Genomic DNA, 72,089 nt, shown 5'->3' with positions numbered 1-72,089 from the left:
TTTACTGCAAAGTACAATGTTGTTCTTTGTTGAAGTCGATCTAGACATTGATAAATATGAAGGACAAAGCAGTTTTCAATTGGTTTGAGTGAAGGATTTGCAGCTGAAAACCTCCCGCTCCCGCTTTTGATTGTGTATAGTCGGAATTTCGAGCCTTTTCTTACCCGGTTTTTAGAAATTATGGTTGGACATTCAGACCTTGCAGCCGAAGACCTCTACTCCCTCTTTTGATCATATATTGTCGGGCATTCGCACGTTGTCTTACCCGCTTTTTACAAACTATAGTCAGACATTCACACCTTGCAGCTGAACCACCTCAGCTCCCTGTTTTGATCATGTATGGTCTGGCAATACTACCATTTCTTACCCGTTTGTGATTAATTATGGCTGGACATTCACACCTACTTGCAGTCGAACACCTCCGCTTCCGCTTTTGATGGTATATATTCGGGCATTCGAACATTTTCTTACCAGCTTTTTACAAACCATGGTTGGACTTTCACACCTTCTTGTAGCCGAACAACTCCGCTCCCCCTATTGATTGTGTACAGTCGGGTATTTTAACCTTTTCTTACCCGTTTTTTTACCAACTATGGTCGGACATTCACGCCTTCTTACAGCGGAACACCTCCGCTCCCTTTTTTGATGGTGTATGTTTGGGCATTCGAACCTTTTCTTACCCGCTTTTTACAAACTATGCTCGGACATTCAAACCTTCTTGTAGCCGAACACATCCACTCCTGCTTTTGATGATGTATGGTTGGGCATTCAAACCTACTTGTTGCCCGCTTTTCATTAATTTTGGGTGGACATTCACACCTTGTCACAGCCAAACACCTCCGCTCCCTGTTTTGATCATGTATGGTTGGACATTCGCACCTTTTCTCACCCGCTTTTTGCCAACTATGGTCGGCATTAACAGCTTCCTCTCCACCATACTTGTATGGTGGGATATTCACACCCACTTGCATCCGAAGACCTTTTGTTGATATTTAGTCGGTCATTCGCAGCTTACCCGCTTTTGGCAAACTATGGCCTTCATGCAGCCAAACACCTCTGATCTCACTTTTGATGATGTAAGGTTGGGCATTCAGACCTTGCTTCACCTGCTTTTCACCAAATACAGTCGGACATTCACACCTTCTTGCAGCCGAACACTTCCGCTCCACCTTTTAGTGTTCTATCACACCTTTTTTTTCACCGCATTTTATAGATTATGGTTGGAAATTCTCAACCACTCTCATCCGAAGACCTCTCCTCCCGCTTTTGTTAATATATTTGAACTTTAGTCGGACATTCACACCTTCTTGCAGCTGAACCACCTCCGCTCCCTGTTTTGATCATGTATGGTCTGGCAATACTACCTTTTCTTACCCGTTTGTTAGTAATTATGGCTGGACATTCACACCTACTTGCAGCCGAACACCACCTCTCCCGCTTTTGATGATGTATGGACTGGCATTCTTACCTTTTCTAACACATTTTTCAGCAATTATGGTCGGAGATTCACACTTACTCACAGCCGAACAACTCCGCTCCCGCATTTGATGGTGTATAGTCGGGCATTCTCACCCTTTCTCATCAGCTTTTTGCAAATTATGATCTGACATTCACACCTGCTTTTGATAATGTATGGTTTGGCATTCGCACCTTTTCTTACCCATTTTTCAGTAATTATGGGTGGACATTCACACCTTCTTTCAGCTGAACACCTCCTCTCCCGCTATTGATTGTGTACAGTCGGGTATTTTAACCTTTTCTTACCCGCTTTTTACCAAATATGGTCGGACATTCACACCGTCTTACAGCGGAACACCTCTGCTCCCGCTTTTGATGGTGTATAGTCAGGCATTTGAACCTTTTCTTACCCGCTTTTTACAAACTATGGTCGGACATTCAAACCTTCTTGTAGCCGAAAACCTCCGCTCCCTCTTTTGATTATACATTGTTGGGCATTCGCACCTTATTTACAAACTATAGTCAGACATTCACACCTTGCAGCTGAGCCACCTCAGCTCCCTGTTTTGATAGTGTATGTTCGGGCATTCGAACCTATTCTTACCCCCTTTTTACAAACTATGCTCGGAGATTCACACCTACTCACAGCCGAACAACTCCGCTCCCGCATTTGATGATGTCTTGTCCGGCATTCTAGTCTCTTCTAACACATTTTTCAACAATTATGGTTGGACATTCACACCTACTCACAGCCGAACAGTTCCGCTCCCGCATTTGATGGTGGATAGCCGGGCATTCTCACCCTTTCTCATCAGCTTTTTGCAAATTATGATCTGACATTCACACCTACTTGCAGTCGAACAGCTCTGCTCCCGCTTTTGATTATGTTTGGTTGGATATTCGAACCTTTTCTTAACTGCTTTTTACAAACTTTGGTCGGACGTTCACACCTTCTTGCAGCCGAACACATCCACTTCCACTTTTGATGGTATATATTCGGGCATTCGAACCTTTTCTTACCCGCTTTTTACAAACCGTGGTCGGACTTTCACACCTTCTTGTAGCCAAACAACTCCGCTCCCCCTATTGATTGTGTACAGTCGGGTATTTTAACCTTTTCTTACCCGTTTTTTACCAACTATGGTCGGACATTTACACCTTCTTACAGCGGAACACCTCCGCTCCCTCTTTTGAATGTCTATGTTCGGGCATTCGAACCTTTTCTTACCCGCTTTTTACAAACTATGGTCGGACATTCAAACTTTCTTGTAGCCGAACACATCCACTCCTGCTTTTGATGATGTATGGTTGGGCATTTTCACCTTTTCTTACCCATTTTTCAGTAATTATGGGTGGACATTCACACCTTCTTGCAGCTGAACAACTCCTCTCCCGCTTATGATCATGTGCGGTTTGATATTCGAAAATTTTCTTTCATGTTTTAAAGCAATTATTGATGGACATTCAAATCTTCTTGTAGCCGAACACATCCACTCCTGCTTTTGATGATGTATGGTAACCTTTTCTTACCCGCTTTTTACAAACTATGGTCGGATATTCAAACCTTCTTGTAACCAAAACACTCCGCTCCCTCTTTTGATCATACATTGTCGGGCATTCGCACCTTATCTTACCCGCTTTTTACAAACTATAGTCAGACATTCACACCTTGCAGCTGAACCACCTCCGCTCCCTGTTTTGATCATGTATGGTCTGGCAATACTACCTTTTCTTACCCGTTTGTGAGTAATTAATCCCAAAATATTGAGCATAAAATAAGTCTTTATGCTGATGATGTATTACTTTTCCTTCAGAACTCACAGACGTCTCTCAGTCACACGATCACACTCATAAATAAATTCTCAGCACTTTCTGACTACTCTATCAACTGGTCTAAGACCACAGTTCTGCCCATTAACTGTAGGGTCCATAATATACCTGCGATCACTTTACAGTCAGGAAATATTAGATATTTAGGCATAAACATTTCCTCCAGGCTCTCAGAGCTAACAAAGCTAAATTATGTGCAATTATTAAAGACAGTAGAGGACGATCTCTCGTTGGAAGTCCTTACCTATATCACTTATGGGGAGAGTTACATCCATTAAAATGATGATACTACCAAAAGTTAACTATTTGTTCTCAATGATCCCCATAAAACCATCTGCTACTTGGTTTAAGTCACTAGATTCATGCATCTCCAAATTTCTGTGGAAAAACAAACCACCACGTCTTAGTTTAAAAACCCTACAGAAGACAAAGGACAGTGGTGGATTAGATTTACCTCATTTTCGGCACTATTCCTTAGACAATAGGTTACAATATATATCAAAATGGTTTAAACCTTGTTGTTGTCACAGTTCCCAGAGACGTTGTAATCGTTGAGGATTCTATATTCACCCCCTCATTAGAGGCACGTAATGCAGATTGATGACACTGAATCTTCTTCTCTGTTCATTGCTGGCATCATTCCCAGCATTGTAAGTGTTCGTGGCATTGTTAGCCTCTTCTTCTGGATCTTGATATCGAGAATCCTTTTGTATTTCTGGTTTGTCAGTCCTCTGTCTTCGTTCACCGGAGTCTTTGTCTTTTTGTCCTTGAGTTTGGTGATTTTTTCTTCTTTTGATGCCTTGACACAATGTGACAGGTGATACCACGTGGGAGATCCTGTAACTTGGATTGCTGTCCCTGTGCTGCGAAATGGCTGTGCTGCTCAAATGGTCTCTCCTTCATCATGGTTACATGCTGCCATTCCGACATCTCGCCATTCCGACATGGGTCTCCAATTGTCGGAATGGCGACACTTAATTTTTTATCAAACGTCCCACCATTCCGACACTTTTTTCCTCCTATGGTCGGAATGGCGGTATGTTTTTTGTTTTTTTTAACCTACCGCCATTCCGACAGTTCCTTTTAATAGCCTATTTTTTACCCAAAACAATTTGCACTAATGATATGCCGGCGCAAATACGCCCTAAAGTTTGTCGCACAAGCTTTGCACATGCAGAGGCCACAGCCTCGCAAACAAACTTTAGTAATCTATTATCAAAATCCCCTGAATTTCAAATATAAAAATACAGATATTAATGTAACTCTGGCGAGACTGAAACTGATTAAGCAGAAATACAGTGTCAGTGAGCTGTCACAGCAGCCAGCTGGAGCGGAGCTCTCCACAGAGCCCATGCGTCTTTTGCACGCTGTCATCATATGCAAAAGTAATAATTGCAATTACAGATATCACGGCTACTGCACAGGACACAGTTGCGAGCACTCTGCCTTGCCTTGCCAATAGGAGAAGATAGAAATGACAGCATAGAACGTATAAAACACAACAAAATGCAGTAAAAATGTTTATTCATGTTATTCACGTGATTTATGAGTACTCACTCCAATTTTGGGAAGCGCGGATGGGTTTTGCGCATTTGGCACAAACACACAGCCGCAACGGTTGTAGCTTTATACAGCCTGTTGATATCTTAAGGACCTAACTGGTCACACCTGGGACTAAATGTCATGTAGAGATTGTTTTTACATGACATTACAGCTGAACATATAGCTTTCATCCACAAACCAACGTGGGAGAGCCCGAAGACGCATGTGCCAGACGCACATAGGCATGCGTAAAACCAATTTTTACCACTTCATACTGTTTATTTGCTTTCTTTTAGTTAACTTTCGTTTCTTTTGGATTCTTGTGCGTGTTATGGAGCCGTTTTGGTCCATGTTTGTAAGCCTTTTTTTCCTGGATTAAATTTTCGGAAGTTGAAACAAGTGGCATTGGAGTGTGTGATTGAAAACCACCGCGGACTGCTTCTCCTCCTCCAGTTGCCGAGACTTTGTGTTTTTCATAACGCTTGTCTATAAACATGTTAAACATATAAATTGCATGAACAGAAAGAAGGGACTCACCTGTTGAGTAACACACATTTCCTTATACGGAAAGCCTTGTCGGAATGGTGGGACATTTGAACGTCAGAATAGCGGGATGTCGCAATGGTGGGATGTCGGAATGGTGGGACGTTTGCATGTCGGAATGGTGGTATGTCGGAATGGTGGTATGTCGGAATGGTGGGATGTCGGAATAGCGGGATGTCGGAATGGCGGGATTTCGGAATGGGTGTTGCCACCCCACTTTTATTTATACATCACCTTCCACCATGAAGCGTTGTCCCTTTTTGTATCTCTCTTTGTTCTTAAAATGCTGTTATGCATGTCTAAACCAATCCATTAAATTAGATCATTTTGGCAGTAAAGCGATCTACAATGTGCTTGGTCGCAAAGCTGCTCATCTGTGGTAAACAGCTCTTCAGAAAGGCATTCTTCAATTGATTTCACTAATTCTATGTAATAATTTTGTGATTTCCTACAAAACTACACTTCTTCTCCCATCTGTCTGAAGATGAAGATGAAGATCTAGCACTTGACCATTTTCTTAAATCTTCTAATTCCATAGTTGATAAACACGCCCCTTTTAAAAAGTATAGAACTTAGAACAGGTCTATCCCTGGCTTTCGGCAGAACTGTCTTCTTTACTTTTTTTTCCCCTTGTCCTGTTCAGCATTATGTCAGAAGAATTGTAGTCTGAATACCTTTGATGCCAAACAGATTTGTTTTGCCAAGGGAAGTTTTATAAATGTAAAGCTCCCCTTGATGCCAATTTATTTATTTCTGTTTACAATATATGACATGAACTGAACTGAACCGGACCGGGGGACAAGGAAAGAAGAAGAGGAAAGAAGAGGAAACAGAACAAAAATAGAAACAAAAACCAGACAACCAGCTGCTACACCTGTAAAAAACAAAACAGACAACAATCCATGGCCTATGAGGGGAATCCAGCCTTAGCGCCACCAGGAGCACCTGAAAGCAGACAAGCAGAGAAAAAACAAACACACAAACAAACAAAAACAAGCACAAGAAGCGGCAATCGCATACAACACAGCTGTGGATATAGATGACCTGAGACGACATGATAATACATCAACTGCTTAGTGACCATGCTACTGGACTAATGAATGTGTGTGTGTGTGTGTGAGAACATGCAACACCCATGGCACAGGACCTACATGATAACCGTGCTTAGTTATGAGTGTATAAGCGTACAGGGCCACAATCCACAGCCCCCCCCCCAAGCAATCAGAAGCAGGCAGAGAGGGCCACAAGACCCAGGCCACCAGCAGCCCCCACAGAGCACAGAACCCAGGCAGCCCACCGCAGGGGCAACCACGCATCCACCCAGAAGACTGCAGAGGAAGCCCCCGGAAAGAGCCCCCATAAGCATAGGGCAGAGGCACTCCGGGAACCAGGGGCAACAGCCCACCGACCCCGCCAGGCCCCAGCCGCCCAGACATGGGCCGTGCACTGGACCTGGGCCCCAGGAGCCCGAGCGCCCCCAAACCCCCCGGCAGAGGCCCCACCCAATACCCAGGAGGGCCAAGCGCCCCAGACAGCCACAAAGTGGGTCAGCGCCTGCCCCAGCGCCCCTGGCCAAGTGCCCTGGGAGTCAAGACGTGCCCACAGGTGGGTGAAGTCGCGAGCAGTGGGGAGAGGCAACGCTGATGCCCCATCGGGAGAAACACAGGCAGGCCAGGCGACAGCAAGTCCCAGATCCAGGCCCAATCATTACCACACACACTTTCACGTCCCATACATCCACACATCCACACATCCTACCTCCCTCGACTCTGCTGGGGTGTAGTGCAGCGGGCACACCAGGAGGCCAGCAACCCCCCAGCCACCACAGACCCCGAACCAGCAGAACAATTAATTAATCCTCCTGGCCCCTCCTGCCCCGAGCAGACACCAGGAAGCAGGGGTGTGCGAAGAAGACCCCTCCCCTCACCCTTCTGGCTCTTCAATATTTTCTAATAGTGAGCAATTAAAATTGAGGGGCAGCCAAACTTGTAGAACTGGGAGCGCGGCACTCTGGGCAGCCTACATACCCAAAGAGCCCCGCCCACCAGATGCCACTCAGTGTAACCACCCCCCAAGACCTAATGTGTGTGTGTGAGTGTGTTTGATAAGTAGTAATGTCTAAGGTGTAATTAAAACAGGGGCAGGGAACTGCAGAGTGCAACCAAAGGGGACCACCTACGTGGCCCCATCCACTACACCCCACCGAACACACACGCCCCCAAAACCCTTCATGTGTGAGTGTGTGCTGTGTACAGGAGCCAGAAGGGAGAGGGGTATGGGGATATATACCGGGGGAGCTACTCTCCCCGAGAGAGGGCAGCCAGGGACTGGCTGCAATAGGCATCCCCGCTACCTGGGAGCCAACAATGGGCAGGAGGGCCTGATGTCCACCAGGCTCGGGGCCTGCAGCGACCATATTCCGGGAGCTACTGTACCCCCAGAAGGTACCCATCCCGCCCCACCCCACTCAACCCAACCCCACCCAGGAGGACCTCTACAAAAAACAAACAAACAAACCACCCGGTCACACCAGTTGCAGCAGCCCGGGCCTGAGACCCACCATCACCCAGCAACCCACCACCACCACTATGTGATAAAACTAATCAGAGGGGACCAGAGAGAATGAAATTCAGCCAATTGATGTTTTGAGGAGGCAGACATTGTTTCCATGCTAATATAATCTAAAAGAAATTTTCTAAACTGGTTAATACACAGATTGTTCTTCGCTTTCCAGTTCATGAGAATAGTTTTCTTTGCGATACATAACACTGTGACAACCATGTGTGCTGAGTTAATTTCCATGTTGATGTTGTCTAAGTCACCCAGTATGCACAGTGTGGGGCATGCAGGGATGCTACACTTTAGCCATGTTGATAGGTCCTCACAGACTTCAAGCCAGAACTTCTGGACAGGCGCAGAAAACCACAAAGCGTGTGCATAATCATCAGGTGTGTTATCTGTGCAATGTGAGCAGATGTTTGAGTGTGTTAGACCCATCCTGAACATCCTTTGTCCTGTATAGTGTGTTCTATGAAGGATTTTGTATTGTATGAGCTGTAAATTAGGATTTCGAGTCTTTATGAAGGTGTTCAAACATATTTGTGTTTAGAAGCTATGACCAGAACTGATGGATAAATCTGCCTCCCATTTTGAGGATGGAAGAGACATTGTGTCATCTATCTTAGACAATAATTTATATATTTTTGATAGTAGTTTTGGGGTACAGCTGCTTAGAAATTCTGCTACCCTAGTCGGGGGTTGTAAGTCTGGTTGGTGGAGGATATATCCATCCATCCATCCATCATCTGCCGCTTATCCGGGGGTCGGGTCGCGGGGGCAGCAGCTTGAGCAGAGAAACCCAGACGTCTCTGTCCCCGGCCACTTCCTCCAGCTCTTCCGGGGGGACCCCGAGGCGTTCCCAGGCCAGCCGAGAGACATAGTCTCTCCAACGTGTCCTGGGTCTCCCCCGGGGTCTCCTCCCAGTGCGACGTGCCCGGAACACCTCCCCAGGGAGGCGCCCAGGGGGCATCCTAACCAGATGCCCGAGCCACCTCATCTGACTCCTCTCAATGCGGAGGAGCAGCGGTTCTACTCCGAGCCCCTCCCGGATGACTGAGCTTCTCACCCTATCTCTAAGGGAGAGCCCAGACACCCTGCGGAGGAAATCCATTTCGGCCGCTTGTATTCGCGATCTTGTTCTCTCGGTCACTACCCACAACTCGTGACCATAGGTGAGGATGGGAACGTAGATTGACCAGTAAGTAGAGAGCTTCGCCTTCTGGCTCAGCTCCCTCTTCACAGCGACGGGTCGGTGCAGAGCCTGCAACACTGCAGGCGCCGCACCGATCCGCCCGTCAATCTCCCGCTCCATTCGTCCGTCACTCGTGAACAAGACCCCGAGATACTTGAACTCCTCCTCTTGGGGAAGGATCTCATTCCCGACCCGGAGAGAGCATTCCACCCTTTTCCGGCTGAGAACCATAGTCTCGGATTTGGAGGTGCTGATTCTCATCCCAGCCGCTTCACACTCGGCTGCGAATCACTCCAGTGAGAGCTGAAGGTCACGGCCTGACGACGCTAACAGAACCACATCATCTGCAAAAAGCAGAGACCCGATTCTGAGGTCGCCAAATGGGACACCCTCAACGCCCTGGCTCCGCCTAGAAATTCTGTCCATAAAAGTTAGGAACAGAATCGGTGACAAAGGGCAGCCCTGACGGAGTCCAACTCTCACCGGAAACGTATCCGACTTACTGCCGGCAATGCGGACCAAACTCTGGCACCGGTCATACAGAGACCGAACGGCCCCTATGAAGGGGTCCGGCACTCCATATTCCCGGAGCACCCCCCACAGGACTCCACGAGGGACACGGTCGAACGCTTTCTCCAAGTCCACAAAACACATGTAGACTGGTTGGGCGAACTCCCATGCACCCTCCAGGATCCTGCCGAGGGTATAGAGCTGGTCCACTGTTCCACGGCCAGGACGAAAGCCACACTGCATCTCCTGAATCCGAGGCTCGATTATCCGACGGATCCTCCTCTCCAATACCCCCGAATAGACCTTACCAGGGAGGCTGAGGAGTGTGATACCCCTATAGTTGGAACACACCCTCCGGTCCCCCTTTTTAAAGAGGGGGACCACCACCCCAATCTGCCAGTCCAGAGGCACTGTCCCCGATGTCCACGCGATACTGCAGAGGCGTGTCAGCCAAGACAGCCCTACAACATCCAGAGCCTTGAGAAACTCAGGACGGACCTCATCCACCCCCGGGGCCTTGCCACCGAGGAACTTTTTAACCACCTCGGCAACCTCAGCCCCAGAAATGGGAGGCCCCGTCTCCGAGCTCTCCGACTCTGCCTCTTCCGAGCACGTGTTGGTAGGATTGAGGAGTTCCTCGAAGTACTCCCCCCACCGACTCACAACATCCCTAGTTGAGGTCAGCAAAGCCCCGTCCGCACTGTAAACAGTGTTGACTGTGAGCCGCTTCCCCCCCCTGAGACGCCGGATGGTGGACTAGAATCTTTTCGAGGCCGTCCGGAAATCGTTCTCCATGGTCTTACCGAACTCCTCCCAGGCCCGAGTTTTTGCCTCAGCAACCGCCGAAGCCGCGGCCCGTCTGGCCCGTCGGTACCTATCAGCTTCTTCCAGGGTCCCACTGGCCAAAAAGGCCCGATAGGACTCCTTCTTCAGCTTGACGGCTTCCCTCACCACTGGTGTCCACCAGCAGGTTCGAGGGTTGCCGCCATGACAGGCACCGACCACCTTACGGCCACAACTCCGACCAGCTGCCTCGGCAATGGAGTCACGGAACATGGCCCATTCAATGTCCCCCACCTCAAATATGGTTGAAGCTCTGCCGGAGGTGGGAGTTAAAGCTCCTTCTGACGGGGGATTCTGACAAACGCTCCCAGCAGACCCTCACAATACGTTTGGGCCTGCCAGGTCTGATCGGCATCCTCCCCCACCAGCGGAGCCAACTCACCACCAGGTGGTGATCAGTTGACAGCTCCGCCCCTCTCTTCACCCGAGTGTCCAGGACATACGGCCGCAAGTCTGATGATATAACCACAAAGTCGATCATCGAACTGCGGCCAAGGGTGTCCTGGTGCCAAGTGCACATATGGAGACCCTTATGCCTGAACATGGTGTTCGTTATGGACAGTCTATGACTGGCACAGAAGTCCAACAACATAACACCACTCTGATTCAGATCGGGGGGGCCGTTCCTCCCAATCACACCCCTCCAGGTCTCACTGTCATTGCCCACGTGAGCATTGAAGTCCCCCAGCAGAATGAGGGAGTCTCCGGTAGGAGCATTCTCCAGTGCCTCCCCCAGAGACTCCAAAAAGGGTAGGTACTCTGAACTGCTGTTTGGCGCATAGGCACAAACAACAGTCAGGACTCGTCCCCCCACCCAAGGCGGAGGGAGGCTACCCTCTCGTTCACTGGGGTAAACCCCAATGTACTGGCACACAGCCGTGGGGCAATAAGTATGCCCACACCTGCTCTGCGCCTCTCACCACGGGCAACTCCAGAGTGGAAGAGAGTCCAACCCCTCTCAAGAGTACTGGTTCCAGATCCCAAGCCGTGCGTCGAGGTGAGTCCGACTATATCTAACGGTCTGATGAAGTTTCAACAATAAACCACAAACTATGTATTATGAGAAAGAACCAGACTCATTCTTCAGGAATCCGAAAATAAGCTCTATTTTACGAGTTATGCACGAATTCGGATTCTCCTATAAAACGAATTCCTTAACTCAAACCAAGTTAAGACTGCTTTGTCCTTCATATTTATTCATGTCTTATCAAGTTTCAATGATAAACAACGTTGTACTTTGTAGAATGAGAAAGAACTTCTTCAGCAATAAGCATCTCTCGACAAATGACGAAATACAGATTTTGCTATAAAATGAATTGCTATCAGCCTGACTTAAAACTGTTTGTCTTCCTTATTCATCCACTTCAAATCAAGTTTCAACAATTAAAAAAATTTTGTAGTTTGAGAAAGAACAACTTAATCTTGAGCAATCAGTATAAAAAGAAGGTAAGCAAAGGTGCGAATGTCAAACCATACATGATCAAAACAGGGAGCGGAGGTGTTTGGCTGAGACAAGGTGTGAATGTCCACCCATAATTAATGAAAAGCGGGCAACAAGTAGGTTCGAATGCCCAACCATACATCATCAAAAGCAGGAGTGGATATGTTCGGCTACAAGAAGGTTTGAACGTCTGACCATAGTTTGTAAAAAGCGGGTAAGAAAAGGTTCAAATGCCCGAACATACACCATCAAAGGAGGGAGCGGAGGTGTTCCGCTGTAAGAAGGTGTGAATGTCCGACCATAGTTGGTAAAAAACGGGTAAGAAAAGGTTAAAATACCCGACTGTACACAATCAGTAGCGGGTGCGGAGTTGTTCGGCTACTAAAAGGTGTGAAAGTACGACCATGGTTTGTAAAAAGCGGGTAAGAGAAGGTGCGAATGCCCGAAAATGTACGATCAAAAGAGGGAGCGGAGGTGTTCGGCTGCAAGAAGGTGTGAATGTACACCCATAATTACTGAAAAATGGGTAAGAAAAGGTGCGAATGCCTAACTATACATAATCAAAAGCAGGAGTGGATGTGTTCGGCTCCAAGAAGGGTTGAATGTCTGACCATAGTTTGTAAAAAGCAGGTAAGAAAAGGTTTGACTGCCCGAACATACACCATCAAAAGAGGGAGCGGAGGTGTTCCGCTGTAAGAAGGTGTGAATGTCCGACCATAGTTGGTAAAAAGCGGGTAAGAAAAGGTTAAAATACCCGACTGTACACAATCAATAGCGGGAGCGGAGTTGTTCGGCTACTAAAAGATGTGAAAGTCCGACTATGGTTTGTAAAAAGCGGGTAAGAAAAGGTGCTAATGCCCGACAATGTATGATCAAAAGAGGGAGTGGAGGTTTTCGGCTGTAAGAAGGTCTGAATGTCCAACTATAATTTGTAAAAATCGGGTAAGAAAAGGCTTGAAAGCCCGACTATACACCATCATAAGCGGGAGAGGGGGTGTTCAGCTGCAAGAAGGTGTGAATGTCCACCCATAATTACTGAAAAATGGGTAAGAAAAGATGCGAATGCCCAAACATACATCATCAAAAGCAGGAGTGGATGTGTTGCGCTACAAGAAGGTTTGAAAGTCCGACCATAGTTTGTAAAAAACGGGTAAGAAAAGGTGCGAATGCCCAACAATGTATGATCAAAAGAGGGAGCGGAGGTTTTTGGCTACAAGAAGGTTTGAATGTCCGACCATAGTTTGTAAAAAGCAGGTAAGAAAAGGTTCAAATGCCTGACAATACACCATCAAAAGCGGGAGCGGAGGTGTTCCGCTGTAAGACGGTGTGAATGTCCGATCATAGTTGGTAAAAAGCGGGTAAGAAAAGGTTAAAATACCCGACTGTACACAATCAATAGCGGGAGCGGAGTTGTTCAGCTACAAGAAGGTGTGAAAGTCCAACCATGGTTTGTAAAAAGCTGCTAAGAAAAGGTTCGAATGCCCGAATATATACCATCAAAAGCGGAAGCGGAGGTGTTCGGCTGCAAGAAGGTGTGAACGTCCGACCAAAGTTTGTAAAAAGCAGTTAAGAAAAGGTTCGAATATCCAACCAAACATAATCAAAAGCGGGAGCAGAGCTGTTCGACTGCAAGTAGGTGTGAATGTCCAGCCATAATTACTCACAAACGGGTAAGAAAAGGTAGTATTGCCAGACCATACATGATCAAAACAGGGAGCTGAGGTGGTTCAGCACCAAGGTGTGAATGTCTGACTATAGTTTGTAAAAAGCGGGTAAGATAAGGTGCGAATGCCCGACAATGTATGATCAAAAGAGGGAGCAGAGGTTTTCGCCTGCAAGAAGGTCTGAATGTCCATCCAAAATTCCTGAGAAATGGGTAAAAAATAGGTGCGAATGCCAAACCATACATCATCAAAAGCAGGAGTGGATGTGTTCGGCTACAAGAAGATTTGAATGTCCATCAATAATTGCTTTAAAACATGAAAGAAAATTTTCGAATATCAAACCGCACATGATCATAAGCGGGAGAGGAGTTGTTCAGCTGCAAGAAGGTGTGAATGTCCACCCATAATTACTGAAAAATGGGTAAGAAAAGGTGAAAATGCCCAACCATACATCATCAAAAGCAGGAGTGGATGTGTTCGGCTACAAGAAGGTTTGAATGTCTGACCATAGTTTGTAATAAGCGGGTAAGAAAAGGTTCGAATGCCCCGAACATAGACCATCAAAAGAGGGAGCGGAGGTGTTCCGCTGTAAGAAGGTGTAAATGTCCGACCATAGTTGGTAAAAAGCGGGTAAGAAAAGGTTAAAATACCCGACTGTACACAATCAATAGCGGGAGCGGAGTTGTTTGGCTACAAGAAGGTGTGAAAGTCCGACCACGGTTTGTAAAAAGCGGGTAAGAAAAGGTTTGAATGCCCGAATATATACCATCAAAAGTGGAAGTGGATGTGTTCGGCTGCAAGAAGGTGTGAACGTCCGACCAAAGTTTGTAAAAAGCAGTTAAGAAAAGGTTCGAATATCCAACCAAACATAATCAAAAGCGGGACCAGAGCTGTTCGACTGCAAGTAGGTGTGAATGTCCAGCCATAATTACTCACAAACGTGTAAGAAAAGGTAGTATTGCCAGACCATACATGATCAAAACAGGGAGCTGAGGTGGTTCAGCACCAAGGTGTGAATGTCTGACTATAGTTTGTAAAAAGAGGGTAAGATAAGGTGCGAATGCCCGACAATGTATGATCAAAAGAGGGAGCAGAGGTTTTCGGCTGCAAGAAGGTCTGAATGTCCATCCAAAATTCCTGAGAAATGGGTAAAAAATAGGTGCGAATGCCAAACCATACATCATCAAAAGCAGGAGTGGATGTGTTCGGCTACAAGAAGATTTGAATGTCCATCAATAATTGCTTTAAAACATGAAAGAAAATTTTCGAATATCAAACCGCACATGATCATAAGCGGGAGAGGAGTTGTTCAGCTGCAAGAAGGTGTGAATGTCCACCCATAATTACTGAAAAATGGGTAAGAAAAGGTGAAAATGCCCAACCATACATCATCAAAAGCAGGAGCGGAGGTGTTCCGCTGTAAGAAGGTGTAAATGTCCGACCATAGTTGGTAAAAAGCGGGTAAGAAAAGGTTAAAATACCCGACTGTACACAATCAATAGCGGGAGCGGAGTTGTTTGGCTACAAGAAGGTGTGAAAGTCCGACCACGGTTTGTAAAAAGCGGGTAAGAAAAGGTTCGAATGCCCGAATATATACCATCAAAAGTGGAAGTGGATGTGTTCGGCTGCAAGAAGGTGTGAACGTCCGACCAAAGTTTGTAAAAAGCAGTTAAGAAAAGGTTCGAATATCCAACCAAACATAATCAAAAGCGGGAGCAGAGCTGTTCGACTGCAAGTAGGTGTGAATGTCAGATCATAATTTGCAAAAAGCTGATGAGAAAGGGTGAGAATGCCCGGCTATACACCATCAAATGCGGGAGTGGAAGTGTTCGGCTGTGAGTAGGTGTGAATGTCCGAGCATAATTGCTGAAAAATGTGTTAGAAGAGACTAGAATGCCGGACAAGACATCATCAAATGCGGGAGAGGTGGTGTTCGGCTGCAAGTAGGTGTGAATGTCCAGCCATAATTACTAACAAACGGGTAAGAAAAGGTAGTATTGCCATACCATACATGATCAAAACAGGGAGCGGAGGTGGTTCAGCTGCAAGAAGGTGTGAATGTCCGACTAAAGTTCAAATATATTAACAAAAGTGGGAGGAGAGGTCTTCGGATGAGAGTGGTTGAGAATTTCCAAAAATAATCTATAAAATGCGGTGAAAAAAAAGGTGTGATAGAACACTAAAAGGTGGAGCGGAAGTGTTCGGCTGCAAGAAGGTGTGAATGTCCGACCAAAGTCTGTAAGAAGCAGTTAAGACAAGGTTCGAATATCCAACCAAACATAATCAAAAGCGGGAGCAGAGCTGTTCGACTGCAAGTAGGTGTGAATGTCCAGCCATAATTACTCACAAACGGGTAAGAAAAGGTAGTATTGCCAGACCATACATGATCAAAACAGGGAGCTGAGGTGGTTCAGCACCAAGGTGTGAATGTCTGACTATAGTTTGTAAAAAGCGGGTAAGATAAGGTGCGAATGCCCGACAATGTATGATCAAAAGAGGGAGCAGAGGTTTTCGGCTGCAAGAAGGTCTGAATGTCCACCCAAAATTCCTGAGAAATGGGTAAAAAATAGGTGCGAATGCCAAACCATACATCATCAAAAGCAGGAGTGGATGTGTTCGGCTACAAGAAGATTTGAATGTCCATCAATAATTGCTTTAAAACATGAAAGAAAATTTTCGAATATCAAACCGCACATGATCATAAGCGGGAGAGGAGTTGTTCAGCTGCAAGAAGGTGTGAATGTCCACCCATAATTACTGAAAAATGGGTAAGAAAAGGTGAAAATGCCCAACCATACATCATCAAAAGCAGGAGTGGATGTGTTCGGCTACAAGAAGGTTTGAATGTCTGACCATAGTTTGTAATAAGCGGGTAAGAAAAGGTTCGAATGCCCGAACATAGACCATCAAAAGAGGGAGCGGAGGTGTTCCGCTGTAAGAAGGTGTAAATGTCCGACCATAGTTGGTAAAAAGCGGGTAAGAAAAGGTTAAAATACCCGACTGTACACAATCAATAGCGGGAGCGGAGTTGTTCGGCTACAAGAAGGTGTGAAAGTCCAACCATCGTTTGTAAAAAGCTGGTAAGAAAAGTTTCGAATGCCCGAATATATACCATCAAAAGCGGAAGCGGAGGTGTTCGGCTGCAAGAAGGTGTGAACGTCCGACCAAAGTTGGCAAAAAGCAGTAAAGAAAAGGTTCGAATATCCAAACATAATTAAAAGCGATAGAGATTGTGTTCAGCTGCAAGTAGGTGTCAATATCCAGCCATAATTACTCACAAACGGGTAAGAAAATGTAGTATTGCCAGACCATACATGATCAAAACAGGGAGCGGAGGTGGTTTAGCTGCAAAAAGGGGTGAATGTCCAACTAAAGTTCAAATATATTAACAAAAGCGGGAGGAGAGGTCTTCGGATTAGAGTGGTTGAAATTTCCAACCATAATCTATAAAATGCGGTGAAAAAAAAAGGTGTGAAGGAATTAATTTTATAGCAAAATCCGAAATCATGCATAACTCTGCATAAGGAACGTATTGCTCAACCAAAGGGATGCTTCTTTCTCATTCAGGGTAATATGAGGAACTTTATGCTTGATACATTTTAGACATGGATAACTATGAAGGACAAAGCAATTTTAACTTGGTTTGAGCAAAGCAATTCATTTTATAGGAAAATCCGAAATCGTGCAGGACTCATGAAAGTAAGCTTATTCTCGGATTCCTGATCCTCCAGTGTTGCTCTTTCCTATACTGCAAAATACAGCCTTGTTCTTTGTTGAAATCGATATAGACATTGATAAATATGAAGGACAAAGCAGTTTCCACTTTGTTTGAGTGAAGGAATTAATTTTATAGCAAAATCCCAAATCAAGCAGAACGTATGAAAATAAAGCGTGTTTTCGGATTCCTGATCCTTCAGTGTTGCTATTTCTTCTACTGCAAAATACAATGTTGTTCTTTGTTGAAGTCAATCTAGACATTGATAAATATGAAGGACAAAGCAGTTTTAACATAGTTTGAGTAAAGGAATTAATTTTATACATAAAATCCCAAATCATGCAGAACGTATGAAAATAAGCTTATTCTCGGATTCCTGATCCTTCAGTGTTGCTTTTTCTTCTACTGCAAAATACAATGTTGTTCTTTGTTGAATTAAATCTAGACATTGATAAATATGAAGGACAAAGCAGTTTTCACTTGGTTTGAGTGAAGGAATTCATTTTATACATAAAATCCCAAATCATGCAGAACTTATGAAAAGAAGCTTATTCTCGGATTCCTGATCCTTCAGTGTTGCTTTTTCTTCTACTGCAAAATACAATGTTGTTCTTTGTTGAAGTCGATCTAGACATTGATAAATATGAAGGACAAATCAGTTTTAACTTGGTTTGAGTGAAGGAATTCATTTTATACATAAAATCCCAAATCATGCAGAACGTATGAAAATAAGCTTATTCTCGGATTACTGATCCTTCAGTGTTGCTCTTTCTTCTACTGCAAAATCCAGTGTTGTTCTTTGTTGAAGTCAATCTAGACATTGATAAATATGAAGGACAAAGCAGTTTTCACTTGGTTTGAGTGAAGGATTTGCAGCTGAAAACCTCCCGCTCCCGCTTTTGATTGTGTATAGTCGGAATTTCGAGCCTTTTCTTACCCGGTTTTTAGAAATTATGGTTGGACATTCAGACCTTGCAGCCGAAGACCTCTACTCCCTCTTTTGATCATATATTGTCGGGCATTCGCACCTTGTCTTACCCGCTTTTTACAAACTATAGTCAGACATTCACACCTTGCAGCTGAACCACCTCAGCTCCCTGTTTTGATCATGTATGGTCTGGCAATACTACCATTTCTTACCCGTTTGTGATTAATTATGGCTGGACATTCACACCTACTTGCAGTCGAACACCTCCGCTTCCGCTTTTGATGGTATATATTCGGGCATTCGAACATTTTCTTACCAGCTTTTTACAAACCATGGTTGGACTTTCACACCTTCTTGTAGCCGAACAACTCCGCTCCCCCTATTGATTGTGTACAGTCGGGTATTTTAACCTTTTCTTACCCGTTTTTTACCAACTATGGTCGGACATTCACACCTTCTTACAGCGGAACACCTCCGCTCCCTTTTTTGATGGTGTATGTTTGGGCATTCGAACCTTTTCTTACCCGCTTTTTACAAACTATGCTCGGACATTCAAACCTTCTTGTAGCCGAACACATCCACTCCTGCTTTTGATGATGTATGGTTGGGCATTCAAACCTACTTGTTGCCCGCTTTTCATTAATTTTGGGTGGACATTCACACCTTGTCACAGCCAAACACCTCCGCTCCCTGTTTTGATCATGTATGGTTGGACATTCGCACCTTTTCTCACCCGCTTTTTGCCAACTATGGTCGGCATTAACAGCTTCCTCTCCACCATACTTGTATGGTGGGATATTCACACCCACTTGCATCCGAAGACCTTTTGTTGATATTTAGTCGGTCATTCGCAGCTTACCCGCTTTTGGCAAACTATGGCCTTCATGCAGCCAAACACCTCTGATCTCACTTTTGATGATGTAAGGTTGGGCATTCAGACCTTGCTTCACCTGCTTTTCACCAAATACAGTCGGACATTCACACCTTCTTGCAGCCGAACACTTCCGCTCCACCTTTTAGTGTTCTATCACACCTTTTTTTTCACCGCATTTTATAGATTATGGTTGGAAATTCTCAACCACTCTCATCCGAAGACCTCTCCTCCCGCTTTTGTTAATATATTTGAACTTTAGTCGGACATTCACACCTTCTTGCAGCTGAACCACCTCCGCTCCCTGTTTTCATCATGTATCGTCTGGCAATACTACCTTTTCTTACACGTTTGTTAGTAATTATGGCTGGACATTCACACCTACTTGCAGCCGAACACCACCTCTCCCGCTTTTGATGATGTATGGACTGGCATTCTTACCTTTTCTAACACATTTTTCAGCAATTATGGTCGGAGATTCACACTTACTCACAGCCGAACAACTCCGCTCCCGCATTTGATGGTGTATAGTCGGGCATTCTCACCTTTTCTCATCAGCTTTTTGCAAATTATGATCTGACATTCACACGTGCTTTTGATAATGTATGGTTGGGCATTCGCACCTTTTCTTACCCATTTTTCAGTAATTATGGGTGGACATTCACACCTTCTTTCAGCTGAACACCTCCTCTCCCGCTATTGATTGTGTACAGTCGGGTATTTTAACCTTTTCTTACCCGCTTTTTACCAAATATGGTCGGACATTCACACCGTCTTACAGCGGAACACCTCTGCTCCCGCTTTTGATGGTGTATAGTCAGGCATTTGAACCTTTTCTTACCCGCTTTTTACAAACTATGGTCGGACATTCAAACCTTCTTGTAGCCGAAAACCTCCGCTCCCTCTTTTGATTATACATTGTTGGGCATTCGCACCTTATTTACAAACTATAGTCAGACATTCACACCTTGCAGCTGAGCCACCTCAGCTCCCTGTTTTGATAGTGTATGTTCGGGCATTCGAACCTATTCTTACCCCCTTTTTACAAACTATGCTCGGAGATTCACACCTACTCACAGCCGAACAACTCCGCTCCCGCATTTGATGATGTCTTGTCCGGCATTCTAGTCTCTTCTAACACATTTTTCAACAATTATGGTTGGACATTCACACCTACTCACAGCCGAACAGTTCCGCTCCCGCATTTGTTGGTGTATAGCCGGGCATTCTCACCCTTTCTCATCAGCTTTTTGCAAATTATGATCTGACATTCACACCTACTTGCAGTCGAACAGCTCTGCTCCCGCTTTTGATTATGTTTGGTTGGATATTCGAACCTTTTCTTAACTGCTTTTTACAAACTTTGGTCGGACGTTCACACCTTCTTGCAGCCGAACACATCCACTTCCACTTTTGATGGTATATATTCGGGCATTCGAACCTTTTCTTACCCGCTTTTTACAAACCGTGGTCGGACTTTCACACCTTCTTGTAGCCAAACAACTCCGCTCCCCCTATTGATTGTGTACAGTCGGGTATTTTAACCTTTTCTTACCCGTTTTTTACCAACTATGGTCGGACATTTACACCTTCTTACAGCGGAACACCTCCGCTCCCTCTTTTGAATGTCTATGTTCGGGCATTCGAACCTTTTCTTACCCGCTTTTTACAAACTATGGTCGGACATTCAAACTTTCTTGTAGCCGAACACACCCACTCCTGCTTTTGATGATGTATGGTTGGGCATTTTCTCCTTTTCTTACCCATTTTTCAGTAATTATGGGTGGACATTCACACCTTCTTGCAGCTGAACAACTCCTCTCCCGCTTATGATCATGTGCGGTTTGATATTCGAAAATTTTCTTTCATGTTTTAAAGCAATTATTGATGGACATTCAAATCTTCTTGTAGCCGAACACATCCACTCCTGCTTTTGATGATGTATGGTAACCTTTTCTTACCCGCTTTTTACAAACTATGGTCGGATATTCAAACCTTCTTGTAACCAAAACACTCCGCTCCCTCTTTTGATCATACATTGTCGGGCATTCGCACCTTATCTTACCCGCTTTTTACAAACTATAGTCAGACATTCACACCTTGCAGCTGAACCACCTCCGCTCCCTGTTTTGATCATGTATGGTCTGGCAATACTACCTTTTCTTACCCGTTTGTGAGTAATTAATCCCAAAATATTGAGCATAAAATAAGTCTTTATGCTGATGATGTATTACTTTTCCTTCAGAACTCACAGACGTCTCTCAGTCACACGATCACACTCATAAATAAATTCTCAGCACTTTCTGACTACTCTATCAACTGGTCTAAGACCACAGTTCTGCCCATTAACTGTAGGGTCCATAATATACCTGCGATCACTTTACAGTCAGGAAATATTAGATATTTAGGCATAAACATTTCCTCCAGGCTCTCAGAGCTAACAAAGCTAAATTATGTGCAATTATTAAAGACAGTAGAGGACGATCTCTCGTTGGAAGTCCTTACCTATATCACTTATGGGGAGAGTTACATCCATTAAAATGATGATACTACCAAAAGTTAACTATTTGTTCTCAATGATCCCCATAAAACCATCTGCTACTTGGTTTAAGTCACTAGATTCATGCATCTCCAAATTTCTGTGGAAAAACAAACCACCACGTCTTAGTTTAAAAACCCTACAGAAGACAAAGGACAGTGGTGGATTAGATTTACCTCATTTTCGGCACTATTCCTTAGACAATAGGTTACAATATATATCAAAATGGTTTAAACCTTGTTGTTGTCACAGTTCCCAGAGACGTTGTAATCGTTGAGGATTCTATATTCACCCCCTCATTAGAGGCACGTAATGCAGATTGATGACACTGAATCTTCTTCTCTGTTCATTGCTGGCATCATTCCCAGCATTGTAAGTGTTCGTGGCATTGTTAGCCTCTTCTTCTGGATCTTGATATCGAGAATCCTTTTGTATTTCTGGTTTGTCAGTCCTCTGTCTTCGTTCACCGGAGTCTTTGTCTTTTTGTCCTTGAGTTTGGTGATTTTTTCTTCTTTTGATGCCTTGACACAATGTGACAGGTGATACCACGTGGGAGATCCTGTAACTTGGATTGCTGTCCCTGTGCTGCGAAATGGCTGTGCTGCTCAAATGGTCTCTCCTTCATCATGGTTACATGCTGCCATTCCGACATCTCGCCATTCCGACATGGGTCTCCAATTGTCGGAATGGCGACACTTAATTTTTTATCAAACGTCCCACCATTCCGACACTTTTTTCCTCCTATGGTCGGAATGGCGGTATGTTTTTTGTTTTTTTTAACCTACCGCCATTCCGACAGTTCCTTTTAATAGCCTATTTTTTACCCAAAACAATTTGCACTAATGATATGCCGGCGCAAATACGCCCTAAAGTTTGTCGCACAAGCTTTGCACATGCAGAGGCCACAGCCTCGCAAACAAACTTTAGTAATCTATTATCAAAATCCCCTGAATTTCAAATATAAAAATACAGATATTAATGTAACTCTGGCGAGACTGAAACTGATTAAGCAGAAATACAGTGTCAGTGAGCTGTCACAGCAGCCAGCTGGAGCGGAGCTCTCCACAGAGCCCATGCGTCTTTTGCACGCTGTCATCATATGCAAAAGTAATAATTGCAATTACAGATATCACGGCTACTGCACAGGACACAGTTGCGAGCACTCTGCCTTGCCTTGCCAATAGGAGAAGATAGAAATGACAGCATAGAACGTATAAAACACAACAAAATGCAGTAAAAATGTTTATTCATGTTATTCACGTGATTTATGAGTACTCACTCCAATTTTGGGAAGCGCGGATGGGTTTTGCGCATTTGGCACAAACACACAGCCGCAACGGTTGTAGCTTTATACAGCCTGTTGATATCTTAAGGACCTAACTGGTCACACCTGGGACTAAATGTCATGTAGAGATTGTTTTTACATGACATTACAGCTGAACATATAGCTTTCATCCACAAACCAACGTGGGAGAGCCCGAAGACGCATGTGCCAGACGCACATAGGCATGCGTAAAACCAATTTTGACCACTTCATACTGTTTATTTGCTTTCTTTTAGTTAACTTTCGTTTCTTTTGGATTCTTGTGCGTGTTATGGAGCCGTTTTGGTCCATGTTTGTAAGCCTTTTTTTCCTGGATTAAATTTTCGGAAGTTGAAACAAGTGGCATTGGAGTGTGTGATTGAAAACCACCGCGGACTGCTTCTCCTCCTCCAGTTGCCGAGACTTTGTGTTTTTCATAACGCTTGTCTATAAACATGTTAAACATATAAATTGCATGAACAGAAAGAAGGGACTCACCTGTTGAGTAACACACATTTCCTTATACGGAAAGCCTTGTCGGAATGGTGGGACATTTGAACGTCAGAATAGCGGGATGTCGCAATGGTGGGATGTCGGAATGGTGGGACGTTTGCATGTCGGAATGGTGGTATGTCGGAATGGTGGTATGTCGGAATGGTGGGATGTCGGAATAGCGGGATGTCGGAATGGCGGGATTTCGGAATGGGTGTTGCCACCCCCTTTATCATATACACAGTTATTTATACATCACCTTCCACCATGAAGCGTTGTCCCTTTTTGTATCTCTCTTTGTTCTTAAAATGCTGTTATGCATGTCTAAACCAATCCATTAAATTAGATCATTTTGGCAGTAAAGCGATCTACAATGTGCTTGGTCGCAAAGCTGCTCATCTGTGGTAAACAGCTCTTCAGAAAGGCATTCTTCAATTGATTTCACTAATTCTATGTAATAATTTTGTGATTTCCTACAAAACTACACTTCTTCTCCCATCTGTCTGAGTATTTAATATTGTCTGGGTCCCGTTAAAACATGTATTTTTCCCATCTTATTCCTTGTTTGCTTTAAAACAAGTATTCCCCATTTTCTATCCCTTCAGTAGCCAACCAGTTTGTATGGAGTACACTGGAGCAACTTGACTGATCAGTAAAACACTGCTTTTGTTGTCACCGCAAGGCTTCCCCCGTCGGTTGTTTCACTGAGACACTACTGAGTAACTATAACTCAACACAGTTTATACACATAACATTCCTATACATACTAACAAACAAACAAACAATTATTTATCGCAATTTTCTCATCTCTGTTTGAACGTACACCCAGGTAAATATTCCTGTAGTCTTCTCATACCGACTATGGACCCATTCATTGTTTAACTTCACTGTTTTGCAAATCCTAATTGAATATTACACATTGACATTGAACTTTACTTGATAAGCAGGTCTTCATTGCATTCAGCAGCCTATATGTGAGCATCTATGTGTAAGCTGTTCTTCTTTGCATTTATCAGCAGCAAGCAATTCTTCATTGCACATGCATATGAAAATAGTAAAACAATTCCAATGCGTTAGCGAAACCTTCTATATCAGGAGTTTCCATCATGGTGCTGGGAATAGAACCTCTTTCCCAGAATAGTTCAACCTTCATTACTCAACTGATCATAACTCCGCAATGAGCACATTTCAAAGTATCATTCCTCTACATATATTCAAAAATCTATGTGTAAATGTTTAATATTTCTTATATTTGTTGATGTCATTCTGTGTGCATGTGGCCTAAACCCAATCTCTGTGTGGCAATTTTAATTTAAACAAGTTGAACTCTGCCTCTGATCATTTAAAAAAGATGTGTACCAATATCAACCTTTCTCAGGTAATTACAGATCCTACAAAACCAAAGAGATCCTTCAAGGTTGTCCCTGATTGGCTCAATCTTAACAAATCAAAGGTAGAAAATCCGCAGTATCTGAACTTGGTGTTAGTTATAACTGCTCAATAGCCTGTATCAGAATTGCAAAAATGAAAACATTAGGTCCACGCTTGGTATCCAGATCCTGAAACATCTCCATGAGCAGGCTTTTTTTTAACTGATCTGTTGAATAGTTATATGACACTGTTAAAATCCCAGATGAAGATCTAGCACTTGACCATTTTTGTAAATCTTCTAATTCCATAGTTGATAAACACGCCCCTTTTAAAAAGTATAGAACTTAGAACAGGTCTATCCCTGGCTTTCGACAGAACTGTCTTCTTTACTTTTTTTTCCCCTTGTCCTGTTCAGCATTATGTCAGAAGAATTGTAGTCTGAATACCTTTGATGCCAAACAGATTTGTTTTGCCAAGGGAAGTTTTATAAATGTAAAGCTCCCCTTGATGCCCATTTATTTATTTCTGTTTACAATATATGACATGAACTGAACTGAACCGGACCGGGGGACAAGGAAAGAAGAAGAGGAAAGAAGAGGAAACAGAACAAAAATAGAAACAAAAACCAGACAACCAGCTGCTACACCTGTAAAAAACAAAACAGACAACAATCCATGGCCTATGAGGGGAATCCAGCCTTAGCGCCACCAGGAGCACCTGAAAGCAGACAAGCAGAGAAAAAACAAACACACAAACAAACAAAAACAAGCACAAGAAGCGGCAATCGCATACAACACAGCTGTGGATATAGATGACCTGAGACGACATGATAATACATCAACTGCTTAGTGACCATGCTACTGGACTAATGAATGTGTGTGTGTGTGTGTGAGAACATGCAACACCCATGGCACAGGACCTACATGATAACCGTGCTTAGTTATGAGTGTATAAGCGTACAGGGCCACAATCCACAGCCCCCCCCCCCAAGCAATCAGAAGCAGGCAGAGAGGGCCACAAGACCCAGGCCACCAGCAGCCCCCACAGAGCACAGAACCCAGGCAGCCCACCGCAGGGGCAACCACGCATCCACCCAGAAGACTGCAGAGGAAGCCCCCGGAAAGAGCCCCCATAAGCATAGGGCAGAGGCACTCCGGGAACCAGGGGTAACAGCCCACCGACCCCGCCAGGCCCCAGCCGCCCAGACATGGGCCGTGCACTGGACCTGGGCCCCAGGAGCCCGAGCGCCCCCAAACCCCCCGGCAGAGGCCCCACCCAATACCCAGGAGGGCCAAGCGCCCCAGACAGCCACAAAGTGGGTCAGCGCCTGCCCCAGCGCCCCTGGCCAAGTGCCCTGGGAGTCAAGACGTGCCCACAGGTGGGTGAAGTCGCGAGCAGTGGGGAGAGGCAACGCTGATGCCCCATCGGGAGAAACACAGGCAGGCCAGGCGACAGCAAGTCCCAGATCCAGGCCCAATCATTACCACACACACTTTCACGTCCCATACATCCACACATCCACACATCCTACCTCCCTCGACTCTGCTGGGGTGTAGTGCAGCGGGCACACCAGGAGGCCAGCAACCCCCCAGCCACCACAGACCCCGAACCAGCAGAACAATTAATTAATCCTCCTGGCCCCTCCTGCCCCGAGCAGACACCAGGAAGCAGGGGTGTGCGAAGAAGACCCCTCCCCTCACCCTTCTGGCTCTTCAATATTTTCTAATAGTGAGCAATTAAAATTGAGGGGCAGCCAAACTTGTAGAACTGGGAGCGCGGCACTCTGGGCAGCCTACATACCCAAAGAGCCCCGCCCACCAGATGCCACTCAGTGTAACCACCCCCCAAGACCTAATGTGTGTGTGTGTGAGTGTGTTTGATAAGTACAAATGTCTAAGGTGTAATTAAAACAGGGGCAGGGAACTGCAGAGTGCAACCAAAGGGGACCACCTACGTGGCCCCATCCACTGCACCCCACCGAACACACACGCCCCCAAAACCCTTCATGTGTGAGTGTGTGCTGTGTACAGGAGCCAGAAGGGAGAGGGGTATGGGGATATATAACGGGGGAGCTACTCTCCCCCAGAGAGGGCAGCCAGGGACTGGCTGCAATAGGCATCCCCGCTACCTGGGAGCCAACAATGGGCAGGAGGGCCTGATGTCCACCAGGCTCGGGGCCTGCAGCGACCATATTCCGGGAGCTACTGTACCCCCAGAAGGTACCCATCCCGCCCCACCCCACTCAACCCAACCCCACCCCGGAGGACCTCTACAAAAAACAAACAAACAAACCACCCGGTCACACCAGTCGCAGCAGCCCGGGCCTGAGACCCACCATCACCCAGCAACCCACCACCACCACTATGTGATAAAACTAATCAGAGGGGACCAGAGAGAATGAAATTCAGCCAATTGATGTTTTGAGGAGGCAGACATTGTTTCCATGCTAATATAATCTAAAAGAAAATTTCTAAACTGGTTAATACACAGATTGTTCTTCGCTTTCCAGTTCATGAGAATAGTTTTCTTTGCGATACATAACACTGTGACAACCATGTGTGCTGAGTTAATTTCCATGTTGATGTTGTCTAAGTCACCCAGTATGCACAGTGTGGGGCATGCAGGGATGCTACACTTTAGCCATGTTGATAGGTCCTCACAGACTTCAAGCCAGAACTTCTGGACAGGCGCAGAAAAACCACAAAGCGTGTGCATAATCATCAGGTGTGTTATCTGTGCAATGTGAGCAGATGTTTGAGTGTGTTAGACCCATCCTGAACATCCTTTGTCCTGTATAGTGTGTTCTATGAAGGATTTTGTATTGTATGAGCTGTAAATTAGGATTTCGAGTCTTTATGAAGGTGTTCAAACATATTTGTGGTTAGAAGCTATGACCAGAACTGATGGATAAATCTGCCTCCCATTTTGAGGATGGAAGAGACATTGTGTCATCTATCTTAGACAATAATTTATATATTTTTGATAGTAGTTTTGGGGTACAGATGCTTAGAAATTATGCTACCCTAGTCGGGGGTTGTAAGTCTGGTTGGTGGAGGATATATCCATCCATCCATCCATCATCTGTCGCTTATCCGGGGGTCGGGTCGCGAGGGCAGCAGCTTGAGCAGAGAAACCCAGACGTCTCTGTCCCCGGCCACTTCCTCCAGCTCTTCCGGGGGGACCCCGAGGCGTTCCCAGGCCAGCCGAGAGACATAGTCTCTCCAACGTGTCCTGGGTCTCCCCCGGGGTCTCCTCCCAGTGGGACGTGCCCGGAACACCTCCCCAGGGAGGCGCCCAGGGGGCATCCTAACCAGATGCCCGAGCCACCTCATCTGACTCCTCTCAATGCGGAGGAGCAGCGGTTCTACTCCGAGCCCCTCCCGGATGACTGAGCTTCTCACCCTATCTCTAAGGGAGAGCCCAGACACCCTGCGGAGGAAACCCATTTCGGCTGCTTGTATTCGCGATCTTGTTCTTTCGGTCACTACCCACAACTCGTGACCATAGGTGAGGATGGGAACGTAGATTGACCAGTAAGTACGCAGAGCCTGCAACACTGCAGGCGCCGCACCGATCCGCCCGTCAATCTCCCGCTCCATTCGTCCGTCACTCGTGAACAAGACCCCGAGATACTTGAACTCCTCCTCTTGGGGAAGGATCTCATTCCCGACCCGGAGAGAGCATTCCACCCTTTTCCGGCTGAGAACCATAGTCTCGGATTTGGAGGTGCTGATTCTCATCCCAGCCGCTTCACACTCGGCTGCGAATCACTCCAGTGAGAGCTGAAGGTCACGGCCTGACGACGCTAATAGAACCACATCATCTGCAAAAAGCAGAGACCCGATTCTGAGGTCGCCAAATGGGACACCCTCAACGCCCTGGCTCCGCCTAGAAATTCTGTCCATAAAAGTTAGGAACAGAATCGGTGACAAAGGGCAGCCCTGACGGAGTCCAACTCTCACCGGAAACGTATCCGACTTACTGCTCTGTCATACAGAGACCGAACGGCCCCTATCAAGGGGTCCGGCACTCCATATTCCCGGAGCACCCCCCACAGGACTCCACGAGGGACACGGTCGAACGCTTTCTCCAAGTCCACAAAACACATGTAGACTGGTTGGGCGAACTCCCATGCACCCTCCAGGATCCTGCCGAGGGTATAGAGCTGGTCCACTGTTCCACGGCCAGGACGAAAGCCACACTGCATCTCCTGAATCCGAGGCTCGATTATCCGACGGATCCTCCTCTCCGATACCCCCGAATAGACCTTACCAGGGAGACTGAGGAGTGTGATACCCCTATAGTTGGAACACACCCTCCGGTCCCCCTTTTTAAAGAGGGGGACCACCACCCCAATCTGCCAGTCCAGAGGCACTGTCCCCGATGTCCACGCGATACTGCAGAGGCGTGTCAGCCAAGACAGCCCTACAACATCCAGAGCCTTGAGAAACTCAGGACGGACCTCATCCACCCCCGGGGCCTTGCCACCGAGGAGCTTTTTAACCACCTCGGCAACCTCAGCCCCAGAAATGGGTGGCCCCGTCTCCGAGCTCTCCGACTCTGCCTCTTCCGAGCACGTGTTGGTAGGATTGAGGAGTTCCTCGAAGTACTCCCCCCACCGACTCACAACATCCCTAGTTGAGGTCAGCAAAGCCCCGTCCCCACTGTAAACAGTGTTGACTGTGAGCCGCTTCCCCCCCCCTGAGACGCCGGATGGTGGACCAGAATCTTTTCGAGGCCGTCCGGAAATCGTTCTCCATGGTCTTGCCGAACTCCTCCCAGAACCGAGTTTTTGCCTCACAACCGCCGAAGCCGTGGCCCGTCTGGCCCGTCGGTACCTATCAGCTTCTTCCAGGGTCCCACTGGCCAAAAAGGCCCGATAGGACTCCTTCTTCAGCTTGACGGCTTCCCTCACCACTGGTGTCCACCAGCAGGTTCGAGGGTTGCCGCCACGACAGGCACCGACCACCTTACGGCCACAACTCCGACCAGCTGCCTCGGCAATGGAGTCACGGAACATGGCCCATTCGGACTCAATGTCCCCCACCTCAAATATGGTTGAAGCTCTGCCAGAGGTGGGAGTTAAAGCTCCTTCTGATGGGGGATTCTGACAAACGCTCCCAGCAGACCCTCACAATACGTATGGGCCTGCCAGGTCTGATCGGCATCCTCCCCCACCAGCGGAGCCAACTCACCACCAGGTGGTGATCAGTTGACAGCTCCGCCCCTCTCTTCAGCCGAGTGTCCAGGACATACGGCCGCAAGTCCGATGATACAACCACAAAGTCGATCATCGAACTGCGGCCAAGGGTGTCCTGGTGCCAAGTGCACATATGGACACCCTTATGCCTGAACATGGTGTTCGTTATGGACAGTCTATGACTGGCACAGAAGTCCAACAACATAACACCACTCTGATTCAGATCGGGGGGGCCGTTCCTCCCAATCACACCCCTCCAGGTCTCACTCTCATTGCCCACGTGAGCATTGAAGTCCCCCAGCAGAATGAGGGAGTCTCCGGTAGGAGCATTCTCCAGTGCCTCCCCCAGAGACTCCAAAAAGGGTAGGTACTCTGAACTGCTGTTTGGCGCATAGGCACAAACAACAGTCAGGACTCGTCCCCCCACCCAAAGGCGGAGGGAGGCTACCCTCTCGTTCACTGGGGTAAACCCCAATGTACTGGCACACAGCCGGGGGGCAATAAGTATGCCCACACCTGCTCTGCGCCTCTCACCACGGGCAACTCCAGAGTGGAAGAGAGTCCAACCCCTCTCAAGAGTACTGGTTCCAGATCCCAAGCCGTGCGTCGAGGTGAGTCCGACTATATCTAACGGTCTGATGAAGTTTCAACAATAAACCACAAACTTTGTATTATGAGAAAGAACCAGACTCATTCTTCAGGAATCCGAAAATAAGCTCTATTTTACGAGTTATGCACGAATTCGGATTCTCCTATAAAACTAATTCCTTAACTCAAACCATGTTAAGACTGCTTTGTCCTTCATATTTATTCATGTCTAATCAAGTTTCAATGATAAACAACGTTGTACTTTGTAGAATGAGAAAGAACTTCTTCAGCAATAAGCATCTCTCGACAAATGACGAAATACAGATTTTGCTATAAAATTAATTGCTATCAGCCTGACTTAAAACTGTTTGTCTTCCTTATTTATCCACTTCAAATCAAGTTTCAACAACTAAAAAAATGTTGTAGTTTGAGAAAGAACAACTTAATCTTGAGCAATCAGTATAAAAAGAGGGTAAGCAAAGGTGCGAATGTCAAACCATACATGATCAAAACAGGGAGTGGAGGTGTTTGGCTGAGACAAGGTGTGAATGTCCACCCATAATTAATGAAAAGCGGGCAACAAGTAGGTTCGAATGCCCAACCATACATCATCAAAAGCAGGAGTGGATATGTTCGGCTACAAGAAGGTTTGAACGTCTGACCATAGTTTGTAAAAAGCGGGTAAGAAAAGGTTCGAATGCCCGAACATACACCATCAAAGGAGGGAGCGGAGGTGTTCCGCTGTAAGAAGGTGTGAATGTCCGACCATAGTTGGTAAAAAACGGGTAAGAAAAGGTTAAAATACCCGACTGTACACAATCAGTAGCGGGTACGGAGTTGTTCGGCTACTAAAAGGTGTGAAAGTCCGACCATGGTTTGTAAAAAGCGGATAAGAAAAGGTGCGAATGCCCGAAAATGTATGATCAAAAGAGGGAGCGGAGGTGTTTGGCTGCAAGAAGGTGTGAATGTACACCCATAATTACTGAAAAATGGGTAAGAAAAGGTGCGAATGCCCAACTATACATAATCAAAAGAGGGAGTGGATGTGTTCGGCTCCAAGAAGGGTTGAATGTCTGACCATAGTTTGTAAAAAGCAGGTAAGAAAAGGTTTGACTGCCCGAACATACACCATCAAAAGAGGGAGCGGAGGTGTTCCGCTGTAAGAAGGTGTGAATGTCCGACCATAGTTGGTAAAAAGCGGGTAAGAAAAGGTTAAAATACCCGACTGTACACAATCAATAGCGGGAGCGGAGTTGTTCGGCTACTAAAAGATGTGAAAGTCCGACTATGGTTTGTAAAAAGCGGGTAAGAAAAGGTGATAATGCCCGACAATGTATGATCAAAAGAGGGAGTGGAGGTTTTCGGCTGTAAGAAGGTCTGAATGTCCAACTATAATTTGTAAAAACCGGGTAAGAAAAGGCTTGAAAGCCCGACTATACACCATCATAAGCGGGAGAGGAGGTGTTCAGCTGTAAGAAGGTGTGAATGTCCACCCATAATTACTGAAAAATGGGTAAGAAAAGGTGCGAATATCCAAACATACATCATCAAAAGCAGGAGTGGATGTGTTGGGCTACAAGAAGGTTTGAAAGTCCGACCATGGTTTATAAAAAACGGGTAAGAAAAGGTGCGAATGCCCGACAATATATGATCAAAAGAGGGAGCGGAGGTTTTTGGCTACAAGAAGGTTTGAATGTCCGACCATAGTTTGTAAAAAGCGGGTAAGAAAAGGTTCAAATGCCTGACAATACACCATCAAAAGCGGGAGCGGAGGTGTTCCGCTGTAAGACGGTGTGAATGTCCGACCATAGTTGGTAAAAAGCGGGTAAGAAAAGGTTAAAATACCCGACTGTACACAATCAATAGCGGGAGCGGAGTTGTTCGGCTACAAGAAGGTGTGAAAGTCCAACCATGGTTTGTAAAAAGCTGCTAAGAAAACGTTCGAATGTCCGAATATATACCATCAAAAGCGGAAGCGGAGGTGTTCGGCTGCAAGAAGGTGTGAACGTCCGACCAAAGTTTGTAAAAAGCAGTAAAGAAAAGGTTCGAATATCCAACCAAACATAATCAAAAGCGGGAGCAGAGCTGTTCGACTGCAAGTAGGTGTGAATGTCAGACTATAATTACTCACAAACGGGTAAGAAAAGGTAGTATTGCCAGACCATACATGATCAAAACAGGGAGCTGAGGTGGTTCAGCACCAAGGTGTGAATGTCTGACTATAGTTTGTAAAAAGCGGGTAAGCTGCGAATGACCGACTAAATATCAACAAAAGGTCTTCAGATGCAAGTGGGTGTGAATATCCCACCATACAAGTATGGTGGAGAGGAAGCTGTGAACAGCCGACCATAGTTTGCAAAAATCGGGTGAGACAAGGTGCGAATGTCCAACCATACATGATCAAAACAGGGAGCGGAGGTGTTTGGCTGTGACAAGGTGTGAATGTCCACCCAAAATTAATGAAAAGCGGGCAAAAAGTAGGTTTGAATGCCCAAGCATACATCATCAAAAGAAGGAGTGGATGTGTTCGGCTACAAGAAGGTTTGAATGTCCGAGCATAGTTTGTAAAAAGCGGGTAAGAAAAGGTTCGAATGCCCAAACATACAACATCAAAAGAGGGAGCGGAGGTGTTCCGCTGTAAGAAGGTGTGAATGTCCGACCATAGTTGGTAAAAAGTGGGTAAGAAAAGGTTAAAATACCCGACTGTACACAATCAATAGGGGGAGCGGAGTTGTTCGGCTACAAGAAGGTGTGAAAGTCCAACCATGGTTTGTAAAAAGCTGGTAAGAAAAGGTTCGAATGCCCGAATATATACCATCAAAAGCGGAAGCGGAGGTGTTCGGCTGCAAGAAGGTGTGAACGTCCGACCAAAGTTTGTAAAAAGCAGTTAAGAAAAGGTTCGAATATCCAACCAAACATAATCAAAAGCGGGAGCAGAGCTGTTCGACTGCAAGTAGGTGTGAATGTCCAGCCATAATTACTCACAAACGGGTAAGAAAAGGTAGTATTGCCAGACCATACATGATCAAAACAGGGAGCTGAGGTGGTTCAGCACCAAGGTGTGAATGTTTGACTATAGTTTGTAAAAAGCGGGTACGATAAGGTGCGAATGCCCGACAATGTATTATCAAAAGAGGGAGCAGAGGTTTTCGGCTACAAGAAGGTTTGAATGTCCGACCATAGTTTGTAAAAAGCGGGTAAGAAAAGGTTCAAATGCCTGACTATACACCATCAAAAGCGGGAGCGGAGATGTTCCGCTGTAAGACGGTGTGAATGTCCGACCATAGTTGGTAAAAAGCGGGTAAGAAAAGGTTAAAATACCCGACTGTACATAATCAATAGCGGGAGCGGAGTTCTTCGGCTACAAGAAGGTGTGAAAGTCCAACCATCGTTTGTAAAAAGCTGCTAAGAAAAGGTTCGAATGCCCGAATATATACCATCAAAAGTGGAAGCGGAGGTGTTCGGCTGCAAGAAGGTGTGAACGTCCGACCAAAGTTGGCAAAAAGCAGTAAAGAAAAGGTTCGAATATCCAAACATAATTAAAAGCGAGAGAGATTGTGTTCAGCTGCAAGTAGGTGTGAATATCCAGCCATAATTACTCACAAACGGGTAAGAAAATGTAGTATTGCCAGACCATACATGATCAAAACAGGGAGCGGAGGTGGTTTAGCTGCAAAAAGGGGTGAATGTCCAACTAAAGTTCAAATATATTAACAAAAGCGGGAGGAGAGGTCTTCGGATTAGAGTGGTTGAAATTTCCAACCATAATCTATAAAATGCGGTGAAAAAAAAAGGTGTGAAGGAATGAATTTTATAGCAAAATCCGAAATCATGCATAACTCCGCAAAAGGAACGTATTGCTCAACCAAAGGGATGCTTCTTTCTCATTCAGGGTAATATGAGGAACTTTATGCTTGATACATTTTAGACATGGATAACTATGAAGGACAAAGCCATTTTAACTTGGTTTGAGCAAAGCAATTCATTTTATAGGAAAATCCGAAATCGTGCAGGACTCATGAAAGTAAGCTTATTCTCGGATTCCTGATCCCCCAGTGTTGCTCTTTCCTATACTGCAAAATACAGCCTTGTTCTTTGTTGAAATCGATATAGACATTGATAAATATGAAGGACAAAGCAGTTTCCACTTTGTTTGAGTGAAGGAATTAATTTTATAGCAAAATCCCAAATCAAGCAGAACGTATGAAAATAAGCGTGTTTTCGGATTCCTGATCCTTCAGTGTTGCTATTTCTTCTACTGCAAAATACAATGTTGTTCTTTGTTGAAGTCAATCTAGACATTGATAAATATGAAGGACAAAGCAGTTTTAACATAGTTTGAGTAAAGGAATTCATTTTATACATGAAATCCCACATCATGCAGAACGTATGAAAATAAGCTTATTCTTGGATTCCTGTTCCTTCAAGTGTTGCTCTTTCTACTACTGCAAAATACAATGTTGTTCTTTGTTGAAGTAAATCTAGACATTGATAAATATGAAGGACAAAGCAGTTTTCACTTGGTCTGAGTGAAGGAATTCATTTTATACATAAAATCCCAAATCATGCAGAACGTATGAAAAGAAGCTTATTCTCGGATTCCTGATCCTTCAGTCTTGCTTTTTCTTCTACTGCAAAATACAATGTTGTTCTTTGTTGAAGTCGATCTAGACATTGATAAATATGAAGGGCAAAGCAGTTTTAACTTGGTTTGAGTGTAGGAATTCATTTTATACATAAAATCCCAAATCATGCAGAACGTATGAAAATAAGCTTATTCTCGGATTACTGATCCTTCAGTGTTGCTCTTTCTTCTACTGCAAAGTCCAGTGTTGTTCTTTGTTGAAGTCAATCTAGACATTGATAAATATGAAGGACAAAGGAGTTTTAACATAGTTTGAGTGAAGGCATTCATTTATGGTAAAATCAATAATCGTGCAGAACTCATGAAAATAAGCTTATTCTCGGATTCCTAAAACTTTTGATTTGCTCTTTCTTTACTGCAAAGTACAATGTTGTTCTTTGTTGAAGTCGATCTAGACATATGAAGGACAAAGCAGTTTTCACTTGGTTTGAGTGAAGGATTTGCAGCTGAAAACCTCCCGCTCCCGCTTTTGATTGTGTATAGTCGGAATTTCGAGCCTTTTCTTACCCGGTTTTTAGAAATTATGGTTGGACATTCAGACCTTGCAGCCGAAGACCTCCACTCCCTCTTTTGATCATACATTGTCGGGCATTCGCACCTTGTCTTACCCGCTTTTTACAAACTATAGTCAGACATTCACACCTTGCAGCTGAACCACCTCAGCTCCCTGTTTTGATCATGTATGGTCTGGCAATACTACCTTTTCTTACCCGTTTGTGAGTAATTATGGCTGGACATTCACACCTACTTGCAGTCGAACAGCTCTGCTCCCGCATTTGATGGTATATATTCGGGCATTCGAACCTTTTCTTAACTGCTTTTTGCAAACTTTGGTCGGACGTTCACACCTTCTTGCAGCCGAACACCTCCGCTCCCGCTTTTGATGGTATATATTCGGGCATTCAAACCTTTTCTTAACTGCTTTTTGCAAACTTTGGTCGGACGTTCACACCTTCTTGCAGCCGAACACCTCCAATTCCGCTTTTGATGGTATATATTCGGGCATTCGAACCTTTTCTTAGCTGCTTTTTAAAAACCATGGTTGAACTTTCACACCTTCTTGTAGCCGAACACCTCCGCTCCCGCTTTTGATGGTGTATAGTCAGGCATTTGAACCTTTTCTTACCCGCTTTTTACAAACTATGGTCGGACATTCAAACCTTCTTGTAGCCGAAAACCTCCGCTCCCTCTTTTGATCATACATTGTTTGGCATTCGCACCTTTTCTTACCCGTTTTTTACAAACCATGGTCGGACTGTCACACATTCTTGTAGCCAAACACATCCGCTCCCGCTATTGATTGTGTACAGTCGGGTATTTTAACCTTTTCTTACCCGTTTTTTACCAACTATGGTGGGACATTCACACCTTCTTACAGCGGAACACCTCTGCTCCCTCTTTTGATGGTGTATGTTTGGGCATTCGAACCTTTTCTTACCCGCTTTTTACAAACTATGCTCGGACATTCAAACCTTCTTGTAGCCGAACACATCCACTCCTGCTTTTGATGATGTATGCTTGGGCATTCAAACCTACTTTTTACCCGCTTTTCATTAATTTTGGGTGGACATTCACACCTTGTCACAGCCAAACACCTCCGCTCCCTGTTGTGATCATGTATGGTTGGACATTCGCACCTTGTCTCACCCGCTTTTTGCAAACTATGGTCGGCTTTTCACAGCTTCCTCTCCACCATACTTGTATGGTGGGATGTTCACACCCAGTTGCATCCGAAGACCTCCGCCCCCACTTTTGTTGATATTTAGTTGGTCATTCGCAGCTTACCCGCTTTTGGCAAACTATGGCCTTCATGCAGCCAAACACCTCTGATCTCGCTTTTGATGATGTAAGGTTGGGCATTCAGACCTTGCTTCACCTGCTTTTCACCAAATATAGTCGGACATTCACACCTTCTTGCAGCCGAACACTTCCGCTCCACCTTTTAGTGTTCTATCACACCTTTTTTTTCACCGCATTTTATAGATTATGGTTGGAAATTCTCAACCACTCTCATCCGAAGACCTCTCCTCCCGCTTTTGTTAATATATTTGAACTTTAGTCGGACATTCACTACTTCTTGCAGCTGAACCACCTCCGCTCCCTGTTTTGATCATGTATGGTCTGGCAATACTACCTTTTCTTACCCGTTTGTTAGTAATTATGGCTGGATATTCACACCTACTTGCAGTCAAACACCACCTCTCCCGCTTTTGATGATGTATGGACCGGCATTCTTACCTTTTCTAAAACATTTTTCAGCAATTATGGTCGGAGATTCACACTTACTAACAGCCGAACAACTCCGCTCCCGCATTTGATGGTGTATAGTCAGGCATTCTCACCCTTTCTCATCAGCTTTTTGCAAATTATGATCTGACATTCACACCTGCTTTTGATAATGTATCGTTTGGCATTCGCACCTTTTCTTACCCATTTTTCAGTAATTATGGGTGGACATTCACACCTTCTTGCAGCTGAACACCTCCTCTCCCGCTATTGATTGTGTACAGTCGGGTATTTTAACCTTTTCTTACCCGCTTTTTACCAATATGGTCGGACATTCACACCGTCTTACAGCGGAACACCTCTGCTCCCGCTTTTGATGGTGTATAGTCAGGCATTTGAACCTTTTCTTACCCGCTTTTTACAAACTATGGTCGGACATTCAAACCTTGTAGCCGAAAACCTCCGCTCCCTCTTTTGATTATACATTGTTGGGCATTCGCACCTTATTTACAAACTATAGTCAGACATTCACACCTTGCAGCTGAGCCACCTCAGCTCCCTGTTTTGATAGTGTATGTTCGGGCATTCGAACCTATTCTTACCACCTTTTTACAAACTATGCTCGGAGATTCACACCTACTCAAAGCCGAACAACTCCGCTCCCGCATTTGATGATGTCTTGTCCGGCATTCTAGTCTCTTCTAACACACTTTTCAGCAATTATGGTTGGACATTCACACCTACTCACAGCCGAACACTTCCGCTCCCACATTTGATGGTGTATAGCCGGGCATTCTCACCCTTTCTCATCAGCTTTTTGCAAATTATGATCTGACATTCACACCTACTTGCAGTCGAACAGCTCTGCTCCCGCTTTTGATTATGTTTGGTTGGATATTCGAACCTTTTCTTAACTGCTTTTTATAAACTTTGGTCGGACGTTCACACCTTCTTGCAGCCGAACACATCCACTTCCACTTTTGATGGTATATATTCGGGCATTCGAACCTTTTCTTACCCGCTTTTTACAAACCGTGGTCGGACTTTCACACCTTCTTGTAGCCGAACAACTCCGCTCCCGCTATTGATTGTGTACAGTCGGGTATTTTAACCTTTTCTTACCCGCTTTTTACCAACTATGGTCGGACATTTACACCTTCTTACAGCGGAACACCTCCGCTCCCTCTTTTGATGGTCTATGTTCGGGCATTCGAACCTTTTCTTACCCGCTTTTTACAAACTATGGTCGGACATTCAAACTTTCTTGTAGCCGAACACATCCACTCCTACTTTTGATGATGTATGGTTGGGCATTTTCACCTTTTCTTACCCATTTTTCAGTAATTATGGGTGGACATTCACACCTTCTTGCAGCTGAACAACTCCTCTCCCGCTTATGATCATGTGCGGTTTGATATTCGAAAATTTTCTTTCATGTTTTAAAGCAATTATTGATGGACATTCAAATCTTCTTGTAGCCGAACACATCCACTCCTGCTTTTGATGATGTATGGTAACCTTTTCTTACCCGCTTTTTACAAACTATGGTCGGACATTCAAACCTTCTTGTAGCCAAAACCCTCCGCTCCCTCTTTTGATCATACATTGTCGGGCATTCGCACCTTATCTTACCCGCTTTTTACAAACTATAGTCAGACATTCACACCTTGCAGCTGAACCACCTCCGCTCCCTGTTTTGATCATGTATGGTCTGGCAATACTACCTTTTCTTACCCGTTTGTGAGTTATTAATCCCAAAATATTGAGCATAAAATAAGTCTTTATGCTGATGATGTATTACTTTTCCTTCAGAACTCACAGACGTCTCTCAGTCACACGATCACACTCATAAATAAATTCTCAGCACTTTCTGACTACTCTATCAACTGGTCTAAGACCACAGTTCTGCCCATTAACTGTAGGGTCCATAATATACCTGCGATCACTTTACAGTCAGGAAATATTAGATATTTAGGCATAAACATTTCCTCCAGGCTCTCAGAGCTAACAAAGCTAAATTATGTGCAATTATTAAAGACAGTAGAGGACGATCTCTCGTTGGAAGTCCTTACCTATATCACTTAAGTGTTCGTGGCATTGTTAGCCTCTTCTTCTGGATCTTGATATCGAGAATCCTTTTGTATTTCTGGTTTGTCAGTCCTCTGTCTTCGTTCACCGGAGTCTTTGTCTTTTTGTCCTTGAGTTTGGTGATTTTTTCTTCTTTTGATGCCTTGACACAATGTGACAGGTGATACCACGTGGGAGATCCTGTAACTTGGATTGCTGTCCCTGTGCTGCGAAATGGCTGTGCTGCTCAAATGGTCTCTCCTTCATCATGGTTACATGCTGCCATTCCGACATCTCGCCATTCCGACATGGGTCTCCAATTGTCGGAATGGCGACACTTAATTTTTTATCAAACGTCCCACCATTCCGACACTTTTTTCCTCCTATGGTCGGAATGGCGGTATGTTTTTTGTTTTTTTTAACATACCGCCATTCCGACAGTTCCTTTTAATAGCCTATTTTTTACCCAAAACATTTTGCACTAATGATATGCCGGCGCAAATACGCCCTAAAGTTTGGCACACAAGCTTTGCACATGCAGAGGCCACAGCCTCGCAAACAAACTTTAATAATCTATTATCAAAATCCCCTGAATTTCAAATATAAAAATACAGATATTAATGTAACTCTGGCGAGACTGAAACTGATTAAGCAGAAATACAGTGTCAGTGAGCTGTCACAGCAGCCAGCTGGAGCGGAGCTCTCCACAGAGCCCATGCGTCTTTTGCACGCTGTCATCATATGCAAAAGTAATAATTGCAATTACAGATATCACGGCTACTGCACAGGACACAGTTGCGAGCACTCTGCCTTGCCTTGCCAATAGGAGAAGATAGAAATGACAGCATAGAACGTATAAAACACAACAAAATGCAGTAAAAACGTTTATTCATGTTATTCACGTGATTTATGAGTACTCACTCCAATTTTGGGAAGCGCGGATGGGTTTTGCGCATTTGGCACAAACACACAGCCGCAACGGTTGTAGCTTTATACAGCCTATTGATATCTTAAGGACGTAACTGGTCACACCTGGGAGTAAATGTCATGTAGAGATTGTTTTTACATGACATTACAGCTGAACATATAGCTTTCATCCACAAACCAACGTGGGAGAGCCCGAAGACGCATGTGCCAGACGCACATAGGCATGCGTAAAACCAATTTTGACCACTTCATACTGTTTATTTGCTTTCTTTTAGTTAACTTTCGTTTCTTTTGGATTCTTGTGCGTGTTATGGAGCCGTTTTGGTCCATGTTTGTAAGCCTTTTTTTCCTGGATTAAATTTTCGGAAGTTGAAACAAGTGGCATTGGAGTGTGTGATTGAAAACCACCGCGGACTGCTTCTCCTCCTCAAGTTGCCGAGACTTTGTGTTTTTAATAACGCTTGTCTATAAACATGTTAAACATATAAATTGCATGAACAGAAAGAAGGGACTCACCTGTTGAGTAACACACATTTCCTTATACGGAAAGCCTTGTCGGAATGGTGGGACATTTGAACGTCAGAATAGCGGGATGTCGCAATGGTGGGATGTCGGAATGGTGGGACGTTTGCATGTCGGAATGGTGGTATGTCGGAATGGTGGTATGTCGGAATGGTGGGATGTCGGAATAGCGGGATGTCGGAATGGCGGGATTTCGGAATGGGTGTTGCCACCCCCTTCATCATATACACAGTTATTTATACATCACCTTCCACCATGAAGCGTTGTCCCTTTTTGTTTCTCTCTTTGTTCTTAAAATGCTGTTATGCATGTTTAAACCAATCCATTAAATTAGATAATTTTGGCAGTAAAGCGATCTACAATGTGCTTGGTCGCAAAGCTGCTCATCTGTGGTAAACAGCTCTTCAGAAAGGCATTCTTCAATTGATTTCACTAATTCTATGTAATAATTTTGTGATTTCCTACAAAACTACACTTCTTCTCCCATCTGTCTGAGTATTTAATATTGTCTGGGTCCCGTTAAAACATGTATTTTTCCCATCTAATTCCTTGTTTGCTTTAAAACAAGTATTCCCCATTTTCTATCCCTTCAGTAGCCAACCAGTTTGTATGGAGTACACTGGAGCAACTTGACTGATCAGTAAAACACTGCTTTTGTTGTCACCGCAAGGCTTCCCCCGTCAGTTGTTTCACTGAGACACTACTGAGTAACTATAACTCAACACAGTTTATACACATAACATTCATATACATACTAACAAACAAACAAACAATTATTTATCGCAATTTTCTCATCTCTGTTTGAACGTACACCCAGGTAAATATTCCTGTAGTCTTCTCATACCGACTATGGACCCATTCATTGTTTAACTTCACTGTTTTGCAAATCCTAATTGAATATTACACATTGACATTGAACTTTACTTGATAAGCAGGTCTTCATTGCATTCAGCAGCCTATATGTGAGCATCTATGTGTAAGCTGTTCCTCTTTGCATTTATCAGCAGCAAGCAATTCTTCATTGCACATGCATATGAAAATAGTAAAACAATTCCAATGCGTTAGCGAAACCTTCTATATCAGGAGTGTCCATCATGATGCTGGGAATAGAACCTCTTTCCCAGAATAGTTCAACCTTCATTACTCAACTGATCATAACTCCGCAATGAGCACATTTCAAAGTATCATTCCTCTACATATATTCAAAAATCTATGTGTAAATGTTTAATATTTCTTATATTTGTTGATGTCATTCTGTGTGCATGTGGCCTAAACCCAATCTCTGTGTGGCAATTTTAATTTAAACAAGTTGAACTCTGCCTCTGATCATTTAAAAAAGGTGTGTACCAATATCAACCTTTCTCAGGTAATTACTGATCCTACAAAACCAAAGAGATCCTTCAAGGTTGTCCCTGATTGGCTCAATCTAAACAAATCAAAGGTAGAAAATCCGCAGTATCTGAACTTGGTGTTAGTTATCACTGCTCAATAGCCTGTATCAGAATTGCAAAAATGAAAACATTAGGTCCACGCTTGGTATCCAGATCCTGAAACATCTCCATGAGCAGGCTTTTTTTTAACTGATCTGTTGAATAGTTATATGACACTGTTAAAATCCCAGATGAAGATCTAGCACTTGACCATTTTTGTAAATCTTCTAATTCCATAGTTGATAAACACGCCCCTTTTAAAAAGTATAGAACTTAGAACAGGTCTATCCCTGGCTTTCGGCAGAACTGTCTTCTTTACTTTTTTTTCCCCTTGTCCTGTTCAGCATTATGTCAGAAGAATTGTAGTCTGAATACCTTTGATGCCAAACAGATTTGTTTTGCCAAGGGAAGTTTTATAAATGTAAAGCTCCCCTTGATGCCCATTTATTTATTTCTGTTTACAATATATGACATGAACTGAACTGAACCGGACCGGGGGACAAGGAAAGAAGAAGAGGAAAGAAGAGGAAACAGAACAAAAATAGAAACAAAAACCAGACAACCAGCTGCTACACCTGTAAAAAACAAAACAGACAACAATCCATGGCCTATGAGGGGAATCCAGCCTTAGCGCCACCAGGAGCACCTGAAAGCAGACAAGCAGAGAAAAAACAAACACACAAACAAACAAAAACAAGCACAAGAAGCGACAATCGCATACAACACAGCTGTGGATATAGATGACCTGAGACGACATGATAATACATCAACTGCTTAGTGACCATGCTACTGGACTAATGAATGTGTGTGTGTGTGTGTGAGAACATGCAACACCCATGGCACAGGACCTACATGATAACCGTGCTTAGTTATGAGTGTATAAGCGTACAGGGCCACAATCCACAGCCCCCCCCCAAGCAATCAGAAGCAGGCAGAGAGGGCCACAAGACCCAGGCCACCAGCAGCCCCCACAGAGCACAGAACCCAGGCAGCCCACCGCAGGGGCAACCACGCATCCACCCAGAAGACTGCAGAGGAAGCCCCCGGAAAGAGCCCCCATAAGCATAGGGCAGAGGCACTCCGGGAACCAGGGGCAACAGCCCACCGACCCCGCCAGGCCCCAGCCGCCCAGACATGGGCCGTGCACTGGACCTGGGCCCCAGGAGCCCGAGCGCCCCCAAACCCCCCGGCAGAGGCCCCACCCAATACCCAGGAGGGCCAAGCGCCCCAGACAGCCACAAAGTGGGTCAGCGCCTGCCCCAGCGCCCCTGGCCAAGTGCCCTGGGAGTCAAGACATGCCCACAGGTGGGTGAAGTCGCGAGCAGTGGGGAGAGGCAACGCTGATGCCCCATCGGGAGAAACACAGGCAGGCCAGGCGACAGCAAGTCCCAGATCCAGGCCCAATCATTACCACACACACTTTCACGTCCCATACATCCACACATCCACACATCCTACCTCCCTCGACTCTGCTGGGGTGTAGTGCAGCGGGCACACCAGGAGGCCAGCAACCCCCCAGCCACTACAGACCCCGAACCAGCAGAACAATTAATTAATCCTCCTGGCCCCTCCTGCCCCGAGCAGACACCAGGAAGCAGGGGTGTGCGAAGAAGACCCCTCCCCTCACCCTTCTGGCTCTTCAATATTTTCTAATAGTGAGCAATTAAAATTGAGGGGCAGCCAAACTTGTAGAACTGGGAGCGCGGGACTCTGGGCAGCCTACATACCCAAAGAGCCCCGCCCACCAGATGCAACTCAGTGTAACCACCCCCCAAGACCTAATGTGTGTGTGAGTGTGTTTGATAAGTAGTAATGTCTAAGGTGTAATTAAAACAGGGGCAGGGAACTGCAGAGTGCAACCAAAGGGGACCACCTACGTGGCCCCATCCACTACACCCCACCGAACACACACGCCCCCAAAACCCTTCATGTGTGAGTGTGTGCTGTGTACAGGAGCCAGAAGGGAGAGGGGTATGGGGATATATACCGGGGGAGCTACTCTCCCCCAGAGAGGGCAGCCAGGGACTGGCTGCAATAGGCATCCCCGCTACCTGGGACCCAACAATGGGCAGGAGGGCCTGATGTCCACCAGGCTCGGGGCCTGCAGCGACCATATTCCGGGAGCTACTGTACCCCCAGAAGGTACCCATCCCGCCCCACCCCACTCAACCCAACCCCACCCCGGAGGACCTCTACAAAAAACAAACAAACAAACCACCCGGTCACACCAGTCGCAGCAGCCCGGGCCTGAGACCCACCATCACCCAGCAACCCACCACCACCACTATGTGATAAAACTAATCAGAGGGGACCAGAGAGAATGAAATTCAGCCAATTGATGTTTTGAGGAGGCAGACATTGTTTCCATGCTAATATAATCTAAAAGAAAATTTCTAAACTGGTTAATACACAGATTGTTCTTCGCTTTCCAGTTCATGAGAATAGTTTTCTTTGCGATACATAACACTGTGACAACCATGTGTGCTGAGTTAATTTCCATGTTGATGTTGTCTAAGTCACCCAGTATGCACAGTGTGGGGCATGCAGGGATGCTACACTTAAGCCATGTTGATAGGTCCTCACAGACTTCAAGCCAGAACTTCTGGACAGGCGCAGAAAACCACAAAGCGTGTGCATAATCATCAGGTGTGTTATCTGTGCAATGTGAGCAGATGTTTGAGTGTGTTAGACCCATCCTGAACATCCTTTGTCCTGTATAGTGTGTTCTATGAAGGATTTTGTATTGTATGAGCTGTAAATTAGGATTTCGAGTCTTTATGAAGGTGTTCAAACATATTTTTGGTTAGAAGCTATGACCAGAACTGATGGATAAATCTGCCTCCCATTTTGAGGATGGAAGAGACATTGTGTCATCTATCTTAGACAATAATTTATATATTTTTGATAGTAGTTTTGGGGTACAGCTGCTTAGAAATTCTGCTACCCTAGTCGGGGGTTGTAAGTCTGGTTGGTGGAGGATATATCCATCCATCCATCCATCATCTGCCGCTTATCCGGGGGTCGGGTCGCGGGGGCAGCAGCTTGAGCAGAGAAACCCAGACGTCTCTGTCCCCGGCCACTTCCTCCAGCTCTTCCGGGGGGACCCCGAGGCGTTCCCAGGCCAGCCGAGAGACATAGTCTCTCCAACGTGTCCTGGGTCTCCCCCGGGGTCTCCTCCCAGTGCGACGTGCCCGGAACACCTCCCCAGGGAGGCGCCCAGGGGGCATCCTAACCAGATGCCCGAGCCACCTCATCTGACTCCTCTCAATGCGGAGGAGCAGCGGTTCTACTCCGAGCCCCTCCCGGATGACTGAGCTTCTCACCCTATCTCTAAGGGAGAGCCCAGACACCCTGCGGAGGAAACCCATTTCGGCCGCTTGTATTCGCGATCTTGTTCTTTCGGTCACTACCCACAACTCGTGACCATAGGTGAGGATGGGAACGTAGATTGACCAGTAAGTAGAGAGCTTCGCCTTCTGGCTCAGCTCCCTCTTCACAACGACGGGTCGGTGCAGAGCCTGCAACACTGCAGGTGCCGCACCGATCCGCCCGTCAATCTCCCGCTCCATTCGTCCGTCACTCGTGAACAAGACCCCGAGATACTTGAACTCCTCCTCTTGGGGAAGGATCTCATTCCCGACCCGGAGAGAGCATTCCACCCTTTTCCGGCTGAGAACCATAGTCTCGGATTTGGAGGTGCTGATTCTCATCCCAGCCGCTTCACACTCGGCTGCGAATCACTCCAGTGAGAGCTGAAGGTCGCGGCCTGACGACGCTAACAGAACCACATCATCTGCAAAAAGCAGAGACCCGATTCTGAGGTCGCCAAATGGGACACCCTCAACGCCCTGGCTCCGCCTAGAAATTCTGTCCATAAAAGTTAGGAACAGAATCGGTGACAAAGGGCAGCCCTGACGGAGTCCAACTCTCACCGGAAACGTATCCGACTTACTGCCGGCAATGCGGACCAAACTCTGGCACCGGTCATACAGAGACCGAACGGCCCCTATCAAGGGGTCCGGGACTCCATATTCCCGGAGCACCCCCCACAGGACTCCACGAGGGACACGGTCGAACGCTTTCTCCAAGTCCAGGCCCAATCATTACCACACACACTTTCACGTCCCATACATCCACACATCCACACATCCTACCTCCCTCGACTCTGCTGGGGTGTAGTGCAGCGGGCACACCAGGAGGCCAGCAACCCCCCAGCCACCACAGACCCCGAACCAGCAGAACAATTAATTAATCCTCCTGGCCCCTCCTGCCCCGAGCAGACACCAGGAAGCAGGGGTGTGCGAAGAAGACCCCTCCCCTCACCCTTCTGGCTCTTCAATATTTTCTAATAGTGAGCAATTAAAATTGAGGGGCAGCCAAACTTGTAGAACTGGGAGCGCGGCACTCTGGGCAGCCTACATACCCAAAGAGCCCCGCCCACCAGATGCAACTCAGTGTAACCACCCCCCAAGACCTAATGTGTGTGTGAGTGTGTTTGATAAGTAGTAATGTCTAAGGTGTAATTAAAACAGGGGCAGGGAACTGCAGAGTGCAACCAAAGGGGACCACCTACGTGGCCCCATCCACTACACCCCACCGAACACACACGCCCCCAAAACCCTTCATGTGTGAGTGTGTGCTGTGTACAGGAGCCAGAAGGGAGAGGGGTATGGGGATATATACCGGGGGAGCTACTCTCCCCCAGAGAGGGCAGCCAGGGACTGGCTGCAATAGGCATCCCCGCTACCTGGGACCCAACAATGGGCAGGAGGGCCTGATGTCCACCAGGCTCGGGGCCTGCAGCGACCATATTCCGGGAGCTACTGTACCCCCAGAAGGTACCCATCCCGCCCCACCCCACTCAACCCAACCCCACCCCGGAGGACCTCTACAAAAAACAAACAAACAAACCACCCGGTCACACCAGTCGCAGCAGCCCGGGCCTGAGACCCACCATCACCCAGCAACCCACCACCACCACTATGTGATAAAACTAATCAGAGGGGACCAGAGAGAATGAAATTCAGCCAATTGATGTTTTGAGGAGGCAGACATTGTTTCCATGCTAATATAATGTAAAAGAAAATTTCTAAACTGGTTAATACACAGATTGTTCTTCGCTTTCCAGTTCATGAGAATAGTTTTCTTTGCAATACATAACACTGTGACAACCATGTGTGCTGAGTTAATTTCCATGTTGATGTTGTCTAAGTCACCCAGTATGCACAGTGTGGGGCATGCAGGGATGCTACACTTAAGCCATGTTGATAGGTCCTCACAGACTTCAAGCCAGAACTTCTGGACAGGCGCAGAAAACCACAAAGCGTGTGCATAATCATCAGGTGTGTTATCTGTGCAATGTGAGCAGATGTTTGAGTGTGTTAGACCCATCCTGAACATCCTTTGTCCTGTATAGTGTGTTCTATGAAGGATTTTGTATTGTATGAGCTGTAAATTAGGATTTCGAGTCTTTATGAAGGTGTTCAAACATATTTTTGGTTAGAAGCTATGACCAGAACTGATGGATAAATCTGCCTCCCATTTTGAGGATGGAAGAGACATTGTGTCATCTATCTTAGACAATAATTTATATATTTTTGATAGTAGTTTTGGGGTACAGCTGCTTAGAAATTCTGCTACCCTAGTTGGGGGTTGTAAGTCTGGTTGGTGGAGGATATATCCATCCATCCATCCATCATCTGCCGCTTATCCGGGGGTCGGGTCGCGGGGGCAGCAGCTTGAGCAGAGAAACCCAGACGTCTCTGTCCCCGGCCACTTCCTCCAGCTCTTCCGGGGGGACCCCGAGGCGTTCCCAGGCCAGCCGAGAGACATAGTCTCTCCAACGTGTCCTGGGTCTCCCCCGGGGTCTCCTCCCAGTGCGACGTGCCCGGAACACCTCCCCAGGGAGGCGCCCAGGGGGCATCCTAACCAGATGCCCGAGCCACCTCATCTGACTCCTCTCAATGCGGAGGAGCAGCGGTTCTACTCCGAGCCCCTCCCGGATGACTGAGCTTCTCACCCTATCTCTAAGGGAGAGCCCAGACACCCTGCGGAGGAAACCCATTTCGGCCGCTTGTATTCGCGATCTTGTTCTTTCGGTCACTACCCACAACTCGTGACCATAGGTGAGGATGGGAACGTAGATTGACCAGTAAGTAGAGAGCTTCGCCTTCTGGCTCAGCTCCCTCTTCACAACGACGGGTCGGTGCAGAGCCTGCAACACTGCAGGTGCCGCACCGATCCGCCCGTCAATCTCCCGCTCCATTCGTCCGTCACTCGTGAACAAGACCCCGAGATACTTGAACTCCTCCTCTTGGGGAAGGATCTCATTCCCGACCCGGAGAGAGCATTCCACCCTTTTCCGGCTGAGAACCATAGTCTCGGATTTGGAGGTGCTGATTCTCATCCCAGCCGCTTCACACTCGGCTGCGAATCACTCCAGTGAGAGCTGAAGGTCGCGGCCTGACGACGCTAACAGAACCACATCATCTGCAAAAAGCAGAGACCCGATTCTGAGGTCGCCAAATGGGACACCCTCAACGCCCTGGCTCCGCCTAGAAATTCTGTCCATAAAAGTTAGGAACAGAATCGGTGACAAAGGGCAGCCCTGACGGAGTCCAACTCTCACCGGAAACGTATCCGACTTACTGCCGGCAATGCGGACCAAACTCTGGCACCGGTCATACAGAGACCGAACGGCCCCTATCAAGGGGTCCGGCACTCCATATTCCCGGAGCACCCCCCACAGGACTCCACGAGGGACACGGTCGAACGCTTTCTCCAAGTCCAGGCCCAATCATTACCACACACACTTTCACGTCCCATACATCCACACATCCACACATCCTACCTCCCTCGACTCTGCTGGGGTGTAGTGCAGCGGGCACACCAGGAGGCCAGCAACCCCCCAGCCACTACAGACCCCGAACCAGCAGAACAATTAATTAATCCTCCTGGCCCCTCCTGCCCCGAGCAGACACCAGGAAGCAGGGGTGTGCGAAGAAGACCCCTCCCCTCACCCTTCTGGCTCTTCAATATTTTCTAATAGTGAGCAATTAAAATTGAGGGGCAGCCAAACTTGTAGAACTGGGAGCGCGGCACTCTGGGCAGCCTACATACCCAAAGAGCCCCGCCCACCAGATGCCACTCAGTGTAACCACCCCTCAAGACCTAATGTGTGTGTGTGAGTGTGTTTGATAAGTAGTAATGTCTAAGGTGTAATTAAAACAGGGGCAGGGAACTGCAGAGTGCAACCAAAGGGGACCACCTACGTGGCCCCATCCACTACACCCCACCGAACACACACGCCCCCAAAACCCTTCATGTGTGAGTGTGTGCTGTGTACAGGAGCCAGAAGGGAGAGGGGTATGGGGATATATACCGGGGGAGCTACTCTCCCCCAGAGAGGGCAGCCAGGGACTGGCTGCAATAGGCATCCCCGCTACCTGGGAGCCAAAAATGGGCAGGAGGGCCTGATGTCCACCAGGCTGGAGGCCTGCAGCAACCATATTCCAGGAGCTACTGTACCCCCAGAAGGTACCCATCCCGCCCCACCCCACTCAACCCAACCCCACCCCGGAGGACCTCTACAAAAAACAAACAAACAAACCACCCGGTCACACCAGTCGCAGCAGCCCGGGCCTGAGACCCACCATCACCCAGCAACCCACCACCACCACTATGTGATAAAACTAATAAGAGGGGACCAGAGAGAATGAAATTCAGCCAATTGATGTTTTGAGGAGGCAGACATTGTTTCCATGCTAATATAATCTAAAAGAAAATTTCTAAACTGGTTAATACACAGATTGTTCTTCGCTTTCCAGTTCATGAGAATAGTTTTCTTTGCGATAAATAACACTGTGACAACCATGTGTGCTGAGTTAATTTCCATGTTGATGTTGTCTAAGTCACCCAGTATGCACAGTGTGGGGCAAGCAGGGATGCTACACTTAAGCCATGTTGATAGGTCCTCACAGACTTCAAGCCAGAACTTCTGGACAGGCGCAGAAAACCACAAAGCGTGTGCATAATCATCAGGTGTGTTATCTGTGCAATGTGAGCAGATGTTTGAGTGTGTTAGACCCATCCTGAACATCCTTTGTCCTGTATAGTGAAGGATTTTGTATTGTATGAGCTGTAAATTAGGATTTCGAGTCTTTATGAAGGTGTTCAAACATATTTGTGGTTAGAAGCTATGACCAGAACTGATGGATAAATCTGCCTCCCATTTTGAGGATGGAAGAGACATTGTGTCATCTATCTTAGACAATAATTTATATATTTTTGATAGTAGTTTTGGGGTACAGATGCTTAGAAATTCTGCTACCCTAGTCGGGGGTTGTAAGTCTGGTTGGTGGAGGATATATCCATCCATCCATCCATCATCTGCCGCTTATCCGGGGGTCGGGTCGCGGGTGCAGCAGCTTGAGCAGAGAAACCCAGACGTCTCTGTCCCCGGCCACTTCCTCCAGCTCTTCCGGGGGGACCCCGAGGCGTTCCCAGGCCAGCCGAGAGACATAGTCTCTCCAACGTGTCCTGGGTCACCCCCGGGATCTCCTCCCAGTGGGACGTGCCCGGAACACCTCCCCAGGGAGGCGCCCAGGGGGCATCCTAACCAGATGCCCGAGCCACCTCATCTGACTCCTCTCAATGCGGAGGAGCAGCGGTTCTACTCCGAGCCCCTCCCGGATGACTGAGCTTCTCACCCTATCTCTAAGGGAGAGCCCAGACACCCTGCGGAGGAAACCCATTTCGGCCGCTTGTATTCGCGATCTTGTTCTTTCGGTCACTACCCACAACTTGTGACCATAGGTGAGGATGGGAACGTAGATTGACCAGTAAGTAGAGAGCTTCGCCTTCTGGCTCAGCTCCCTCTTCACAACGACGGGTCGGTGCAGAGCCTGCAACACTGCAGGCGCCGCACCGATCCGCCCGTCAATCTCCCGCTCCATTCGTCCGTCACTCGTGAACAAGACCCCGAGATACTTGAACTCCTCCTCTTGGGGAAGGATCTCATTCCCGACCCGGAGAGAGCATTCCACCCTTTTCCGGCTGAGAACCATAGTCTCGGATTCTTGCAGCTGAACACCTCCTCTCCCGCTTATGATGGTGTATAGTCGGGCTTTCAAGCCTTTTCTTACCCGGTTTTTACAAATTATAATTGGACATTCAGACCTTCTTACAGCCGAAAACCTCCACTCCCTCTTTTGATCATACATTGTCGAGCATTAGCACCTTTTCTTACCCGCTTTTTACAAACCATAGTCGGACTTTCACATCTTTTAGTAGTCGAACAACTCCGCTCCCGCTATTGATTGTGTACAGTCGGGTATTTTAACCTTTTCTTACCCGCTTTTTACCAACTATGGTCGGACATTCACACCTTCTTACGGCGGAACACCTCCGCTCCCTCTTTTGATGGTGTTTGTTCGGGCAGTCAAACCTTTTCTTACCTGCTTTTTACAAACTATGGTCAGACATTCAACCCTTCTTGGAGCCGAACACATCCACTCCTGCTTTTGATTATGTATAGTTGGGCATTCGCACCTTTTCTTACCCATTTTTCAGTAATTATGGGTGTACATTCACACCTTCTTGCAGCCGAACACCTCCGCTCCCTCTTTTGATCATACATTTTCGGGCATTCGCACCTTTTCTTACCCGCTTTTTACAAACCATAGTCGGACTTTCACATCTTTTAGTAGCCGAACAACTCCGCTCCCGCTATTGATTGTGTACAGTCGGGTATTTTAACCTTTTCTTACCCGCTTTTTACCAACTATGGTCGGACATTCACACCTTCTTACAGCGGAACACCTCCGCTCCCTCTTTTGATGGTGTATGTTCGGGCAGTCAAACCTTTTCTTACCTGCTTTTTACAAACTATGGTCAGACATTCAACCCTTCTTGGAGCCGAACACATCCACTCCTGATTTTGATTATGTATAGTTGGGCATTCGCACCTTTTCTTACCCATTTTTCAGTAATTATGGGTGTACATTCACACCTTCTTGCAGCCGAACACCTCCGCTCCCTCTTTTGATCATACATTTTCGGGCATTCGCACCTTTTCTTACCCGCTTTTTACAAACCATGGTCGGACTTTCACACCTTTTAGTAGCCGAACAACTCCGCACCCGCTACTGATTGCGTACAGTCGGGTATTTTAACCTTTTCTTACCCGCTTTTTACCAACTATGGTCGGACATTAACACCTTCTTACAGCGGAACACCTCCGCTCCCTCCTTTGATGGTGTATGTTCGGGCATTCGAACCTTTTCTTACCCGCTTTTTACAAAATATGGTCAGACGTTCAAACCTTCTTGTAGCCGAACATATCCACTCCTGCTTTTGATGATGTATGGTTGGGCATTCGAACCTACTTGTTGCCCGCTTTTCATTAATTATGGGTGGACATTCACACCTTGTCTCAGCCAAACACCTCCGCTCCCTGTTTTGATCATGTATGGTTTGACATTCGCACCTTTGCTTACCTTCTTTTTATACTGATTGCTCAAGATTAAGTTGTTCTTTCTCAAACTACAAAATTTTTTTAATTGTTTAAACTTGATTTGAAGTGGATAAATAAGGAAGACAAACAGTTTTAAGTCAGGCTGATAGCAATTAATTTTATAGCAAAATCTGTATTTCGTCATTTGTCGAGAGATGCTTATTGCTGAAGAAGTTCTTTCTCATTCTAAAAAGTACAACGTTGTTTATCATTGAAATTTGATTAGACATGAATAAATATGAAGGACAAAGCAGTCTTAACTTGGTTTGAGTTAAGGAATTCGTTTTATAGGAGAATCCGAATTCGTGCATAACTCGTAAAATAGAGCTTATTTTCGGAATTCTAAAGAATGAGTCTGGTTCTTTCTCATAATACAAAGTTTGTTGTTTATTGTTGAAACTTCATCAGACCGTTAGATATAGTCGGACTCACCTCGACGCACGGCTTGGGATCTGGAACCAGTACTCTTGAGAGGGGTTGGACTCTCTTCCACTCTGGAGTTGCCCGTGGTGAGAGGCGCAGAGCAGGTGTGGGCATACTTATTGCCCCCCGGCTGTGTGCCAGTACATTGGGGTTTACCCCAGTGAACGAGAGGGTAGCCTCCCTCCGCCTTGGGTGGGGGGACGAGTCCTGACTGTTGTTTGTGCCTATGCGCCAAACAGCAGTTCAGAGTACCTACCCTTTTTGGAGTCTCTGGGGGAGGCACTGGAGAATGCTCCTACCGGAGACTCCCTCATTCTGCTGGGGGACTTCAATGCTCACGTGGGCAATGAGAGTGAGACCTGGAGGGGTGTGATTGGGAGGAACGGCCCCCCCGATCTGAATCAGAGTGGTGTTACGTTGTTGGACTTCTGTGCCAGTCATAGACTGTCCATAACGAACACCATGTTCAGGCATAAGGGTGTCCATATGTGCACTTGGCACCAGGACACCCTTGGCCGCAGTTCGATGATCGACTTTGTGGTTGTATCATCGGACTTGCGGCCGTACGTCCTGGACACTCGGGTGAAGAGAGGGGCGGAGCTGTCAACTGATCACCACCTGGTGGTGAGTTGGCTCCGCTGGTGGGGGAGGATGCCGATCAGACCTGGCAGGCCCAAACGTATTGTGAGGGTCTGCTGGGAGCGTTTGTCAGAATCCCCCGTCAGAAGGAGCTTTAACTCCCACCTCCGGCAGAGCTTCAACCATATTTGAGGTGGGGGACATTGAGTCCGAATGGGCCATGTTCCGTGACTCCATTGCCGAGGCAGCTGGTCGGAGTTGTGGCCGTAAGGTGGTCGGTGCCTGTCGTGGCGGCAACCCTCGAACCTGCTGGTGGACACCAGTGGTGAGGGAAGCCGTCAAGCTGAAGAAGGAGTCCTATCGGGCCTTTTTGGCCAGTGGGACCCTGGAAGAAGCTGATAGGTACCGACGGGCCAGACGGGCCACGGCTTCGGCGGTTGCTGAGGCAAAAACTCGGGCCTGGGAGGAGTTCGGTGAGACCATAGAGAACGATTTCCGGACGGCCTCGAAAAGATTCTGGTCCACCATCCGGCGTCTCGGGGGGGGGGGGGGGAAGCGGCTCACAGTCAACACTGTTTACAGTGCGGACGGGGCTTTGCTGACCTCAACTAGGGATGTTGTGAGTCGGTGGGGGGAGTACTTCGAGGAACTCCTCAATCCTACCAACACGTGCTCGGAAGAGGCAGAGTCGGAGATCTCGGAGACGGGGCCTCCCATTTCTGGGGCTGAGGTTGCCGAGGTGGTTGAAAAGCTCCTCGGTGGCAAGGCCCCGGGGGTGGATGAGGTCCGTCCTGAGTTTCTCAAGGCTCTGGATGTTGAAGGGCTGTCTTGGCTGACACGCCTCTGCAGTATCGCGTGGACATCGGGGACAGTGCCTCTGGACTGGCAGATTGGGGTGGTGGTCCCCCTCTTTAAAAAGGGGGACCGGAGGGTGTGTTCCAACTATAGGGGTATCAAACTCCTTAGCCTCCCTGGTAAGGTCTATTCGGGGGTATTGGAGAGGAGGATCCGTCGGATAATCGAGCCTCGGATTCAGGAGATGCAGTGTGGCTTTCGTCCTGGCCGTGGAACAGTGGACCAGCTCTATACCCTCGGCAGGATCCTGGAGGGTGCATGGGAGTTCGCCCAACCAGTCTACATGTGTTTTGTGGACTTGGAGAAAGCGTTCGACCGTGTCCCTCGTGGAGTCCTGTGGGGGGTGCTCCGGGAATATGGAGTGCCGGACCCCTTCATAGGGGCCGTTCGGTCTCTGTATGACCGGTGCCAGAGTTTGGTCCGCATTGCCGGCAGTAAGTCGGATACGTTTCCGGTGAGAGTTGGACTCCGTCAGGGCTGCCCTTTGTCACCGATTCTGTTCCTAACTTTTATGGACAGAATTTCTAGGCGGAGCCAGGGCGTTGAGGGTGTCCCATTTGGCGACCTCAGAATCGGGTCTCTGCTTTTTGCAGATGATGTGGTTCTGTTAGCGTCGTCAGGCCGTGACCTTCAGCTCTCACTGGAGTGATTCGCAGCCGAGTGTGAAGCGGCTGGGATGAGAATCAGCACCTCCAAATCCGAGACTATGGTTCTCAGCCGGAAAAGGGTGGAATGCTCTCTCCGGGTCGGGAATGAGATCCTTCCCCAAGAGGAGGAGTTCAAGTATCTCGGGGTCTTGTTCACGAGTGACGGACGAATGGAGCGGGAGATTGACGGGTGGATCGGTGCGGCGCCTGCAGTGTTGCAGGCTCTGCACCGACCCGTCGCTGTGAAGAGGGAGCTGAGCCAGAAGATCGCGAATACAAGCGGCCGAAATGGGTTTCCTCCGCAGGGTGTCTGGGCTCTCCCTTAGAGATAGGGTGAGATAGGGTGAGAAGCTCAGTCATCCGGGAGGGGCTCGGAGTAGAACCGCTGCTCCTCCGCATTGAGAGGAGTCAGATGAGGTGGCTCAGGCATCTGGTTAGGATGCCCCCTGGGCGCCTCCCTGGGGAGGTGTTCCGGGCACGTCCCACTGGGAGGAGACCCCGGGGGAGACCCAGGACACGTTGGAGAGACTATGTCTCTCGGCTGGCCTGGGAACGCCTCGGGGTCCCCCCGGAAGAGCTGGAGGAAGTGGCCGGGGACAGAGACGTCTGGGTTTCTCTGCTCAAGCTGCTGCCCCCGCGACCCGTCCCCCGGATAAGCGGCAGATGATGGATGGATGGATGGATATATCCTCCACCAACCAGACTTACAACCCCCGACTAGGGTAGCAGAATTTCTAAGCAGCTGTACCCCAAAACTACTATCAAAAATATATAAATTATTGTCTAAGATAGATGACACAATGTCTCTTCCATACTCAAAATGGGAGGCAGATTTATCCATCAGTTCTGGTCATAGCTTCTAACCACAAATATGTTTGAACACCTTCATAAAGACTCGAAATCCTAATTTACAGCTCATACAATACAAAATCCTTCATAGAACACACTATACAGGACAAAGGATGTTCAGGATGGGTCTAACACACTCAAACATCTGCTCACATTGCACAGATAACACACCTGATGATTATGCACACGCTTTGTGGTTTTCTGCGCCTGTCCAGAAGTTCTGGCTTGAAGTCTGTGAGGACCTATCAACATGGATTAAGTGTAGCATCCCTGCATGCCCCACACTGTGCATACTGGGTGACTTAGACAACATCAACATGGAAATTAACTCAGCACACATGGTTGTCACAGTGTTATGTATCGCAAAGAAAACTATTCTCATGAACTGGAAAGCGAAGAACAATCTGTGTATTAACCAGTTTAGAAATTTTCTTTTAGATTATATTAGCATGGAAACAATGTCTGCCTCCTCAAAACATCAATTGGCTGAATTTCATTCTCTCTGGTCCCCTCTGATTAGTTTTATCACATAGTGGTGGTGGTGGGTTGCTGGGTGATGGTGGGTCTCAGGCCCGGGCTGCTGCGACTGGTGTGACCGGGTGGTTTGTTTGTTTGTTTTTTGTAGAGGTCCTCCGGGGTGGGGTTGGGTTGAGTGGGGTGGGGCGGGATGGGTACCTTCTGGGGGTACAGTAGCTCCTGGAATATGGTTGCTGCAGGCCAAGAGCCTGGTGGACATCAGGCCCTCCTGCCCATTGTTGGCTCCCAGGTAGCGGGGATGCCTATTGCAGCCAGTCCCTGGCTGCCCTCTCTGGGGGAGAGTAGCTCCCCCGGTATATATCCCCATACCCCTCTCCCTTCTGGCTCCTGTACACAGCACACACTCACACATGAAGGGTTTTGGGGGCGTGTGTGTTCGGTGGGGTGTAGTGGATGGGGCCACGTAGGTGGTCCCCTTTGGTTGCACTCTGCAGTTCCCTGCCCCTGTTTTAATTACACCTTAGACATTACTACTTATCGCGAATACAAGCGGCCGAAATGGGTTTCCTCCGCAGGGTGTCTGGGCTCTCCCTTAGAGATAGGGTGAGAAGCTCAGTCATCCGGGAGGGGCTCGGAGTAGAACCGCTGCTCCTCCGCATTGAGAGGAGTCAGATGAGGTGGCTCCACGTGGGAGATCCTGTAACTTGGATTGCTGTCCCTGTGCTGCGAAATGGCTGTGCTGCTCAAATGGTCTCTCCTTCATCATGGTTACATGCTGCCATTCCGACATCTCGCCATTCCGACATGGGTCTCCAATTGTCGGAATGGCGACACTTAATTTTTTATCAAACGTCCCACCATTCCGACACTTTTTTCCTCCTATGGTCGGAATGGCGGTATGTTTTTTGTTTTTTTTAACATACCGCCATTCCGACAGTTCCTTTTAATAGCCTATTTTTTACCCAAAACATTTTGCACTAATGATATGCCGGCGCAAATACGCCCTAAAGTTTGGCGCACAAGCTTTGCACATGCAGAGGCCACAGCCTCGCAAACAAACTTTAATAATCTATTATCAAAATCCCCTGAATTTCAAATATAAAAATACAGATATTAATGTAACTCTGGCGAGACTGAAACTGATTAAGCAGAAATACAGTGTCAGTGAGCTGTCACAGCAGCCAGCTGGAGCGGAGCTCTCCACAGAGCCCATGCGTCTTTTGCACGCTGTATTCATATGCAAAAGTAATAATTGCAATTACAGATATCACGGCTACTGCACAGGACACAGTTGCGAGCACTCTGCCTTGCCTTGCCAATAGGAGAAGAGAGAAATGACAGCATAGAACGTATAAAACACAACAAAATGCAGTAAAAACGTTTATTCATGTTATTCACGTGATTTATGAGTACTCACTCCAATTTTGGGAAGCGCGGATGGGTTTTGCGCATTTGGCACAAACACACAGCCGCAACGGTTGTAGCTTTATACAGCCTGTTGATATCTTAAGGACCTAACTGGTCACACCTGGGAGTAAATGTCATGTAGAGATTGTTTTTACATGACATTACAGCTGAACATATAGCTTTCATTCACAAACCAACGTGGGACAGCCCGAAGACGCATGTGCCAGACGCACATAGGCATGCGTAAAACCAATTTTGACCACTTCATACTGTTTATTTGCTTTCTTTTAGTTAACTTTCGTTTCTTTTGGATTCTTGTGCGTGTTATGGAGCCGTTTTGGTCCATGTTTGTAAGCCTTTTTTTCCTGGATTAAATTTTCGGAAGTTGAAACAAGTGGCATTGGAGTGTGTGATTGAAAACCACCGCGGACTGCTTCTCCTCCTCCAGTTGCCGAGACTTTGTGTTTTTAATAACGCTTGTCTATAAACATGTGTTAAACATATAAATTGCATGAACAGAAAGAAGGGACTCACCTGTTGAGTAACACACATTTCCTTATACGGAAAGCCTTGTCGGAATGGTGGGACATTTGAACGTCAGAATAGCGGGATGTCGCAATGGTGGGATGTCGGAATGGTGGGACGTTTGCATGTCGGAATGGTGGTATGTCGGAATGGTGGTATGTCGGAATGGTGGGATGTCGGAATAGCGGGATGTCGGAATGGCGGGATTTCGGAATGGGTGTTGCCACCCCCTTCATCATATACACAGTTATTTATACATTACCTTCCACCATGAAGCGTTGTCCCTTTTTGTTTCTCTCTTTGTTCTTAAAATGCTGTTATGCATGTCTAAACCAATCCATTAAATTAGATCATTTTGGCAGTAAAGCGATCTACAATGTGCTTGGTCGCAAAGCTGCTCATCTGTGGTAAACAGCTCTTCAGAAAGGCATTCTTCAATTGATTTCACTAATTCTATGTAATAATTTTGTGATTTCCTACAAAACTACACTTCTTCTCCCATCTGTCTGAGTATTTAATATTGTCTGGGTCCCGTTAAAACATGTATTTTTCCCATCTAATTCCTTGTTTGCTTTAAAACAAGTATTCCCCATTTTCTATCCCTTCAGTAGCCAACCAGTTTGTATGGAGTACACTGGAGCAACTTGACTGATCAGTAAAACACTGCTTTTGTTGTCACCGCAAGGCTTCCCCCGTCGGTTGTTTCACTGAGACACTACTGAGTAACTATAACTCAACACAGTTTATACACATAACATTCATATACATACTAACAAACAAACAAACAATTATTTATCGTAATTTTCTCATCTCTGTTTGAACGTACACCCAGGTAAATATTCCTGTAGTCTTCTCATACCGACTATGGACCCATTCATTGTTTAACTTCACTGTTTTGCAAATCCTAATTGAATATTACACATTGACATTGAACTTTACTTGATAAGCAGGTCTTCATTGCATTCAGCAGCCTATATGTGAGCATCTATGTGTAAGCTGTTCTTCTTTGCATTTATCAGCAGCAAGCAATTCTTCATTGCACATGCATATGAAAATAGTAAAACAATTCCAATGCGTTAGCGAAACCTTCTATATCAGGAGTGTCCATCATGATGCTGGGAATAGAACCTCTTTCCCAGAATAGTTCAACCTTCATTACTCAACTGATCATAACTCCGCAATGAGCACATTTCAAAGTATCATTCCTCTACATATATTAAAAAATCTATGTGTAAATGTTTAATATTTCTTATATTTGTTGATGTCATTCTGTGTGCATGTGGCCTAAACCCAATCTCTGTGTGGCAATTTTAATTTAAACAAGTTGAACTCTGCCTCTGATCATTTAAAAAAGGTGTGTACCAATATCAACCTTTCTCAGGTAATTACAGATCCTACAAAACCAAAGAAATCCTTCAAGGTTGTCCCTGATTGGCTCAATCTTAACAAATCAAAGGTAGAAAATCCGCAGTATCTGAACTTGGTGTTAGTTATCACTGCTCAATAGCCTGTATCAGAATTGCAAAAATGAAAACATTAGGTCCACGCTTGGTATCCAGATCCTGAAACATCTCCATGAGCAGGCTTTTTTTTAACTGATCTGTTGAATAGTTATATGACACTGTTAAAATCCCAGATGAAGATCTAGCACTTGACCATTTTTGTAAATCTTCTAATTCCATAGTTGATAAACACGCCCCTTTTAAAAAGTATAGAACTTAGAACAGGTCTATCCCTGGCTTTCGGCAGAACTGTCTTCTTTACTTTTTTTTCCCCTTGTCCTGTTCAGCATTATGTCAGAAGAATTGTAGTCTGAATACCTTTGATGCCAAACAGATTTGTTTTGCCAAGGGAAGTTTTATAAATGTAAAGCTCCCCTTGATGCCAATTTATTTATTTCTGTTTACAATATATGACATGAACTGAACTGAACCGGACCGGGGGACAAGGAAAGAAGAAGAGGAAAGAAGAGGAAACAGAACAAAAATAGAAACAAAAACCAGACAACCAGCTGCTACACCTGTAAAAAACAAAACAGACAACAATCCATGGCCTATGAGGGGAATCCAGCCTTAGCGCCACCAGGAGCACCTGAAAGCAGACAAGCAGAGAAAAAACAAACACACAAACAAACAAAAACAAGCACAAGAAGCGGCAATCGCATACAACACAGCTGTGGATATAGATGACCTGAGACGACATGATAATACATCAACTGCTTAGTGACCATGCTACTGGACTAATGAATGTGTGTGTGTGTGTGTGAGAACATGCAACACCCATGGCACAGGACCTACATGATAACCGTGCTTAGTTATGAGTGTATAAGCGTACAGGGCCACAATCCACAGCCCCCCCCCCAAGCAATCAGAAGCAGGCAGAGAGGGCCACAAGACCCAGGCCACCAGCAGCCCCCACAGAGCACAGAACCCAGGCAGCCCACCGCAGGGGCAACCACGCATCCACCCAGAAGACTGCAGAGGAAGCCCCCGGAAAGAGCCCCCATAAGCATAGGGCAGAGGCACTCCGGGAACCAGGGGCAACAGCCCACCGACCCCGCCAGGCCCCAGCCGCTCAGACATGGGCCGTGCACTGGACCTGGGCCCCAGGAGCCCGAGCGCCCCCAAACCCCCCGGCAGTGGCCCCACCCAATACCCAGGAGGGCCAAGCGCCCCAGACAGCCACAAAGTGGGTCAGCGCCTGCCCCAGCGCCCCTGGCCAAGTGCCCTGGGAGTCAAGACGTGCCCACAGGTGGGTGAAGTCGCGAGCAGTGGGGAGAGGCAACGCTGATGCCCCATCGGGAGAAACACAGGCAGGCCAGGCGACAGCAAGTCCCAGATCCAGGCCCAATCATTACCACACACACTTTCACGTCCCATACATCCACACATTCACACATCCTACCTCCCTCGACTCTGCTGGGGTGTAGTGCAGCGGGCACACCAGGAGGCCAGCAACCCCCCAGCCACCACAGACCCCGAACCAGCAGAACAATTAATTAATCCTCCTGGCCCCTCCTGCCCCGAGCAGACACCAGGAAGCAGGGGTGTGCGAAGAAGACCCCTCCCCTCACCCTTCTGGCTCTTCAATATTTTCTAATAGTGAGCAATTAAAATTGAGGGGCAGCCAAACTTGTAGAACTGGGAGCGCGGGACTCTGGGCAGCCTACATACCCAAAGAGCCCCGCCCACCAGATGCCACTCAGTGTAACCACCCCCCAAGACCTAATGTGTGTGTGTGAGTGTGTTTGATAAGTAGTAATGTCTAAGGTGTAATTAAAACAGGGGCAGGGAACTGCAGAGTGCAACCAAAGGGGACCACCTACGTGGCCCCATCCACTACACCCCACCGAACACACACGCCCCCAAAACCCTTCATGTGTGAGTGTATGCTGTGTACAGGAGCCAGAAGGGAGAGGGGTATGGGGATATATACCGGGGGAGCTACTCTCCCCCTGAGAGGGCAGCCAGGGACTGGCTGCAATAGGCATCCCCGCTACCTGGGACCCAACAATGGGCAGGAGGGCCTGATGTCCACCAGGCTCGGGGCCTGCAGCGACCATATTCCGGGAGCTACTGTACCCCCAGAAGGTACCCATCCCGCCCCACCCCACTCAACCCAACCCCACCCAGGAGGACCTCTACAAAAAACAAACAACCAAACCACCCGGTAACACCAGTTGCAGCAGCCCGGGCCTGAGACCCACCATCACCCAGCAACCCACCACCACCACTATGTGATAAAACTAATCAGAGGGGACCAGAGAGAATGAAATTCAGCCAATTGATGTTTTGAGGAGGCAGACATTGTTTCCATGCTAATATAATCTAAAAGAAAATTTCTAAACTGGTTAATACACAGATTGTTCTTCGCTTTCCAGTTCATGAGAATAGTTTTCTTTGCGATACATAACACTGTGACAACCATGTGTGCTGAGTTAATTTCCATGTTGATGTTGTCTAAGTCACCCAGTATGCACAGTGTGGGGCATGCAGGGATGCTACACTTTAGCCATGTTGATAGGTCCTCACAGACTTCAAGCCAGAACTTCTGGACAGGCGCAGAAAACCACAAAGCGTGTGCATAATCATCAGGTGTGTTATCTGTGCAATGTGAGCAGATGTTTGAGTGTGTTAGACCCATCCTGAACATCCTTTGTCCTGTATAGTGTGTTCTATGAAGGATTTTGTATTGTATGAGCTGTAAATTAGGATTTCGAGTCTTTATGAAGGTGTTCAAACATATTTGTGGTTAGAAGCTATGACCAGAACTGATGGATAAATCTGCCTCCCATTTTGAGGATGGAAGAGACATTGTGTCATCTATCTTAGACAATAATTTATATATTTTTGATAGTAGTTTTGGGGTACAGATGCTTAGAAATTCTGCTACCCTAGTCGGGGGTTGTAAGTCTGGTTGGTGGAGGATATATCCATCCATCCATCCATCATCTGCCGCTTATCCGGGGGTCGGGTCGCGGGTGCAGCAGCTTGAGCAGAGAAACCCAGACGTCTCTGTCCCCGGCCACTTCCTCCAGCTCTTCCGGGGGGACCCCGAGGCGTTCCCAGGCCAGCCGAGAGACATAGTCTCTCCAACGTGTCCTGGGTCACCCCCGGGGTCTCCTCCCAGTGGGACGTGCCCGGAACACCTCCCCAGGGAGGCGCCCAGGGGGCATCCTAACCAGATGCCCGAGCCACCTCATCTGACTCCTCTCAATGCGGAGGAGCAGCGGTTCTACTCCGAGCCCCTCCCGGATGACTGAGCTTCTCACCCTATCTCTAAGGGAGAGCCCAGACACCCTGCGGAGGAAACCCATTTCGGCCGCTTGTATTCGCGATCTTGTTCTTTCGGTCACTACCCACAACTTGTGACCATAGGTGAGGATGGGAACGTAGATTGACCAGTAAGTAGAGAGCTTCGCCTTCTGGCTCAGCTCCCTCTTCACAACGACGGGTCGGTGAAGAGCCTGCAACACTGCAGGCGCCGCACCGATCCGCCCGTCAATCTCCCGCTCCATTCGTCCGTCACTCGTGAACAAGACCCCGAGATACTTGAACTCCTCCTCTTGGGGAAGGATCTCATTCCCGACCCGGAGAGAGCATTCCACCCTTTTCCGGCTGAGAACCATAGTCTCGGATTTGGAGGTGCTGATGCCCACACCTGCTCTGCGCCTCTCACCACGGGCAACTCCAGAGTGGAAGAGAGTCCAACCCCTCTCAAGAGTACTGGTTCCAGATCCCAAGCCGTGCGTCGAGGTGAGTCCGACTATATCTAACGGTCTGATGAAGTTTCAACAATAAACAACAAACTTTGTATTATGAGAAAGAACCAGACTCATTCTTTAGGAATCCGAAAATAAGCTCTATTTTACGAGTTATGCACGAATTCGGATTCTCCTATAAAACGAATTCCTTAACTCAAACCAAGTTAAGACTGCTTTGTCCTTCATATTTATTCATGTCTAATCAAGTTTCAATGATAAACAACGTTGTACTTTGTAGAATGAGAAAGAACTTCTTCAGCAATAAGCATCTCTCGACAAATGACGAAATACAGATTTTGCTATAAAATTAATTGCTATCAGCCTGACTTAAAACTGTTTGTCTTCCTTATTTATCCACTTCAAATCAAGTTTCAACAATTAAAAAAATTTTGTAGTTTGAGAAAGAAAAACTTAATCTTGAGCAATCAGTATAAAAAGAAGGTAAGCAAAGGTGCGAATGTCAAACCATACATGATCAAAACAGGGAGCGGAGGTGTTTGGCTGAGACAAGGTGTGAATGTCCACCCATAATTAATGAAAAGCGGGCAACAAGTAGGTTCGAATGCCCAACCATACATCATCAAAAGCAGGAGTGGATATGTTCGGCTACAAGAAGGTTTGAACGTCTGACCATAGTTTGTAAAAAGCGGGTAAGAAAAGGTTCGAATGCCCGAACATACACCATCAAAGGAGGGAGCGGAGGTGTTCCGCTGTAAGAAGGTGTGAATGTCCGACCATAGTTGGTAAAAAACGGGTAAGAAAAGGTGCGAATGCCCGAAAATGTATGATCAAAAGAGGGAGCGGAGGTGTTCGGCTGCAAGAAGGTTTGAATGTACACCCATAATTACTGAAAAATGGGTAAGAAAAGGTGCAAATGCCTAACTATACATAATCAAAAGCAGGAGTGGATGTGTTCGGCTCCAAGAAGGGTTGAATGTCTGACCATAGTTTTTAAAAAGCGGGTAAGAAAAGGTTTGACTGCCCGAACATACACCATCAAAAGAGGGAGCGGAGGTGTTCCGCTGTAAGAAGGTGTGAATGTCCGACCATAGTTGGTAAAAAGCGGGTAAGAAAAGGTTAAAATACCCGACTGTACACAATCAATAGCGGGAGCGGAGTTGTTCGGCTACTAAAAGATGTGAAAGTCCGACTATGGTTTGTAAAAAGCGGGTAAGAAAAGGTGCTAATGCCCGACAATGTATGATCAAAAGAGGGAGTGGAGGTTTTCGGCTGTAAGAAGGTCTGAATGTCCAACTATAATTTGTAAAAACCGGGTAAGAAAAGACTTGAAAGCCCGACTATACACCATCATAAGCGGGAAAGGAGGTGTTCAGCTGCAAGAATCCGAGACTATGGTTCTCAGCCGGAAAAGGGTGGAATGCTCTCTCCGGGTCGGGAATGAGATCCTTCCCCAAGAGGAGGAGTTCAAGTATCTCGGGGTCTTGTTCACGAGTGACGGACGAATGGAGCGGGAGATTGACGGGCGGATCGGTGCGGCGCCTGCAGTGTTGCAGGCTGTGCACCGACCCGTCGTTGTGAAGAGGGAGCTGAGCCAGAAGGCGAAGCTCTCTACTTACTGGTCAATCTACGTTCCCATCCTCACCTATGGTCACGAGTTGTGGGTAGTGACCGAAAGAACAAGATCGCGAATACAAGCGGCCGAAATGGGTTTCCTCCGCAGGGTGTCTGGGCTCTCCCTTAGAGATAGGGTGAGAAGCTCAGTCATCCGGGAGGGGCTCGGAGTAGAACCGCTGCTCCTCCGCATTGAGAGGAGTCAGATGAGGTGGCTCGGGCATCTGGTTAGGATGCCCCCTGGGCGCCTCCCTGGGGAGGTGTTCCGGGCACGTCCCACTGGGAGGAGACCCCGGGGGTGACCCAGGACACGTTGGAGAGACTATGTCTCTCGGCTGGCCTGGGAACGCCTCGGGGTCCCCCCGGAAGAGCTGGAGGAAGTGGCCGGGGACAGAGACGTCTGGGTTTCTCTGCTCAAGCTGCTGCACCCGCGACCCGACCCCCGGATAAGCGGCAGATGATGGATGGATGGATGGATATATCCTCCACCAACCAGACTTACAACCCCCGACTAGGGTAGCAGAATTTCTAAGCATCTGTACCCCAAAACTACTATCAAAAATATATAAATTATTGTCTAAGATAGATGACACAATGTCTCTTCCATCCTCAAAATGGGAGGCAGATTTATCCATCAGTTCTGGTCATAGCTTCTAACCACAAATATGTTTGAACACCTTCATAAAGACTCGAAATCCTAATTTACAGCTCATACAATACAAAATCCTTCACTATACAGGACAAAGGATGTTCAGGATGGGTCTAACACACTCAAACATCTGCTCACATTGCACAGATAACACACCTGATGATTATGCACACGCTTTGTGGTTTTCTGCGCCTGTCCAGAAGTTCTGGCTTGAAGTCTGTGAGGACCTATCAACATGGCTTAAGTGTAGCATCCCTGCATGCCCCACACTGTGCATACTGGGTGACTTAGACAACATCAACATGGAAATTAACTCAGCACACATGGTTGTCACAGTGTTATGTATCGCAAAGAAAACTATTCTCATGAACTGGAAAGCGAAGAACAATCTGTGTATTAACCAGTTTAGAAATTTTCTTTTAGATTATATTAGCATGGAAACAATGTCTGCCTCCTCAAAACATCAATTGGCTGAATTTCATTCTCTCTGGTCCCCTCTGATTAGTTTTATCACATAGTGGTGGTGGTGGGTTGCTGGGTGATAGTGGGTCTCAGGCCCGGGCTGCTGCGACTGGTGTGACCGGGTGGTTTGTTTGTTTGTTTTTTGTAGAGGTCCTCCGGGGTGGGGTTGGGTTGAGTGGGGTGGGGCGGGATGGGTACCTTCTGGGGGTACAGTAGCTCCCGGAATATGGTCGCTGCAGGCCCCGAGCCTGGTGGACATCAGGCCCTCCTGCCCATTGTTGGGTCCCAGGTAGCGGGGATGCCTATTGCAGCCAGTCCCTGGCTGCCCTCTCTGGGGGAGAGTAGCTCCCCCGGTATATATCCCCATACCCCTCTCCCTTCTGGCTCCTGTACACAGCACACACTCACACATGAAGGGTTTTGGGGGCGTGTGTGTTCGGTGGGGTGTAGTGGATGGGGCCACGTAGGTGGTCCCCTTTGGTTGCACTCTGCAGTTCCCTGCCCCTGTTTTAATTACACCTTAGACATTACTACTTATCAAACACACTCACACACACATTAGGTCTTGGGGGGTGGTTACACTGAGTTGCATCTGGTGGGCGGGGCTCTTTGGGTATGTAGGCTGCCCAGAGTGCCGCGCTCCCAGTTCTACAAGTTTGGCTGCCCCTCAATTTTAATTGCTCACTATTAGAAAATATTGAAGAGCCAGAAGGGTGAGGGGAGGGGTCTTCTTCGCACACCCCTGCTTCCTGGTGTCTGCTCGGGGCAGGAGGGGCCAGGAGGATTAATTAATTGTTCTGCTGGTTCGGGGTCTGTAGTGGCTGGGGGGTTGCTGGCCTCCTGGTGTGCCCGCTGCACTACACCCCAGCAGAGTCGAGGGAGGTAGGATGTGTGGATGTGTGGATGTATGGGACGTGAAAGTGTGTGTGGTAATGATTGGGCCTGGATCTGGGACTTGCTGTCGCCTGGCCTGCCTGTGTTTCTCCCGATGGGGCATCAGCGTTGCCTCTCCCCACTGCTCGCGACTTCACCCACCTGTGGGCACGTCTTGACTCCCAGGGCACTTGGCCAGGGGCGCTTGGGCAGGCGCTGACCCACTTTGTGGCTGTCTGGGGCGCTTGGCCCTCCTGGGTATTGGGTGGGGCCTCTGCCGGGGGGTTTGGGGGCGCTCGGGCTCCTGGGGCCCAGGTCCAGTGCACGGCCCATGTCTGGGCGGCTGGGGCCTGGCGGGGTCGGTGGGCTGTTGCCCCTGGTTCCCGGAGTGCCTCTGCCCTATGCTTATGGGGGCTCTTTCCGGGGGCTTCCTCTGCAGTCTTCTGGGTGGATGCGTGGTTGCCCCTGCGGTGGGCTGCCTGGGTTCTGTGCTCTGTGGGGGCTGCTGGTGGCCTGGGTCTTGTGGCCCTCTCTGCCTGCTTCTGATTGCTTGGGGGGGGGCTGTGGATTGTGGCCCTGTACGCTTATACACTCATAACTAAGCACGGTTATCATGTAGGTCCTGTGCCATGGGTGTTGCATGTTCTCACACACACACACACACATTCATTAGTCCAGTAGCATGGTCACTAAGCAGTTGATGTATTATCATGTCGTCTCAGGTCATCTATATCCACAGCTGTGTTGTATGCGATTGCCGCTTCTTGTGCTTGTTTTTGTTTGTTTGTGTGTTTGTTTTTTCTCTGCTTGTCTGCTTTCAGGTGCTCCTGGTGGCGCTAAGGCTGGATTCCCCTCATAGGCCATGGATTGTTGTCTGTTTTGTTTTTTACAGGTGTAGCAGCTGGTTGTCTGGTTTTTGTTTCTATTTTTGTTCTGTTTCCTCTTCTTTCCTCTTCTTCTTTCCTTGTCCCCCGGTCCGGTTCAGTTCAGTTCATGTCATATATTGTAAACAGAAATAAATAAATGGGCATCAAGGGGAGCTTTACATTTATAAAACTTCCCTTGGCAAAACAAATCTGTTTGGCATCAAAGGTATTCAGACTACAATTCTTCTGACATAATGCTGAACAGGACAAGGGGAAAAAAAAGTAAAGAAGACAGTTCTGCCGAAAGCCAGGGATAGACCTGTTCTAAGTTCTATACTTTTTAAAAGGGGCGTGTTTATCAACTATGGAATTAGAAGATTTACAAAAATGGTCAAGTGCTAGATCTTCATCTGGGATTTTAACAGTGTCATATAACTATTCAACAGATCAGTTAAAAAAAAGCCTGCTCATGGAGATGTTTCAGGATCTGGATACCAAGCGTGGACCTAATGTTTTCATTTTTGCAATTCTGATACAGGCTATTGAGCAGTGATAACTAACACCAAGTTCAGATACTGCGGATTTTCTACCTTTGATTTGTTTAGATTGAGCCAATCAGGGACAACCTTGAAGGATCTCTTTGGTTTTGTAGGATCAGTAATTACCTGAGAAAGGTTGATATTGGTACACACCTTTTTTAAATGATCAGAGGCAGAGTTCAACTTGTTTAAATTAAAATTGCCACACAGAGATTGGGTTTAGGCCACATGCACACAGAATGACATCAACAAATATAAGAAATATTAAACATTTACACATAGATTTTTGAATATATGTAGAGGAATGATACTTTGAAATGTGCTCATTGCGGAGTTATGATCAGTTGAGTAATGAAGGTTGAACTATTCTGGGAAAGAGGTTCTATTCCCAGCATCATGATGGACACTCCTGATATAGAAGGTTTCGCTAACGCATTGGAATTGTTTTACTATTTTCATATGCATGTGCAATGAAGAATTGCTTGCTGCTGATAAATGCAGAGAAGAACAGCTTACACATAGATGCTCACATATAGGCTGCTGAATGCAATGAAGACCTGCTTATCAAGTAAAGTTCAATGTCAATGTGTAATATTCAATTAGGATTTGCAAAACAGTGAAGTTAAACAATGAATGGGTCCATAGTCGGTATGAGAAGACTACAGGAATATTTACCTGGGTGTACGTTCAAACAGAGATGAGAAAATTGCGATAAATAATTGTTTGTTTGTTTGTTAGTATGTATATGAATGTTATGTGTATAAACTGTGTTGAGTTATAGTTACTCAGTAGTGTCTCAGTGAAACAACTGACGGGGGAAGCCTTGCGGTGACAACAAAAGCAGTGTTTTACTGATCAGTCAAGTTGCTCCAGTGTACTCCATACAAACTGGTTGGCTACTGAAGGGATAGAAAATGGGGAATACTTGTTTTAAAGCAAACAAGGAATTAGATGGGAAAAATACATGTTTTAACGGGACCCAGACAATATTAAATACTCAGACAGATGGGAGAAGAAGTGTAGTTTTGTAGGAAATCACAAAATTATTACATAGAATTAGTGAAATCAATTGAAGAATGCCTTTCTGAAGAGCTGTTTACCACAGATGAGCAGCTTTGCGACCAAGCACATTGTAGATCGCTTTACTGCCAAAATGATCTAATTTAATGGATTGGTTTAAACATGCATAACAGCATTTTAAGAACAAAGAGAGAAACAAAAAGGGACAACGCTTCATGGTGGAAGGTGATGTATAAATAACTGTGTATATGATGAAGGGGGTGGCAACACCCATTCCGAAATCCCGCCATTCCGACATCCCGCTATTCCGACATCCCACCATTCCGACATACCACCATTCCGACATACCACCATTCCGACATGCAAACGTCCCACCATTCCGACATCCCACCATTGCGACATCCCGCTATTCTGACGTTCAAATGTCCCACCATTCCGACAAGGCTTTCCATATAAGGAAATGTGTGTTACTCAACAGGTGAGTCCCTTCTTTCTGTTCATGCAATTTATATGTTTAACATGTTTATAGACAAGCGTTATTAAAAACACAAAGTCTCGGCAACTTGAGGAGGAGAAGCAGTCCGCGGTGGTTTTCAATCACACACTCCAATGCCACTTGTTTCAACTTCCGAAAATTTAATCCAGGAAAAAAAGGCTTACAAACATGGACCAAAACGGCTCCATAACACGCACAAGAATCCAAAAGAAACGAAAGTTAACTAAAAGAAAGCAAATAAACAGTATGAAGTGGTCAAAATTGGTTTTACGCATGCCTATGTGCGTCTGGCACATGCGTCTTCGGGCTCTCCCACGTTGGTTTGTGGATGAAAGCTATATGTTCAGCTGTAATGTCATGTAAAAACAATCTCTACATGACATTTACTCCCAGGTGTGACCAGTTAGGTCCTTAAGATATCAACAGGCTGTATAAAGCTACAACCGTTGTGGCTGTGTGTTTGTGCCAAATGCGCAAAACCCATCCGCGCTTCCCAAAATTGGAGTGAGTACTCATAAATCACGTGAATAACATGAATAAACGTTTTTACTGCATTTTGTTGTGTTTTATACGTTCTATGCTGTCATTTCTATCTTCTCCTATTGGCAAGGCAAGGCAGAGTGCTCGCAACTGTGTCCTGTGCAGTAGCCGTGATATCTGTAATTGCAATTATTACTTTTGCATATGATGACAGCGTGCAAAAGACGCATGGGCTCTGTGGAGAGCTCCGCTCCAGCTGGCTGCTGTGACAGCTCACTGACACTGTATTTCTGCTTAATCAGTTTCAGTCTCGCCAGAGTTACATTAATATCTGTATTTTTATATTTGAAATTCAGGGGATTTTGATAATAGATTATTAAAGTTTGTTTGCGAGGCTGTGGCCTCTGCATGTGCAAAGCTTGTGCGCCAAACTTTAGGGCGTATTTGCGCCGGCATATCATTAGTGCAAAATGTTTTGGGTAAAAAATAGGCTATTAAAAGGAACTGTCGGAATGGCGGTATGTTAAAAAAAACAAAAAACATACCGCCATTCCGACCATAGGAGGAAAAAAGTGTCGGAATGGTGGGACGTTTGATAAAAAATTAAGTGTCGCCATTCCGACAATTGGAGACCCATGTCGGAATGGCGAGATGTCGGAATGGCAGCATGTAACCATGATGAAGGAGAGACCATTTGAGCAGCACAGCCATTTCGCAGCACAGGGACAGCAATCCAAGTTACAGGATCTCCCACGTGGTATCACCTGTCACATTGTGTCAAGGCATCAAAAGAAGAAAAAATCACCAAACTCAAGGACAAAAAGACAAAGACTCCGGTGAACGAAGACAGAGGACTGACAAACCAGAAATACAAAAGGATTCTCGATATCAAGATCCAGAAGAAGAGGCTAACAATGCCACGAACACTTAAGTGATATAGGTAAGGACTTCCAACGAGAGATCGTCCTCTACTGTCTTTAATAATTGCACATAATTTAGCTTTGTTAGCTCTGAGAGCCTGGAGGAAATGTTTATGCCTAAATATCTAATATTTCCTGACTGTAAAGTGATCGCAGGTATATTATGGACCCTACAGTTAATGGGCAGAACTGTGGTCTTAGACCAGTTGATAGAGTAGTCAGAAAGTGCTGAGAATTTATTTATGAGTGTGATCGTGTGACTGAGAGA

Source organism: Leuresthes tenuis, unplaced genomic scaffold (assembly GCF_036924035.1).
Source record: "Leuresthes tenuis unplaced genomic scaffold, fLeuTen1.0.hap1 SCAF_8, whole genome shotgun sequence".
NCBI classification, from domain to species: Eukaryota; Metazoa; Chordata; class Actinopteri; order Atheriniformes; family Atherinopsidae; genus Leuresthes; species Leuresthes tenuis.
This window is presented reverse-complemented; position numbering follows the sequence as displayed.